The 72,089-nt window shown below is 35.0% G+C and overlaps 3 protein-coding genes across 4 annotated transcripts; all 3 read left to right on the plus strand.

Annotated features, from left to right (window-relative positions):
• Nucleotides 1–29,149: 29,149 nt before the first annotated feature.
• On the plus strand, nt 29,150–32,982 carry LOC121260104 (probable methyltransferase PMT27). The gene is made up of 8 exons (XM_041161954.1): nt 29,150–30,594; nt 30,737–30,886; nt 31,027–31,297; nt 31,395–31,505; nt 31,601–31,775; nt 31,907–32,179; nt 32,264–32,458; nt 32,578–32,982. The coding sequence occupies exons 1-8, from the start codon at nt 29,272–29,274 to the stop codon at nt 32,792–32,794; spliced, it is 2,715 nt and encodes a 904-aa protein (XP_041017888.1). The 5' UTR covers nt 29,150–29,271; the 3' UTR covers nt 32,795–32,982.
• Nucleotides 32,983–44,916: 11,934 nt separating this feature from the next.
• Nucleotides 44,917–50,198, plus strand: LOC121259902. 2 transcript variants are annotated; one of them, XM_041161706.1, is made up of 8 exons: nt 44,917–45,220; nt 45,402–46,913; nt 47,156–47,296; nt 47,398–47,452; nt 47,830–47,978; nt 48,750–48,836; nt 49,288–49,416; nt 49,687–50,198. In XM_041161706.1, the coding sequence occupies exons 1-8, from the start codon at nt 45,152–45,154 to the stop codon at nt 49,807–49,809; spliced, it is 2,265 nt and encodes a 754-aa protein (XP_041017640.1). In that variant the 5' UTR covers nt 44,917–45,151; the 3' UTR covers nt 49,810–50,198. The 2 variants fall into 2 exon arrangements, with proteins under 2 accessions (XP_041017640.1, XP_041017641.1); XM_041161707.1 differs by lacking the exon at nt 49,687–50,198 and having other exon boundaries at nt 44,923–45,220; nt 48,750–48,881; nt 49,288–49,318.
• A 6,017-nt stretch (nt 50,199–56,215) lies between these two features.
• On the plus strand, nt 56,216–57,736 carry LOC121260722 (probable inactive leucine-rich repeat receptor kinase XIAO). The gene has a single exon (XM_041162712.1). The coding sequence runs from the start codon at nt 56,416–56,418 to the stop codon at nt 57,688–57,690; it is 1,275 nt and encodes a 424-aa protein (XP_041018646.1). The 5' UTR covers nt 56,216–56,415; the 3' UTR covers nt 57,691–57,736.
• The last annotated feature ends 14,353 nt before the right edge of the window (nt 57,737–72,089 follow it).

Raw genomic sequence — 72,089 nt, forward strand, 5'->3', positions numbered from 1 at the left:
AAACACAGCCTAAGACTCAAACTTATATATTAAGCTTTGAAGTTGAATCTTAATTCCACAATGTAGATAAAGCTGACGCTTAAAGACTTTATGAACATTTATAACTCTAGAAAATGGCATTAGGGTGTTATATGTATATATAATGTATATTGATAAGTTAAATGATGGTGATTTCTAATTTTTCTTTCATAATTGAAAGTGGGGACGTAATGCATTGCACCAATAACTCCAACAAGTCCACAAAAATGACCTAATTAAACTAATTACTCACTATTGTAATAACGTACTCCATACGCTAGTAAAGTAGACTCTTGAATATTAATACCATGCTTCATGACATAATCAAATACCCAAAAGCATTAAAATTTGTGCGTCAATATGTTTGAATATTTAAATGATAAAATCATAATTTGTGTGCAATGAGGGCATTTTTTTAAATCACTATTTAAAATTGTAGATAGAATTTTTTTTTTATCCTTTACATAAATTATAATTATGTTTTAGATTATAAATAATTTATAAAAATAAAATCATTTCATGTATATACCTTCATATTTAGGGTTCGTTTGTATACAAAAACAATTTCATCTCATCATTATAAATTTTCTAAATTCTAACACAAAATATAATAAAAAAAAATCAACTTTTTTAAATATCAAAATAATAATATTATTAAAAAATAATATTTTATATCGTCATTTAAAATAATCTCATTTTACTATCAAACCAACCCTTAAAAGTATGATTACCTAAAAGATTATGCGTATCTGATTATTATTTCAATGCTATATCACAATATTTAAATTATTTTCCTAAATTATTAATAGGTCAAATGAAATAATATAATTTCTAGGCTTAATGAATTAAAATTAGGTTGGTTTTTTAAAAGAAAAATAAATAAATAAATAAACGGGAATAGTTTAATGAGGTAGAGAGATTTGGGCAGTGAAAAAGAGGCAGGTAGTATTTTTATCGAATTTCTACAAGATAATCATATCTTTGCATTGCATGTTGTGCAGCAGAGGGGGAACACAGCGCCACCTCCTCGTACTTTTTTCCATAATTTTTGTTGTTTTTTTTTTTTTGGTTTGGTTTGGCTGGGCTTTGCCAAACCTAGCTCTTCAAATATTAATTTGATTTAATTTAATCGGGATATGGATGTTGGAGTTGACTATTTGGAGGGAAGGAGGGAGGGAGGGAGGGTGTTTTCGTCCTCTCCGAGTGTAAAATTTACTTTTGTCTTTCTTTATTAATAATAATAATAATAATAATAATAATAATGCATATAACGTCGACAAATATTGCTGATAAATGTGGCTACGGACTCCGCCGGCCTGCAATACCGGTGGATGAGGCCCTATGACAGTGATTGTTGGCCGTACGGAGCCGGTTAAAAACCAAACCAAACTCTGCACACTGCATACAAAGATGGTCTCAGGATTTTTTGAAATAATAATAATAATATTTATTGATTACTTAATATTATTAGAAATTATTAAAAGTAATAATAAAAAATTAATATTTGTGTAACATCACTTGATTATACATATGTATCTCTGTCTCTCTTGATTAAACAAAAATATTTTTGAAAAAATTATATTCTCAGTCGTATTTTAATTTTTTTTTTATTGAAGTCATTTATTCATAAAATGACTTCAAATATTTTAAATAACTTGCGTAATTATAAATGATAAAACTTAAAATAAAAATAGCATTGCTATCACATAAACTATACTTATCACTCGTATGAATTGACATAAAATATTTAAAAGACTAAGTAAAATTATTGGGAGTAATATATGTGAGAATTGTACAAATAATTTCTCAATCTGAATAATGCTAAGTACAGTTTTGTACAAATACTTTATAAAAAAGTGGGTTTAAGTAATAAAAAATAATTTTTTTTCATTATTTTTCGAGATGTGGTCTATTTTTTTATAAAGACTTGCGTAAAATTTATCTATTTAAAATTTGTATAAATTATTTTTCAATCTATCTATCTATTAAAAATATACCATAAAAAATTTCAACATGAAAAAGAACCGTTCTTCTAAGTTCTACCATCAAAAAGTAACAAAAAGAAAAATAAAAGTAGCATAAAAACATTTATAATGTGCTGGCTGGATGCTTGTTGGGTCCCTACTCACTTCATTTGGTACATTTATTTCAATTTAATGTTATGCTGCTCATAAAAAATAATAATTATTGAATTTAAAAAATAATCTCAACCATTTAATTAAAATAATATGAAGATCCAAAGAGGAGTTAATACGCAAAACGTGGGGTACTTGTACAAATTATTTAAAAGTTGCAATTCCTTGATATATGTACTCCATCGATTTGAAAGGACTAGAAGAGTTGTCATTTCAAGCTCACATGTTTATAATTTATGACCATTTTTAGCCTTTGAAACCCTTGCATTTAACATTGACATTTAAGGAACGAAACATATGGGGGACAACAGTAAAGGAAAGCTGGATCTAAAAGACCCAAGATTTTTGTGGCCATCCATCCATCCATCATAGACTCCTCCCCCCCAAAGTTTCAACCTCAAAACCTAAGATCTGGACTAGGAATTTGCCAAAAGCGAATGCATTATATATGTGGCCGTCCATCCATTCGGTACACCTGCAAGCGGCTCTTCTTCAGCTCTTTTGCTCTTTTGATTTTCCCTTTTTGTCAGTTTATTTATTCATATTGGCTAACTGGCACTCCAATCTTGTCCCAAGATAAGAGGGAGGTGAGGCTTTGGAAATGGAGGGAGTCTCAACTCTCTTGTGCGTATAAAAATTATTTGTAAAAGAAAAATTATTCTCATCAGTTATTATTTATTATCTCACATCTTATAAAAAATATTTATATATCCTATTAAAAAAAAATTATATTTATGAGTGTGAGAGTGAATAGTAGCTAATGAGTAAAATTTTTCTTTGTAAAATGCGCACCTCAAATTGTCCGCATTTTGATTTTTTTTAAAATGTTAAAAAAAATTACCATTGATAAATTTGTGTGTATTTTTTTAATATTTTGAAAATAAAAGCTAACGACGATTAAAATAAGAATTTTTTTTTTATTTGTGTTTTGGGCTATAAAATTTTTGACAAAATAAATGCATTTATTAACTCATTTGAAGATGACAAAAAAAAAAAAAAACTTATTTCATCTGTTATGTGAATTTTTGTTGCTGTTTTGAATTATATTCTTAACCTTTTTTATTTTTATTTTTTGACAAAATTTTTGGTTCGATTTGGTATTTTGGTTTACAATAATCATAGATTATTTAGTGACAAACACTGAAGTCTTTGCAACACTAGTATCACATAGTTATACCTATCTATTTTGTTGGTCACCTGATCTAAAAACTATATTCCTTTATTCTATGCTGTAATTATTTTTGCTATATAAATATATATATATATATATATATATATATATATATATATATTACATGATTGTAGTTGGGGACCAGAATACAAACACTAATGTCTTTCCTTTTCATCAATTTCTTGTCCTTTTGACGCTTGGAGTTGGGACACAAGAATTACTTACATCTGCAGAGAAATTGATATGGAGAATGGAGCATGTAAATGCATATATATTGATTTATTTCTCTTGCTAAGGTTAGATGAAGTCCATGCATGGTGTCGTACAAGATATCCAGATTATAACGCTCCATTAAAACCTAGGCCTCATTTGAGAATATAAATAATTCTTATCATCAGTCATTATTCACTACTTCACACCCTACGTCTTATAAAAAAACACCCTCATCTACTATATATATATAAAAAAAAAAAAAAAAAAAAAACTATAGGTGTGGTATAAATATTGACTGATATATAGCATTTTCCTGAGAATATATCTATATATATATATCTATAATTGCCTGTAGTATTTTGGTCAAAGTTTTGTCTAACTCCAAACAGTGTCTTAACTTTGCACAACCTCTACAATAACATTTGCTTCCTCTAATATTTATGTGTGGGATCCCTCTGTCAACTTATACTAATAACATATAATTATATAGCCATTATAGGCACTACCAGAAAAAACAAAGACCTTTTACCGTTTGCGACCGCCTTTTTTTTTTTTTTTTTTTTTTTGGGCGACTCAGTTTTGACCCAATAAAATGCTCAACATTTAATAGAGTAAATAAGATTAATTTGGATTGAACACAATAAAATGAATAAGATTTTCAATCAATGGGCCCTTGATATTAAAAAAAAAAAAAAAAAAAAAAAAAAAAAAAAAAAAAAAACTTAGCCAAACTCTTTAATTAAAATTGAAGTTGTTAATGCAAAAGCATTCTGTCATTAGAATTGTAATGAAGTGTACTTAAGATTGGAGTGAATTCACCGCAAAATAGATTCGAAATTTGTAAAATAAAAAGTTCGCTGGATGCTTGCTTGGTGTTGGCTTAAAGTAGCCTCAAACTAAAATCTTGCAGGTATCTCTTTCAACGTTTGAGACCTTTGTCGAACATCATCTTAATCGTTTTGTATAAATCTCGAGTTTTGACATACTTGGATCTAAAAATAAAAACCATCATTTTCTTGGCTATGCTCTAATTAAGACTCGAATGTCGTATATATATATATAAATATCAAGTTTCTACATGGATATTGAGTTATTTAGAGAAAAATATGTTTTCTTTTATAAAGTGCCATTCAAAGAGCTTAGACTTGGTTTGCTTTTAAGACTAAAATTTTAAATTTTAAAAATTTTGAAAATCTTTCATCTCATCATTATAATTTTTTTAAATTTTTACATAAAATAGAATAAATAATTTAATTTTTTCAAATTTTAAAATAAAAATAATATTAAAAAAATATTTTATAATAATATTTTATTTAATTTTTAAATTTTAATCTCATCTCATCTCATCTCATCTCCTTTCATATCTAAAAATAAACTAGCCTTAACGATCTTGCATAAGACAGGCCATAATTTGTAGGAAAATGTCCTATTCAAGCGTCATAACTCCTCTCTAGACTCTAAGGTATATGCTTAATTAAGCTGACTTTGACAGAAGGCTAGGATATTCTAGAGAGGAAAGGCTAGGGGAAATCAGCATATTTGGCTTTGAATGCCAAGTTTTATTTATTTATACACAAATTGTTCGGGGCAAAAATCGACATCTAGATAGTAAGGCCGCTCCTCGTAGCCTTTCATGTCTCCTTAACTGCCTTTCGATTGGGATCTTGTTGGAGCTAGAGGTGACAATATATAATATGATGTATTAATTAATGAGAAATTTTATTTGTAATCTTCATTTAGGTATTGTATGTATAGGTCTTTTATTAAATAAAAAAAAATCATTTTAAGAGGGATATTTTTGTAATTTTAAAAAATTTTAAAGATACAATTGTTTAGGCTTACATTACAGTCTCCAAATAGAGACTGTATGTAATATTGCTCTTAATTAATTGGATATGAACAAGATATAAAATAAGCAGATTTAGACGTGATATAAATGGGTTTGGATCAAAATAAATTACCTCGATAAGTTACGATTAATAAATAAGTCAATTTCAGGTAAGTTCGCAACCAATCCGTATAATACGAATAAATTCTATTTTCAAATTTTATAAATATTCAGTCTTATATGTATTTTTGTTGTTTGGAATACGTAATAATATTAATATTAGTATTTGATTACTTAATATCTTAAGCTATTAAACTTTTATTGTTAATATGTAATTTTATTTTATGAAAATATTAAATTTCTTATATATTATTAACTTGGATATTGATAATAAAATATTTTATCATAAATCCATTTGTAATTATGAATAATTTATATACTAATCCTCATGAAATTATATATGAAATTATATTAATGGGTTACAAAATGAATATACAGGTTATCTCAAATTATTTATATGAAATGAGTTAAATGAGTTAAAAACAAGTTAAATAGGTTGTGCCTAGGTTAACTTAATAAAAATTATTACTAAACGGGTTAAATAGGTCTTATTGTGTCATCCGTTATTTATATAAATTATGTTAGGATTCTAGGATTTGACCCGTTTAACTAAACGGGCTATGTTTAAGTTTATCCATATAGTCTATTAATACTCATAATTTAACAGGAGACGAATACGAATTAGTTCTCTACACACAAGATCTCTCTATAGAAGCTCCTTACGTCAAAATCTACTATAACTTTAAAGGATATTCTCTAAATTTTCTTATTGTATTGTAAAATATATGAGGTCATGAGAGATTATAAAAGTATCCATTATTGTGGATTATGCCCCTAAACAATCTGTGGACGTAGGCATTATGCCGAACTACGTAAATTTATATCTCTCTTTATTTATGTTTATTTGTTATTTATCATATGAATGTACGTGAAAAATATCGTATCAAAATCTGAATCATCTCGTAGGTTAGAGATAATTATTTTATTTCTTCCTGTCTGTTATATAAATGAAGGCATTAACAAAAATTTTAGGGCAGGTTTGGAGGATGGGATGAGACACAAAATTCTCATCTCATCTCATCTCATCATTACATCTTTTTCAAATTCCCATACAAAATATAATAAACAATTTAATTTTTTCAAATTCCAATTCACATTTTTTAAATCCCAATACAATAATAATATTAAAACACAATATTTTAAACTCTCAAACAAAACATAAAATTCTCATCTCACCCCCCAAACCTGCCATTAGTCAATAAAGTCATCATTTGGGATGACCAAAGCCATCCAATAAGGGTGCTTCACAGCCACTCTTATAGCCGGTACGGTGTCTTGAGCGACATTATAATGGGGTGGTATTATTAATGGGAGAGAAATGATATCGTGGATTATAAAAGCATCGCGTAATTTTTTTAAAAAAATGAATAAATATTTATATAAAAAAATAATAATTTTTTAATAATAAATCTTTTTTTTTTAAATAATTATGCGATACTTATATATTTCATGATTGTATATAACATTACTCTTAATTTGATGTTTTGAGAATAACTATTTGACAAGTTTCATCATAGGGCATACACCTCACCAATCATTTAGGTGAGCCACCCCTACCAACGTATGAAGGGGTGGGTTTTATTTTTTCAAAGATCTAATAAAAAATATCAAATTATTATCATTTTTTTATGGGCAGTGATGTGAAAATAAAATACTACATGCAAGAGTTTTGATTTGTTCGCGCGAGACATATAATCATTTTATGATAAGAAGTAGGACTCATTTTGATGGAAAATAATAAATTTATAATTAGTCTATAACTAGTTTACTATTCTATTTAAAATGAATAGTAGTTAAATAAAATTAAAATTATTTTTTAATGAAGTGTCACAATTATATTGGTTGATTTAAAATGAATTGTAAACTAATTGTAGGTATATCATTATCCCATTTTGACACTTAGAACTAGGGGTGTAAAATTTCTCCTTCGGACTGAGAAAATCAATCGGACTGATAAGTTTTGATCCGATCTTGGAGAATGATTATTTCACCCCAAACAGGACAAAATTGAATATATAAGTTTTTAAATAGTTTTTTGTATGATATTTATAATTTTCTTAGGTAGTTATATAAATTAAAAGCTAGTAATTATGTGATTTTTTTTCTAACTAATTATAAGTAACTACTTACTTCTCTTCTAACCTAATTATTTATATTTAGATATATTGTATAAAAATCAAAGATTTGTGAATAGTAGTGAAATAGTTTGAATTATGATATTTTATTAAGTTTTGAAAAATGAGAGAGAAAAGTTGAATAAAAATATTATAAAATTAAAAAATTATTTGAATATAACTTTTTAATTTTAATTTTATTTTAAAATTTGAAAAAATTGTATTATTTTTTAAATTTTGTTCAGAAGTCGGAAAAAAATGTATTGAGTTTTGTGTTTAGATATTGATTAGGTAAGGATTAAATGAAAAAATTAAATATTTAAAATTAAAAAATATTTTCTATTTGAATGATGTTTAGAAAGAAAATTATAATAAATTTTGAAAACATCTGATAAATACCTTGTTACCCAAACAAAACATAAGAAGGAATCAAGACACCTATTTGTTAGTTTGCTAAAATTTATGTACCAAAAACAAAACCCCAAAGAATACTCACAAGAGATTTTGCAATTAATCCCAAAATCCTCCATCCTTTCATTCTCCCATTCTTTTCTTCTTAACCCTGCTTGCTTTTCCTGACTGCATTGGATTGACGAAATTCTGCATTTCAAAAGCGCGTGAGAAACCTACACATCTATGCCTGGAAACACTGGTGCACAGCCAAGTTCATGTCTGGGCTTCTGTTTAGTAATTGCACCCAGTCACGTCATGACACGACAACATGCTGTAGGTGGCATTTTCTTCTTTTATATTAAAAGAAAAACCCAAATCACTGCAGATCAAATGAAAAAAAAAGGCCATACTGTGACACTGTCTGTAAGAATTCGACGAAACCTTTTGTTACTTCGGATGATAGGAAGATGATGAGCAGATTTATTTAATTAAAATAGTTGATGTCAATAAATAAAAAGGTAAAATTTAAAATAAAGATTATGATTTTTTTTAGGCTTGACTTGGATACTAAAGTAATTTCAAATAATATGAATTGATAAGTAAATATTAATATTTTATACTATCATCTTTTTTATTTATTATTTTATTATTATCTTTAATGATATTAAAAAATTATTTATTATATTTAACTTGTTTGACACTCATTCGATGCTATATTAAGTAATGTTGAAGAAAAACGTTATGGAATGGTCCGTTAGCCTCCAATAAAATCCTACCACGTCAGCAATTTTACACAAAAATTATAAAAGTCATCACATTGGATAGAATCAAAAGTCATGCAGTTTGTCTTTGTTCCTCTTTGTATCCTTGAAATTTGGAGCCCCTCACAAATTCCAAATTGCCGCACTACACAAGTTTCGTCGTCGCCACAACCGCACAACGGTGTCACCACACCAAGTTTTGTTGCCCACTAAGGTTCGTCACCACAGGAGAACACAACAATCATTTAGCCACCAAGTTCCATCGATTTTGAGTTGGTTTTTGCAGTGTTGGCAGAGAGGGGGGAGAGAGATAGCGAGAGAGACGAGAGAAAGTGTTCATTTTAGGGTTTCGAACCTTTCTTTTTTTTCTCTATCATCTCAGCGATCTTTAGTTTTTTCAACCTATTCGACGATATTTTTTTCTTCTTTTTTCGTGGTAATTTACCATCTGGTACCAATCGAAGGAATGAGATTTTGGGATGAGGGATTTTGTAACTTCAGCGTCATATTTTTTCGTTCATTAAAGTACTTCATTTATTTCTTTTAGAGGGGTAGGGGAGGTAGTTTTGGTTTGGTCCATTTTGATATTTTTGGAGATTGACTAACTCATAGCTTCATTTTCATGGGGCTTTCCATTAATGGAATGCTTTTGCTGAGTTAATTGGAGAAAGATTCATGATCTAGGCTAAATTCAGTAGATTGGGTTTCATATAAATCTTCAATTTTGGTAAAAAAGATGGAAACTTTTGCATCCATTTAAACATGCTTTTAGATTTTGTGAAGCTTTAGCCTTTCTGAAATTGAAAATCGAGATTGATTGGTATTTGGAATTGAATTAAACTTATGCCTTCTTTCATTTGTATCTATCAGGAATTCAACCATTACTTAATATTGTGATCACTATGACTCACAGGCACCACTTCCAATTCTTTTGCTCCCTCTGTGGCTCTGTCTTCATTTTCCCACAAAGCTTTGCCATCAAAGAGGACTTGGTTGTTTCATCAATTTTTTTTCTCTCTCTAGCGAGACTTAAGTCCAGTGAGCTTATTCATTTTCCATTCGTGCTTTTCAATATGACTGTTCGAAGTTCTGGTCCTGGGCGTATGGGTCTTTTGTTTTCGTGTAAGGGGTTTCTCGAGATTTCTGGAGAGAGGGGGAGAGGGGAAAGGATTTTTTTGTTTCTTTATCGTCTGTTGTGCGGACGCATGAGAGCTAATATGAGAGGTCCAACTTGGCACTCACCCATTGGAGAGCTGTTATTGGAGCATAGTATATCGACCGGCCATAAGTTATTCTCACATTGAGAGTGGCACGTACTGAATCCTACATAATTTATTATTTATTCAACAATATCCAAAATATTTATACAAGCTTAACTAAATGTTGTAAGCTGACACACTTCATGTGCCACTCTCTCTCACTTGAGAGGCCAATAACATGATAAAAAATCTTAATTCATTATCAAAACAACCATAAATAACTTTTTTTTTTCATGTTTGTTGGGGTGGAAACTGGTTTTCGAGCTGAAAACTTGAGAAACAGTGAGTTTGCTTGATTGTAACTCAACTTAGCGCTCGAGTGAGACACAAATCCTAGTATTTGCTTAAGCCACGGTTGACACCCCACTTGAGCTAATGTTCATTGGTTGTTCGCTCGAGGCGCACTCGACATGCCGTTCGAGCGAATGACGTATTTTTACCAGATTAGAGTTTCTAGCACTGTTTACTATAAATGTGTCATATTTAACTTATTGTGTACGATTTTCTGTATATTTTTAGAGAGAAAAATAATCAAGTGAGTACGTATTGTGTGAGAGAGCAAAATCCCTAGAAAAAGTGAGTTGAGAGAGGGTGATTGTAATCTCCTCTGGTTAATAAGATTTCTGCAGCTTTGTGGACATATGCAAGTTGCTGAACCACGTATATTGTGCGTCGTGTGTGCTTGGTCATGCTTGCTTATATTTGTTAGCTATCATTGGTGTGTGTTTTTCCCAACAACTAGGATCAAGTGCCAAGGTCGGATCTGAAGGAGGTTGGAGACAAAGTGAAAGCACCCGGGATCTAGAATTTTGACGACATTGATATTGGGTATTGGAAGATGCAAATCGAAGACTATATCTATGGGAAGAACCTCCATCTTCCACTATTAGGATCGAAGTTAGAAAGCATGGATGATTCTGAGTGGACCCTGTTAGATCAATAGGTTCTGGGGATTGTTCGGTCGACCTTGTCTAGAACAATGTCACATTGTTAGTAAGGAGAGAACCACGACGGATCTCATGGCGGTTTTGTCAAGTATGTATGAAAATTCATCGCGAATAACGAAGTGCACTTGATGAAAAAATTGTTCATTTTGAGGATGTCGGAAGGTATGCTTGTGGCCTAACAGTTGAATGATTTCACTACGACTACAAATCAACTGTTTTCCATAAAAATTGTGTTTGATAATGAGATCAGAGTGTTGATTCTGTTAGCATTGTTGTAGAATAGTTGGGAGGCTATGAGGATGATTGTGAGTAGTTCAGCCAATAAGATGAAACTGAGCTACGGCGACGTACGTGACATGATCCTTGTTGAAGAGGTACGTAGAAGAGACTCAGGTGAGTTCTCGGGTTCGAGATCAACCTTGAATGCTAACAATCAAGACATAGGACATGATAGGTCAAGCTCCATGAGCAAGGGGAATAGTAAGATGAGATCTGAGCAGCATATCACATGCTGGAGTTGTGGTAAGTTGGGCCACATCAAGGGAAACTGTAGGAATTAAGAAAGTGCTGAGGATGATGATGTGAATGTAGTGGCTGAAAAAATACATGATGCCCTAACTTTTGCAGTGCACAGTCCGATTGATGATTGAGTGTTGGATTCAGGGGTTTCGTTCCATAGCACCTCATATCGAGAGATCATGGAAAACTATGTTCCTGGTAATCTTGGGAAGATGTATGCGGCTGGTGGAGAGGCATTGGATGTAGTGGGAGTGAGTGATGTACGCATCACACTTCCAAACAAGGGCGTGTGGACTTTATAGCAAGTCAGATATGTCTCATATCTGAAAAAAAAAACCTGATCTCTATGGGACATATTAATGACAACAATTATGCAATAGTATTTTCTGGAGGGGCTTGGAAGATCACTAAGGGTGCGGTGGTCTTAACGCATAGTAAGAGATCTAATTCTTGGTATTTAGCATTAGGGTCCAGTGATGTGTAAGGAAATACAGGAGTACAAAAAGAGTAATGCTACATACAGTCATGGAGTACGCAAGCGTCATGCAGTCGCTTTAAAAAATAGTGGCATTCACTATTAAAAAATAATTTTTTATTATGTGGGTCCCGTATTTATTGATTTTTTTAAGGTGATTGCGTAACGCTTGAGCACTCACGACTGCAAGTACTATTTCTCGTGCAAAAGGGTAGGCTTAATCGCGCGAAACATATGAGGAAACCAAAGTGAGTCAGTTTTGCGGTTCTTCATGTAAGCCTAGGGGAGTTGGCTGAGGTTGCCAAGATCGATTCAAGATTGGATATTCCTACGGCAGTGGGAGTTGTGAATCAGCTAGTGAATGTGCTAACTAAGGGTGATGCACATGGGAGACTGAAGTCGAGCTCGACTTCAATGCATCTTAAGGCTTGAAGACGAGAGCTGTGAGCTGTATAGATGATAGGCCTTGGTTGGAAACAGTGGCTGGCATGTAGAGAATAGTCTCCAAGTGGGAGATCCTTGGAGGTGGAAATTGGTTTTGGAGCTGAAAAATCGAGAAACAGTAAGTTCGCTCGACTGTCGCTTGACTTAGCACTCGAGCAAAGCTTAACTCGTGAGTTCGCTTAAGTCTCATGCAACAGTGGGCTCGAGTGAGACATAAATCCTAATGTTCGCTCAAGCCACGCTTGACACCCCACTCGAGCCAATGTTCATTAGATGTTCGCTTGAGGCGCGCTTGACATGTCACTCGAGCAAATTGCGTATTTTTTGCCAAATTAGGGTTTCCAATATCGTTTACTATAAATATGTAATATTTGACTTATTGTGTATAATTTTCAACATATTTTTTTAGAAAACAATAGTTAAGTGAGTGTATATTGTGTAAGACAGTATAATCTCTGGAGAAAGTGAGTTGAGAGTAAGTGATTATAATTTCTTCTAATTAATAAACTTTTTGCAACTCGATAGATATATATAAGTTGTCGAATCACATATATTATGTGTCGTGCGTGCTTGAACGAACTTACTTTTTTTGTTAATTTGCCACAGTTGATGTTGGTGTGAGTTTTGCCAAACATTGTTTGACCTCAAGCTACTGTTACAGCAATCAAACTACAGTTGATCAATCAAATTACTGTTGATCATCTAAAGTACAGTAGTGTTAGGTTGTAACTTTTATTTCAGGACCACCAAACGCCTCAACTAGTGAGTCACGAGAAACAGAAGCAAAAACAAAAAAGGGTACAACACTATTGTTGCTTTAAGTCAAGTATATAAGGTTTTAATCTCAACAATATTAATAAATTAAGCAAGAAAAAACTTACACTAGCTAATTAGGATGGTCCTACGTACAGATCATCATGCAAGATCCATGCGTCGAGCGAGCTACCAGAGCTCGATCGATCGCTCTAATGAACTCATGAATCCATCGCTCTCATTATGCGTCACATGAACTTTGAGTTGATTCAGCAGATGAATGATGAATGAGTGAGCAAAATCGCTAATTTCTTTTCACAAACGGTGACAAGCCATAAGAACTACAACAAAATGCGTCACTAATATATTGTCGCGAGCGGCCTCTCATCTTCCACGTAAACCCTAAATAAGTCGGTTCACTGCTTCATCAGAACGAAACAAAAAAAAGCATCACAGCACAGTAAATTTATAAGCAAAGTACTTCTTTCAATAATTCGCATCGCATTGCATCGCATCAGTTGGTTATTTTCAAAGACATACTAATTAATTAATGTCAGATTTGTTTATTTAAAAAAAATGGAGAATATAAAATGACTAGCAGGAGTGAGTTCTTGTCAATATTGCCAGCATCAGTTGGTTATTTTCAAAGACATACTAAATAATTAATGTCAGATTTGTTTATTTAAAAAAAATGGAGAATATAAAAGGACTAGCAGGAGTGAGTTCTTGTCAATATTGCCAGCAATAACCTATCTTTTGAAAATGTATAATTGTAAAGTGCATAAACATCACGTAATTGTTTTGAAAAATAGTAAGGTCTATTATTAAAAAATTAATTTTTTTTATGTGGATCTCATGTTTTTTTCACTTTTTTCAAAACGATTACGCGACAGTTACACAATTCACAATTATAAATATATTTTCTCTTTAAAAATTTAGAGACATGAAATAAGTTATATATGCAAGAGTTTTTTTTTTTTTTTTTTTTTACTGAGTCAAACCAAGGATTTCATTATTTGAGCCCTCTTTGGGATATTTGAAGTTTGATCCACAAAAACTCGAAAGATGTACTGCTTGTTAGCTACAAAAGAAAGAAAACAGGGAAAATGAAAAGAAAAATTTTATTTATTGTTTTAATTTTCATTATTCTCTCAATATTCTTTGATTCAGTATTAAATAATTTGCCTACAAGTAAAGAAAACAAGAAATCAACCATACGGTACAAAAACTTACGTAGTTCAGCAACGTACCTATATTCACGACGCTGTAAAAGATTTTATTATTCTAAAAATGACAAAATACTCTCCGAAGATAAATATATTATTCTAGACAGGTTATACTATTCATAATTACGTATTTATAGGATTATACGACAGAAATTCTAATTTCACGACTACTGGGTTATTTGCTCAAATGAACTCTATTCTGATGTTCGCTGCAAATTTTCTACCTGAGTTTTGCTAGAGTGACATGTTGAGTGACTGCCAATCGAACTTTCTGTCTATCATTTCTTGACTCACAAACTGGGTTAAAATTTTATTAAACCAAGCCGAAGCGAACATGGCCCAAGTCTCATTCAAAATCCACCAAAATATCATGATGAGTTTTTGTCGAGTTGGATCATCAAATTGGACCTCCATAAAAATGAAAACAAGCTCCACAAACCAAACAGTGAAATATTAAAAATGGATAGATTTTGTTTGATTTTGACGATGCAATTTCTTGCACCTTTGTTTGAAGAGAGCTGCTAGAGAGACACAAATAGATCTCACAAACTAATGTGGCACACTGTTAGTATACCATGTGTCCCTTTTTTTCCCCCTCTTTTTCTCCCCTCTCCCCTTCTCCCCTTCTCCCCGTGCCTCTCCCCTCCTCCCCTTTCCTTCTCCCTTTCCCAACCCTTTACTAATGTTGTCGTCGCAGCCCCACACTGTTGCCGGCCGATTTACTCTTCACTACAGCCTAGTCAACTTCCTTGCCCTTCACCGCAACCCTCACCTTCCTCGCCCCTTACCAACTTCGCCCTTCACCCCGTCACAAGTACGAGATCTCTCTCTCTCTCTCTCTTCTCTCAATCGGGCTGAAGGGGTGGGGAAAGGGGTCAGTGGAAGTAAAATGAAAAAAAAAAAAAAACTAGCGTATCACTCTAGTTTGTGGGATTCTTTTGTGTCTATAGTATTTTTCTTGTTTGAATATCAAATTGTACAGTTGATTGGTGATAGAAGACTAAATTAGGAGTTTACTTGTAATTTGAGGAAAATGAAATTAAAATTAAAAATGTATATGAATCGGTTGACAAAGGACAATATGGAGAATAACTTTCTGATTTTTGGTGAAATGAACGTAAATTCTTTAGGTGACTTGTCCTTTGTATTTTCTTTTTTTATGGAGAGGGGATTCAATCCTTTGTATTTAGAATAAGGTTAAGATGTCATTGTCAACTTTCAATGTCACAGCTGGTTTTTGAATCCTTTTTTCCCTATCCAATTAAAGAGTCAAATTAGGAATATTATCACATTTTAAGGTATTATTATATCGAATATTTAGTGTTAATGGACCATCGATTCTGCTAATCTTTTGTCGTGAAGGGATCTTTTTTTATTGAGAACCACTTTGGAGCGGTCATAACTGGTTTTGCCTTTAGATCAGCAGCTAATAAGGTATTGACATATCAGCAAATGTACATTGTAACACAATGAGGATGACTACATTAGAACACCCAAAATACCCTACGTCTTTTTCCTTCCCTCTTGCTACCCACTGCTCGCTCTCATCCATCGCCGCCCAACCATTCCCATGCCAGCAGCCCGACGCCACAACCCTACCGACGCCAATGGCAGCCACCCAATCCGACGCAACAGCCACATTCACCACGCATCAATGCTTTCGACGCCACCCACCCACCCACCCACCCACAACCACCACGCAGTCCGACGTAGGTGCCACCGTCGTCCTCCATGGTTTGTTAAATTTCCTGTCATTCTTCCATGGTTATGTTTGCCTGATTGAAATTGCCCAACCCTTATTTTACATTGCAAATTTGTTGCAAATTAGCAGCTGCAGTTCACGGGGTTTTATTGGGTTGAGATGCTCTAACCATGTTCTACAAGGTTAAAAACTCTCTCGGATATTGAGGTCTTCAGTGCATCCTCATTGTCTCTACTATTTATTTCGACAGATTTTTTGCATATCCATCTTTTATTCACCACCATATGATTTGTTGTCAATGTTCCAGTTTTGTCTGTGCAAATGCAACTAGCAGAACCCATTGTCCCACACGCAGAGAGATGCCTCACAAGTGCCTTATCACTCGTGAGTTTTTTTTATTGCAAAGGCAATACTTGTGTCACTGCAAGAGGGAGTCCCTTAGGAATTGCAACAACTAGAATAGTCACTGAAATAGCAAAGTAATTTAGAAGTTTGAGTGCATCACTGGCAGACCAGTCAGTGATCTTATTGTGTAGTGATTTTTCAACTAAAAATCTTTAGGTCAAAACTAAAAAGGTTAGCACTGCAACAACAAGACCTATCTTTCCAATAATAGGTGTGGGGAGGGGAGGGAGCTGGCTTCGTGGGTTCAGTGAGAGAGAGATGAAGGTGAGTGAGGGTAGGGGAATCAAAATTGGCTTCGAGAGATGATGGTGGGAGAGAGAATAGACATCGGTGCGGTGCGGTGCGGTGCGGTGCGGTGCAGACGCATCTTGGGTATAATGGGTGGGCTACGTGGCAGGTGTACAATGGTGACTGTTCTCAGCCCTACATCAGATGTACCGATAAGAAGATATTCTCTTTTTTATTTTATTTTTTTATGATCAATTAAAGATCTTTCCATGCAGATGGATGGTTATGTATATACTCTAGAAGAGGCCGAAGGCCTAAAATTGTTTTATTTTTCATTTTATCAATAAAGATTTCTTATGTTATTCATTTATTAATTGTTATATATGTGTGCGCGCGCTCTAATTGTGATTGTTAGAAAATCCACGCTGATCTTTTTCCCCTCCAAATATCAATATTACCGGTGCATGCATGCATGATCTACACAGAGAGTCCGATGTGCTACTAAGACTAGTAAAATGATAAACATCTGAGAGGACCGGAGTCTCTTTATAATTTATACGTAACCTTAGACGTTATAGGGTGGTTAATTAAAGCTTAAACGCGAAGATAAGTCAAATTGATACCAAGTTTCTGCATGTCTAATGTCATTCGGTTCAGATAAGAAGACTTGGGTCAAGTCGAAACTCGATCGAGAGGCTCAAGATTTTGAGCAAGCCCCAAGTTTTTAATTAAGTACTCATCTCATATGTGCGCGCAGGATCCTGACGATGAAATCTTTAGTACTCCCATATTCTTTTTTAGAAGAGTTAATAACAATCTAAAAAATAATATTGTAAAATACAGAAGTAAATTAAAAATTAAGGGCATGCATGTAACTTATATGGATACATGGAATTAATTAATATGTTTTTTACTTCGCTGCACGAGTTTTTACATTCGGTTGCTGATGATCTATTAAACTTGTCTTGATACAATATATATACACAAGAAAGACAACAAATATAAAGTAAAAGACGTACTTTGTTGTCGGATATTGCTTTGAGATTACTTTTTTCTACTTGCTGATTTAAACCGATCTCGCACAAAATGAAAAAAATTTCTATATATTCATGTTTTCACGACAGATCATACTGGCCGGAGGATAGGTACCAAAGTGGAATTGATTTTTTGACCGAATTTCTAGGGATTAAGATGGGAGAGAGATATACATGCACTACAAGAAAACTACTTATTTGCGACCAATTAATTCTAGGAAAATGACTATTTGAACTAAAATTAGTTACGAATAGTCTTTTAGTTGCAATAAATTAGTTACAAAAATTTGTTTTTCTTGTAGTAACGTAAAATAAAATTCTTAGTATTTTAATATGTTGTCCAAGAAACCCAATCAGACAATTATAAATACTATAGAGTTTACTTTATTTGATTATCTCTCTCCTACTTTAGACTATAAAATTCGGTCCAAAAATCTCTAGCTAATTAAGTGACCCCTATGTTATCGTACCTAAGTAGAGGAGGATGGTAGACATAGTTTAACCTAGCTTAATGAGGAGAGATTCAACTTAAAGGAAAGGAGGATGTGAGACATAGTTTAACCAATTGTCTAATGAGGCCAGAGAGATTCAACTATATATTGAATCTAAAAATAACATTAGTTAATGTTTTGTATTCGGTCTTCGTACTATGAACCAATTGAGCATCCATTATTGTGATTCCAATTGTATAATTAATTAATCATTTTAAAATATATACCCAGGAGCGGTGCAACTCTGCCGCCTGAGTAGCACCGCTTGATGTTACCATTAGTTGCAAAAGTAATTTTTTTTTTATTTTTCTATTCACATTTTGAATGTATTTAAATATTTTTAAAAAATAAAAATTACATTAATATATTTAAAATCACTCTCTTCATCATTCCGTTAAAAAAAAAAAAAAAAAAAATTCACCAAACGGTCAAACCAAGCAATACGTTTGGATCGGCATAGTAGCTTTTTTCATATACCCAAATATGGCTAGACTAGGCTTCCTGTCTATGTCAAACATAGGAAGGTAATGGGAGTGAGTTAACGTTGGTTTAGCAAGATAATTCATTTTACTCTATTTAAGCATAACAATAATATACTTGCATAACCAACTCATGAACAGCCATATATTGCATTGGATCTTGTAACAAAGATAAGATATCTATATATAGTTGACGGCCTTTCCGTTATTACGTGGTATGATCTTTATCTTACTAAAAAGCTTTGAACAAGGAGACTATAGCAGGTAGAATTTCCACTTTGATCAATGGGTAGATCATTTTTGCTATTAAAGAAGAAGAGTAAAACAAAAAATATGTGTGTATATATATAATATAGAATCTTCGCAGGGAGCTTAAAAACTTGCACATGGTACGTATTCATGCATTCAGCAAAGCAAAATATGCCACACAGTAAACGCCTCGATCGACAAGACAGCTCGAAATGAATTAATATTCTCGCTACTTCTAATTCATCTTCTTTGTTTTTATAATTTTTTATAATTTATCTTATCTATTTTTTATAATTTTTTATAATTTTTATATAAAATAAAAAAAAAAATTTAATTTTTTTAAATTTTAAAATAAAAATAATATTTTAAAATAAAATTTTATTTTAGTTTTAATTTTAATTTTAAATTATCTCACTTCATTTACGAGCTCGTTACTCTTGTTTCTTTGAACAAGTCTAAATCCGACAAAATACAATTCTAAAAAGTTACATGTCTGGTATAATCGAGGTCTGGTAGGGCATAAACAACATGTGAGATCATTGTTAATGCATTTTTGTTTAGTGAGAATTACAACAAGTACGGAATAATTGTCATAAAAACAAACACGATTGCTTTTTATTAGAAGGAAAAAGATGTTTAGTGTATAATTTTAGTAGGAGAGTAGAGAAAACTTTTTGAAGTTCCAATCAGTCCCACCAAATTACTTTACTATTATTTTCCTCTGCTATAACCCATCACTGGTTGTATTTTTGGATGAATGAAAACGAACAAAACTGATTGGATGTCTGCAATGGTGAAAGTTCTCTGCCACGCGCTTTAAGGAAGAATTGGAAGACAAAACCCAAGGGCTCCAAACAGTGAAAAAGTGCTACAGTTTCCTTGTTTGTTTTTTTTTTTTCTTTTTCATGGCTGGCTTAGAGAAAGAGGAGTGAGTGAATGATGTGTGCGAGTCCCAATAATTGTTGTACCTGTGTCTGTCATTCTCGAGCCCTGTGTTTGTTCCCATGGTTGACTACCACCTTATATCAGCTTTTATGGTTCACAGAGTGATGATAACTTTTTCACAAGGAGAAAAAGAGAGAGAACTGAAGAACCAACACTACTTTTTCTTTTATTTTTTCTTATTGTCTTTAATATATATATATATATATATATATATCTGTGACTCTGAAGAATGGGCCGCTTTAGGTTGCTTTAGAGCTGTGGACTTGAACAGGGAGGGAGATTAGAATTTAGGGCAACCCCAAGAAACCACAAATCCCAACGTTAACTAACTCCCCAATCTTGGGTCACAGCCTCACTCACACAAGGGCAGAGGCAGTATGGAGAGCATATTATATATATATATATATATATATATTATTTTTTGCCAATTACTTCACAGTTTCATGTTGTTATCAACTTCTATATCTGGCAAACCCTAATACAGAGCTAGGGCAAAGGTGCCCGTTCACACACAGGATGATAAAATTCATGGAGTGCTCAACTAGGTCATTAACACGAGATGTTCTTTTCCACTTGAGAGAGAGAGAGATAGAGAGAGAGAATAATATTGGGGGGGGTGTGAAGTTGTCGTAAAAGACGAAGGGAAGTCAGTGTCATGGTAATAAATGTGGGGGGAGAAGCAGGCAAGCATGTGATGTTGGATTAGTCAAACGTAAGTTGCAAAAGATTTGGTTGCCTCCTACCTAAGCCAAAAACTCAGATTACATTCCCCTCCTCATCAGTTAGTTCCAGAGAGCAGAGCAGTGAGAGAGAGAGAGAAAGAGGAGAGAGAGAAAGGGAATTGTTTTGGTGTCTGGATTCTGGATCCATGATGATATAAAGAGATCCCAATTCTCTGGTCTCTGCAGGGAAATTAGTTGGAACTTAGTAAGATCACGTATGCACTGTAGTTATTTTTGGACCCATCTTTCCTTGTCTTTTTCTTTAAAATTTTTTAGGTAGGACCATGTCAAACCAGTCTTCTGTGTTTTCTTTTTTGTCCTAATTTTCTTCCTTTTTTTTTTCACTGGTTTAGTGACAATTTGTTAAAAACTAAATAAGAAAAATCCCCCCACTCTTGAAATAATATATAGTTTCCTTAATGTTTTATTGATTACACTGTAAGAAAAGCGAGCAATAGATTATTTACGACGAAAATAAATTAATTTTAATAAAAAATAATCATTTTTATAAAAAATAATTGACTATAAATAAACAGTTTAATTTTTTTGTAGTGTTAAATTGTTTTCTATACTATGGAATGGAGTAATTTGAACTCCAAATATATAAGCTTTGCCAGGAAAATTAATGTAACAAGTCAAGTCTTCCGATATTTTTAGGTTAATAGCAAAGCAAGTTGAGTTTTAAGTTGGGAACTCTAAAAAAACTCAATCAGCTTTAAGGTAATTTTGAACACTAGTTTGTTTTTTAGCAAAATGAATTTGAATAATCAAACTTTGTCTGCTCACCTATATTCTCGTCTTATTTGACTAACTATTCCACATAATATCACATTCATTTTTCTGATCTTTTTATCATTTTGCTTATATCATCTTCAAACACATTCCCCCTTACCAACAATCCATACTTCAATTAATGTTTATATAACATATAGCGGCCAGTATTGACCAAACTGTGAGACTCGTGAATTCTTACATATATCGTCAAACATAAAAATAGAGTTCAAGTTAGTTAGTAAAGTAAGATAAAGATGATTTTAGATAAAATTTAAAAGTTGAATAAAATATTATTAGAATATTATTTTTTAATATTATCATTATTTTAGTATTTATGAATTATTTATTATATTTTGTGTAAAAATTTAAAAAAATTATAATGATAAGATGAGATGAGATGAAACTATTTTTATATCTAAACGGGACCTATATAGATCTCGGGTGTGCAGTTTGATTCAAACTCTTTTAAAAAATATGGGATCTGCAATACAAAAAATGAATTTCTTTTATTATTATTTTATTGAGGTTTATTTATTTATTTATTTTTTTCAAAAGACTTTACGCACTCTGGAGATATCCTGCAGAAATTATTTTCCTAAAAAATGGGGGGTAAAGCAAGTGAATAAGCATTACTACTACTGCTACATCCCTATGACATGAAGAATCATCGTCAAATTGTCCTTACAAACCTACTGTATTTAATATCGGGATCCACACAGTTTATAGAAACTATTTAGTACCGTAGAGTCTGTAAATAATGTCTATGAAGAAGAAGGGGTAGGATTAAACAGTTGGAGAGATTGGAAGCTGTTACGGCTGTGTTTATTACTATTTATAAACAGTAATTTATTACTATTTATAATTTCTTTTATTACTATTTACAGATCATCTAAAATCATCTTCAACGTCGAGTATAATTAACTATCTTGCTGCATAGGATCCAGGCTGAGTGCGTGCCAATTATATGATGAAGTTCAAGGTCGTCCAACACGCAAGTACTTTGCAACAGCTTTTGATGAATCCCTATTCCCTCTGCCTGAAATGGAGCCCAAAAAGTGTATGCGGACCCAGTTTTCTGTTTTTTTAAGCGTCGACAATGGCCCATATCCTACATTCTTGCAGATGTGGGGTAAGAATATACCTACACAAAGTAATTATTATTGTTATTTATTTTTTGCATTATTTATTGTATAACAACTATATATATCATTAGTCAACGGGATCCTTATTGTGTCTCATTCTTGTGAGCCCTCCACTTTTAGAATGCGTAGAAAACAGGAAAAATTTTGAGTTTATTTCCTCCTACAACAAGGAAAGAAAGAAAGAAAGGAAAAAAAAAAAAAATTAAAAGAGGTAAACAAAATATATAAAAAAGGGAAAATATCTAACACGCCAAACACATTTAATGTAGGTAAATTGATAAAATAAAAAAAGATATAATATAATTATCACCTACTCAAAAAAAGAAAAAAAAAAAGAAATTGGTCTTGGGAGATATGATCATGTCTCTCATGATCATCAAGTGAAGGGAGCCTCACATGGTAGCTCTCTTAGAGGACCATGGCTTTCATGGTACCATTTTTCAAAAAAATTTGTTATATATAGTCATTTTTACATATTTATTGTACACTTTACTAATGTGACAGAACTCAACATTTATTTTATATTAAAAAAAATGATGCAGTCAATCACATTAGCGGAATGCACAAAGAATATGTAAACGTGATTGTATATAGAATTTTTATTTTCAAAATGTCATCTATTTTGAAATATGGTGTTTAGAAATTAATATCACTTTTGACACATTATATTCTTAAACTATTAAGAAATTATATTGTGCACATTTTTTTTAAATTCTATACTTTCAAATTGTGTCACACACTATACTAATTGAATAATGTGAATATTAAACAAAAGAAAAGTGATAGTTTAGCGACCATATAATGGGCGCATAATAGTTTACTTACCATATTGTAAAAGCAATCACACGTTAATTAGGATTTACTTTTGAATAATGCTAGATAGATAGAGTCCTAGCTAGTGTGTAAGTTTGGTCCACACACTTCTTTTAAAAAAAATGAGATTTATCATTAAAAAAAAAAAATACTCTAACCACAAAGTAATTATACAACAGTAATCTCACAAACTGACGTGTCTTAATGTGATCTATCAATTGTAAAGTCATTTTTATTGTATTGCAGATCTGACGACTCACATAGAGCCACGTCAGTTTGTAACATTACTTTTATGTAATCCCTTTATGAATATAGCACTCCTCTTAAAAAAATAATTTTTTCTACATAAATTTTATATTTATTTACTTTTTTTAAATACAATATTTAAGACTTACATATTCTAAAACTGTAAATATCATTTTTGCTTAATTTTATGCGATAACTCACTAACATCTAACACAATTGCATCAAGAATAACCCGCCGCCCTCCCCCAACCCACCAACAAAGAAAAGAAAAAAGAACTTGCAGCCATTAATTGTATCTTTGGTATTTGAGAGAGAGAGAGAGAGAGAGAGAGCTACCAAACGGTGAATGATAATGACCCGATATTAAGATCAAGATTGTATGAAAATACTGGAACCATTGACTTGTCCATGTCACGAACAAAAGAGCTTCAGCGGATGTGGCTACGAATATATATATAATGTTATGGGAAGGCAAGTACACTATAGATTAAAGGTTCATCATGTAGTACTACTACTCTTTAATGTCACGATCTGTGTAAGGACCAAAATGACTGGTCATCAGTTAACTAGCTAGGTGTACGTACGTGAGCTTATCATCAGTTCCCTGGCTATAGAAATTATACCGTTACAATTAATTCACAACTATTTTTTTTTTTTAAAAAAAAAAAATTCAAACACATCATGATCAAAATCAAAGTTCAAGTAAAATAATAAGAAAATTATTAACTTATTGCATAATTGTATAAAAGTCGTGTAAGAATAGTATAGCTTTATCATTTATATACCTAAGTGATCTTTTTCTCACATTGATTATATATACATACAAGTCACCTACGTGTAAATAAATTTTATAAAGAAAAAGTTTATACGCATTCCGTTCACGCTAAATGTTCTACTGATGTGGAGACCTAACTAACACATTAAAGTGGTATGAAAAAATATTTGTGTTATAATGAATACATCATACAGTATATAATATGTTTATATTCAGACTGAAGTCCCGTTCATTTTTATAAAACTTCTCAATTCATCTTATTTCATCTTATCTAATCTAATCTAATCGTATTAAATAACTGCATATTCATGAGTTATGGGTGTAGATCATTCGACCCTTCTCATGAATCCCCACACTAGCTAGTGTTCATATATACCAAAAAGGTTAATTTAGTGGCATTGACTTACTCGTCTTTGCACCTAATTCACTAATAATAGCTCTACCATAATGCCTGAATAATAGTGATTTGCACATGGGTATAATAACTTGGAACCAACTTCATTTTTCTCTCGTCTAATTATTTTTGTGAGGACCAGATGACTGCTAGCTAGCTAGCTAGCTCAAGGTGGGGGGTTCGGGGCAGGTTTATCCATCAATTTTGATGATGTTAGTCATGCATTATTGTAGATCTTTATCTTCATCATCATGTCCTCCCAGCTCGCTTTTAGCATGACTTGACTCAAAATTTCTGCCACAACCATAAACTCAACACAAATATGACGTAAGATTAACAAGTAACACTATAAAAAAATTATTTATTTATAGTCAGTTATTTCTTATAAAAACAATTATTTTTTATCAAAAATAGTTTGTTTTCGTTACAAATAGTCATTATCGTCGTAAATAATCTGTCACAAATACTTATTTTTCTTATAGTATAAGAACACACGACTACCTAGCACATAATTATTTTTATTGTTGGTCGCAGCTAAAATGACTTCTTTTTTTTTTTGGCGACAAATTAAAAATCTTGTCGAGTAAAAACACTTCTATTGTAGTGATTCATGACATGTTTGGTTCACATATATAGGATCAAAGATGACTAAAGTTGACATAGTATGTGTGTGAGATCATGAGAGAAAACTAGCTCAATATTTCCTAAAGCGTTTTATCTCACAAAAACATCAAGTCATGAATCGAAGGTACATAAATCATTGTCTGTCTCCAAGTTGGATCAAGACAATTTGCAGTCTAGAACAATTAAGGAAATGAGAAAAAAAAACTGAAAGGAAAATATCAGAAAACAAGAATTGATGGTTTGGAAATGAGGAATGATATCATGTATCAGTTACTGTTTACTCACATACCCCATAGCTAGTTATGACTTTTTCATAAAGTGTGTGGATATTTTTCATTAGGTGTGGGGTGGTAAACAGCAGCTGATGAGAAGAGTTTCACATAATAAAAATTACCATAGATTTTATTGGCTTCTAGCTTCTATATATATATATATATGCATATAGATTTTTACAACATATATAGTTTAGAGGTAATTCTAATTAATTAATATTTGTACATCAAACCAAGCAAATCATGATCTTGTTATTGCTCTAGGGAACTTAACATTAGCTTGCATATTTTCTGACTTTCTCAAAAGATATTTGAGAAGCAAAGAATCACTCGTCGAAGCACGTGCCAAAAAATAATTCATTCAGGAAATTAAAAACATTAAAAATTTCATTGTGGGGATGTGAATTAAATTAATTGGAGAATATTGATAAATAGATGTATTGAATTGAGCCTAAGCTACATTATTATCACACAAAAATGGTTCCAAATTATTGAGAAGTCCCATATGACTTAAGAATAAACTCATCCTGAACTTTATAAGGAGTTACTCCACTTTTTTTATTAAGCTTTTTATGGGGAGAAATGTGTATCTCTATATGTTATCAAAGGAAGTTAATCTATGACTGATGATGGGCTCCTGCAACTTACCCACGATGATGGTATTGAAAATACCGGTCTACAAGTGAGGGGATACAAATATATATATATATATATATATATATACCAAATTAATGTTGATTCCTTCGTCGTCGGACATTGAAGTCCGGTCACTATATAGTGTCAATTAATCTATAATTATAATTAGAGTTTTTCTTAATAATATGAATTGTAGGCTATATATAATGTTGTGTATCTCTCTCACACACAAAAAACACTTGGCTTCTTATTTGTTAGGATGTGTCCACAATACAACTCTTTATATCCATTCTTAAAAAAATCATTTTACTTGCTAGTCGGCGTAGAAAGTGTACATTCTTTTAGAAATGAAATATTGTCATGTCATAGTGTTGTGAATATGATTTTTCTTTTGAAAATAGATTTCCAGAGTGCGATATCGAATCCATAGAAGATTTGAGTATATCTTTCCAAAACTCAACTAATTTTAAGTGAATTGGTAGCTTATCATTGAACAAGTAGTATAAGAGTTGTGGAAGAGGGAGGGATTTTTGGAGTGTGGCTATACTACCTATAATTGCTCTAAAAAAACATATTTACAAGGCCCAGTGTCGAATGCTATGAAAGACTCGATCGAGTGCATGTCTTCTGTAACACTAAATGGGTTTTAGTTTATACTATTTAGAATATCTCCAAGAGGATCTTAGACCTATAAATACAAGCATACTTTATTCTTTCTAGACCAAAAAAAAAAAGAACATTACATGATGCTGTAACATTGGAGTAGCAATTATTAATTTGGCAACTCAATTCCTATTGGTTTTATTTTAAAGAACAGGGAGTACGAGGGGGGGAAAAAAGGAAAGTAACAAAGAAAGGAAGAACTTTTGCCTATATTCTTCTTGTCTACATGCATGCTACTTTTCCTCACGCTTCTAACATGAAAGGGGAGACAGATGCCAAGTAGCTAGAAAGGAGAGAGCTAGCCTCGACATGACCAAATGCTTAAACAAGACTGAAACCTAACACAAACTTTAGTATCTACGTACATGATCTTCATTGCCATAAATTTAGTTCATGATTCGGTCACAAAGCATATATATAAAGAATGGTCACTCAAACATAGATATAGCCATATAGACACAACAAGACTGACATTTATCCCCTCCCCCAAAATTCTTCCCAAGAGAATAACTTTGTGGAAATTATTGATTATTATAGTTCTAAAAGTTTAATGCTCCTATCATTTTCATGACTAAAGGTCTAAAATGATGATCTTTTTCTCTTTATTTTTATTTTTTTCTTTTCATGTTTGCTATTATCTACATGTCAACTCTTCTCTAGAAAACTTGAGATGTCTAGTCCTATATTATGAGTATTATATGTTCCTTGTCACGAAAAAGAAATTATTATTTTAAGCATAAAAGGAAAAGGAAAAGGATAATGTAAAAATGTAGTGTGGGTAACATGGTGGATGTGTTCCTTTGGAATTTTCATCATTTTGAAGCTGCCTCGATTGGACAAGCAAAGTAGAAATAACCACCCAAAATGTACCAAAGTCTCTTCTCATGGTGAAAGCGATGCACCGCCCAAAATAGTAATATGGCAACATCATCACACTTTTCTTTTGTAAATGTAACCCCTTTGATTATTTTATTAGATGCTCGCAATAATGCTAGCTACCATGAAGAATAGAAATGTCTTTTCCCCCTCCATATATCTATAATTTTTCGTCATAATTTAAAGAATAATGCTACATTTCGTCTTTAAGGTTTTTCACTTGTTGGCGGGACATATTTTAAATGACTTCATATGTTAATCTCATAAGTAATAGTTACTTAAAAAATTATTACACGATAAGTGTGATCGGAGATGATAAAATCTAAAATGAAGAATAATATATCTCTCGATGTTCTAAATCTTATAACCCACATACTCTATATGATTAGTAATTGAATCTGTTGTTGAAAACTTGACTAACCTTTAAAGTTGAGTGGGATTTATGGAGGTAGATTCAAAATCTAATATAACCTCTTGACCAATTGAAAATGAAAGAAAAAGGAACCAAAAGGAATTGTTAATATGAAGGAAAAGAAAATAAAAAAAAAAGATAAGGATTAATAACAGAATTAGGCACAGTTGATGGGATAATTTGTGAGACTTTTATATTCCTTTTTATTTTATTTTTATTTTTATACAAGAGTGGGGAGTTCGAACCTGATTCTCCCATTTGGATACCAAACCTTATGCCATCTGATCCAAAGAACCTTTGCTTTACATTCCTAAGACTATGTGATAGATAGGATTTAGATTCAATCTTTAGGAATAGAAAAGATTCAGAATTCTTCAGAGCTTCCAGAGATGTTTAGGAAGATTTTCAGTAATTCTTTATATTAAGTGGGAATTGTTAGCTTTTTTTTGCTAATGGTCTCACCACCTTGCTAACCGAGTTTATACAGGTATTTAAATTGGGCTAGGCTAGTCTATAACAAAATCAATATTGGAGGCCCAATATTCATGATGTTCTTTTTGCAGTTAAGTCCTAACTAGAGCAGGGGACCAAAGCGAAAAAAAGAAATTGCTCTAGCTCAGATTAAAATTTTGAGCCCATGCCTAAGGTTGAGTAGGCTGAAGAATGTGGGCTATTGGGCTCGCCCAGCAAAAGAAAGTGGGCTGTCAAGCTTAGAAAAATGATCACATCGGCTTTTCTAATTCTACACCATCGTAGCTGGTTTTCCTTTTAACAAATTCCCTTCTCCGACTCCTCTGGATCTTGAGACATTCCAACTTGGAATGTTTCTCCCGTCTCCCGTCTCTACAAAGGAATTTCCCATTAATTATCCTCAAACGACATAACCCAAACCTCTCTCTCTCTCTCTCTCTCTCTCTCTCACTCAACATAGCATTTTTAGTTCCATCTTCCTCCACGAGTGGAGCCCAAAACACCCTCTTGCATTCTGTCTCAGCCTCTCACTAACTGAGATTATGGCACCAGGAAAGTCTCGAAGTAGCAAACGTTCATCCTCATCATCAACTTCATACGCATCGACAATAACAACAGTGGTGTTTTTAGCACTGTGTGTTTTGGCTATATGGATGTTAACCTCCAACTCTGTAGCTCCTCCTCAAACCAGCAGTCGCACTGCAACCACCAAATCCAACGTTAAAAAAGATCCTCCTGCTTTTGAAGACAATCCCGGTGATCTCCCCGATGATGCCATCAAGTTTGATGAGGAATCTAACAATGATAGAAAGTCTCAGCAAGATCAGAAGTCGGAGTCCTCCTCGATTGGGAATGCCAAGGACCCGAACATGGAGGATGGTGATGATGGTATAAATGATAAACAAGAGACTTCACGTGTAAAAGAATCTGCTGAAGAGCATGAGGAAAGGCAAAAAGAAAACGAGAAGCAGATATCTGATCAGGAAAGCCAGCAAACAAGTGATGAAGAAAACGAAGAAAATCAAAAGGTTGATGGGGACGCTAAGACTTATTCTCAAGAATCAGAGAACCAAAAGCTAGGTGAAGATCAACAGCATGGTACGGAACAACAACATCAATATGTTGTAAGCCAAGATGAAAATCCTCGGGAGTTTCAGAGTCGGATATCAAATCGAGATCAAGAACCACGTCTACAACAACAACTACGTGAAGATGAAAACCGTGGAAACACCCAAGATTCTAAGAATGATGAAGATCAACAACTACAAAAACAACAAGAAGAAGAAATTGTAAAAAATGAAGAAAACTCTGAGACTCGACAGAAACAACAAAAACAGCAAGAATTTCAAGATGTGACTAATGATGAACACCCACAATCCCAGGAAGCAGAAGAGGATCAAGAATCTCAACAAAACAAAGCAGGAACTCAAGAAGTTCAGCAACAACAAGAGAATGACGCCAACCAAGAAGCCAGAGAGGAGAATAACACTGAAGGTAAGCCCGCAGATTCAAACTCGGGCGAGTCATTCCCCGGTGGGGGGAATACAGTGATTCCACAAGAGTCGAAGGAGTCAAAGAAGTCGTGGTCGACTCAGGCAGCCCAGTCGGAGAACGAGAAAGAGAGACGCAAGGAAGAATCGGGCGTCATGGGGAGCATTTACGGGTACACGTGGCAGCTATGTAACGTCACGGCCGGTCCTGATTACATACCCTGTTTGGACAATGAGAAAGCTCTGAGAAAATTGCGCACAACTGGACACTTCGAGCATCGAGAGAGGCACTGTCCCGAGGAGGGACCCACGTGCTTAGTTACACTTCCGGAGGGGTACAAAAGGCCAATCTTGTGGCCTAAAAGCAGAGACAAGGTATGGTGAATGAATTTGAACCGCTTGGTTGGGTTTATCAAAATTTGTTGTTCTCTCAATAACATGAAGAATGAGATTGTTCTCTAAAAGTTCTTTGTTTTGGTTGGAATGTTACTCTATTTTATATACTGTGGTCTAGCAGATTTGGTACCACAACGTACCACATGTGAAGCTTGCGGAGGTAAAAGGGCACCAAAACTGGGTTAAGGTAATGGGTGAGTTCTTGACTTTTCCAGGTGGTGGGACCCAATTCATACATGGCGCGGTCCACTACATTGATTTTATTCAACAGGTAACTCAACTACTGATATTATAACAGACCATATATATATGTATGTATTAATTCATAATATGTGTTCTTATTAACTATGATGATACTACATGCAAACTGTTGAATTGTACGCTTTGGTTTTGGCATGGTGGCCGCTGCAGTCGGTACCTAGCATTGCTTGGGGGAAGCACACTCGAGTAATTTTGGATGTTGGTTGCGGGGTTGCCAGCTTTGGGGGTTATCTTTTCGAAAGAGACGTTCTTACCATGTCTTTTGCTCCCAAAGATGAACACGAGGCCCAAGTTCAGTTTGCACTCGAGAGGGGCATACCTGCAATATCAGCTGTCATGGGTTCTCAACGCCTTCCATTTCCGAGTAGGGTCTTTGATATTGTGCACTGTGCACGTTGTAGAGTGCCTTGGCATGCAGAAGGTTTTGACATCTAATTCATATGTCTAATTATTTATTTATTTTCATGGTTTGCATGCCGAGAATTATATCAAATTAAACTTGGGTATAACTCATGCAGGTGGTTTGCTTCTTTTGGAGTTGAACCGCGTTCTGAGGCCAGGAGGTTATTTTGTTTGGTCAGCAACTCCTGTGTACCAAACCCTCCAAGAAGATGTGGAAATCTGGAAGGGTAGGAATTAATACCTATATTTTCTTCATCATCATCTATGGGCATATTGCAGTTATATACTTTGGATTATGCTGACATATTAGCTGATTTTCTAGATATGTCTTCACTTACGGCTTCCATGTGTTGGGACCTTGTCACCATCAAGAAGGATAAATTAAATTCAATTGGTGCTGCCATTTACCGCAAACCCAGCTCAAATGATTGCTATGACCAGAGAAAGCATAAACGTCCACCAATGTGCAAAAATGACGATGATCCGAATGCCGCCTGGTTTGTTTGTTTGTTTTTTTTTCTTTCTTTTTAATGTTCTTAACATCTAAAAATATTGGCTCATTCCCTCTTTTTGACATACTATTTTTGTGTTATAAACATTATTAATTCTTTTGATGGGCCATTTCTAGGTATGTGCCTTTGCAGTCATGCATGCATCGTATACCTGTTGACGAGACTCAGAGAGGAACGCGATGGCCTGAGGCTTGGCCTCGTCGACTGCAGGCACCTCCTTACTGGTTAAACAGCTCTCAGATGGGCATTTACGGGAAACCAGCTCCTCAAGATTTTGTAGCAGATCATGAACACTGGAAGCAAGTGGTGAAAACTTCATACATGAACAGTTTGGGGATCAGTTGGTCTGATGTGAGAAATGTCATGGACATGAGAGCTGTCTATGGGGGGTAATTAATAACGTTTAAATTTATTTTTATATGCCAATCATAATTTGAGGGTGGTTTATCCGATATATGAGTACTGCTGTTCAGGTTTGCTGCAGCTCTGAGGGACCTTCGAGTTTGGGTCTTGAACGTGGTGAATGTAGACTCTCCAGATACACTCCCCATTATCTATGAGCGAGGCCTTTTTGGGATATACCATGATTGGTGTGAATCCTTCAGCACTTACCCACGTAGTTATGATCTACTTCATGCCGATCATCTTTTCTCAAAGCTCAAAAAGAGGTAGAAATTACAAGGGTTTGCTTCGTGATTCTTTCACTTCAAGCAGTACTATTACTATTGTATGGTTAAACCAAATGATGGCTATATATAAATGGGGTTTGTTTTGGCGTCCTTTTCAGGTGTAGACTTGATCCGATAATGGCAGAGGTTGATAGAATCGTAAGACCAGGAGGTAAATTGATTGTTCGTGATGAGTCGAGCGCAATAGGGGAAGTTGAGAACTTGCTCAAGTCTCTGCACTGGGAGGTTCATTTGACCTTCTCCAAGAACCAAGAAGGGATGCTTAGTGCACAGAAAGGCAATTGGCGACCGGACACATATGTAGAGTCTTCCTAGCTAATCACGTCCGATTAATTTACACATAAAAATCATCTTCCAGATCCTAAAGACTGGCATTATATATCTTTAGCGTAGAAACTAGTACTGTTTTATCTTTACGCTGAGTACTGCATGCATGCGTACGTTCGATCTCATGATGTTTGTTGTATTGTGATGATCAGCGATCGAGTAGTGATTTTACTGAAGTACTGGTCAATTCTTTGGAAAATCTTGAGATATAATGTGATTGAGAAATTAGCATTCAGCCTTTTTAAGGAAAAAAAAAATTGTAAGTGAGAAATTATCCAAAACATGCAGTAATAAATCTCAGCCGTAAAAAATTACAAGAAATGAGTTAATTGACACCTGGCCGTCTCATTTGATTATACAGTTAAGATGAAATGAGGTGAGATGTTTTGTTAAAAGTTAAATAAAATATTATTAAAATATAATTTTTTATTTTGAAATTTAAAAAAGTTAAATTATTTATTATATTTTATATGAGAATTTAAAAAAATTATAATAATGGGATAAAATAGTTTTGTATATTGAAACCGGGCTTATATACCCTAAAAGATCTCTTGTTGCGAGTGTGGCTTGGCTTCCACGCGAAGTACTATTTTTATGACTTAGGAATCTATATAAAAAGGTGATTTTAGACTTTCAATTTGGTTGTCATTAAATCTTGTGTATAGCTCAGAATCAGTAGCGATAAAAGAAAATCTACAGGATTGATGTTGGATTCTAAGGCCTCCTTTATTTTTAGAGCACTGTTACGTCTATAAACAAATTATATAAGAGTAATTTTATAAATTAATGTGATTTTATCTAATCCGTTAGATCTATTTTATAATAAAAGTAACTTTATAGTCTAACGAACTATATCAAGTCACGTCAGTTTATGAGATTGTTTTTATATAATCCATTTATGGTTAGAGTATTTCCCTTATTTTTATAACTATTCTCAATTCATTTTATCTTATTTTATTTAATTATTACAATTTTTTTAAATTTTTATATAAAATAAAATAAAAAATTTAATTTTTTCAAATCTCAAAATAAAATTGATGTTAAAAAAATATAGTTTAACAATATTTTATTCAATTTTTAATTTTTTTTTTCAACTTTCATTTTATTTCATCTATCTAGGTAATAGTAGTAACGTGAATCATTGGCCTAACGTTTTTTTTATTGATTGTGTACAATAAAATACGATTTATAATTTTTCAAATTATAATTTAAGATCATTTGAATCCCTGACAGATATTTAAATGTTGCATTTTTCTCTTCTTAAATTAGAGATTATACAATTCACACAAAAAAAAAATTAAAAATATCACATTTGACTCTGTCTTACCAACTCAATTAGGCCGTAAAGAATTAAAGTTATTTGACAAGACGCTAAAAGTCGGCTTGCTTAAACTCGAGTTTGACTTGATTGGTTTATGAAAAATTATACTCATCATCTCAACAATACATAATTGTTTTTATTTTTTATTTTATTTTTATCTTTCTTCTTAATAGGTATATGGTATATAGATGATAAGTAAAATAACTCTTCGTTTATTATATGAGTGCTAAATACTCATTTTATATATTTCTATGTCAATATTATAATGAGGTCGAGTGTCCTTTTTATACAGAAATGAAAGAATATTCTAGACTTAACAGAATTTGTATAGCTAGTGCTATGCACAGAGGCATGCACACTACATGAGCTATAATAGATGATTTGTGGAGGTGGCCTTGGCAGGTGCCAATAATATTTGAGAAGATTCCTTTGTGTGCACATGCAAGGAATTTGCTGTGGCAGGTGAGTGTTGCTAGTATGGGATCTGTTGTGGTACCGTGTGTTGCATCACGTGAAATTGCATGGTTTGCATGGGTAGTGAGTGTAGCTTGAACAGGCCCCTCAAGTTAAGTTGCCTTAAGCGTAGACTTGAACATAGAATTTGGAATTTCGCAGCCGACAATGGCTTAGTTAGGACGTCAGCCAGTTGATCTTTCCCAAAGATGAATGTCACTGTTAACGACTTGTTTAGAACTCGAATTCTTACAAAATGAAAGTCAGTCTCCACGTGTTTTGTTCTAGCGTGAAAGACTGGGTTGGAAGAGAGGTACATAACTCCTAAATTGTCACAGTGCAGTGTTGGTGCAGTTGTAAGAGGAATGCCAAGATCTTTGCAAAGGTGTTGGACCCAAATTATTTTAACTGTGGCATTGGCTACCGCTTTAAACTCAGCTTCAGTGGAAGACTTGATGATCGTTGACTGCTTCTTGGAGGACTATGAGATCAAATTGGAACCAGAGTAAATGAGGTATGCATCAGTGGATCTCCTATCGTCGGGACACCCAGCCCAATCCGCATCTGAGAAGGCATTGATGTTCATGGATGATGACTTACAGAACAATAAGCCGAGATGTGATGTGTGCTTGAGGTATCAGAGAATCCGTTTTACTGCTTGCCAATGGGGAATGCGAGGAGCATGCATGTATTGGATCAGCTTTTGGAGAAAACCTTACTCATTGCAAATGCGAGAACGAGTCGTGTGAAGCTGAGGTACTATAATGAACCAACTGTGCTTCGGTATAAAGAGGGATCTTCAAAAGGATGGTCAGTGTGCAGGCAGAGTGGCTCTAAAGTGGCCATGGTGGTTTTAATAGGCTTTGCATGGACCATGTTTGTATGTTGAAGAAGATCGGAAATATATTTCTTCCGAGTGAGTAAGAGGTCATCTTTGGTGTATATTGTTTCGATCCCCAGAAAAAAATTGAGAGAACCAAGATCAGTAATTGGAAACTTAGCTTGCAGTGCATGAAGAAGTTCTGTAATTAAGGTCATTGTAGAACCTGTCACAAGCAAGTCATCCACATAAACAAGTACATAAAGTGCAGTGGACCAACTTTTTGAACAAATAGTGAGCAATCAGCAGAGGATATACTGAAGCCAAGGTCAATGAGTTTCTGGATGAGACGAGAGTACCAAGCTCTTGAGGATTGCTTTAAACCATAGATAGCCTTTCGAAGCTTGCATACATGTGTAGGAAATTGAAGATGAGTGAATCAGGGTGGTTGTTCCATATACACAGTCTCAGACAGTGGGCTATGGAGAAATGCATTTGCTACATCATATTAATGAATGTGCCAATTGTTGGTGACAACAAGAGATAGTACTTGGCGAATCGTGGTTGCCTTTATAATTGGACTAAAAGTCTGATCATAGTCTAAATCAGACTTTTGGAGAAAACCTTTGGCCGCCAATCGAGCTTTTCGACGCTCGATGGTGCCGTCTACATGGTGCTTTGTTCTAAACACCCATTTGTAGGAGATGACATTAGGGGCCTCAGAGGGGGAAATAAGAGTCCACGTATTATTTTTTAAAAGAGCATTAAATTCGGAAGGCATGGAATTGCACCATTCTTGGTATTTCTGAGCAGTGGAGAAGCATATTGGGGTTTCGGGAATATTTGGAGTAGTGGTAAGATGAACTCGTGGTGGAGGCCAATTGATGGTGATGTCGGTGAACTGACATGGGCGAGCTGATCCGGTATGTGAACGTGTCATGATTGAACGAACAGAGTGCTGAGCAGGATGGGTAGATGAAGGAGGAGTAGACGAGATGTGAGGGGAAGAAGACGAAGGTGGTGGGCCTAAAATGGATTGGATGGGTGAGGAGGGGCCCATATTAATTAAAGAGAGGGGAAGGAAGACATGAGTGGGTTCAATAAGTGGAGTGGGTTGAGAGGAATTGAGTTGAACAAAAGGAAAACATGTTTCATTAAACCGAATGGAAAAAATCTATTTATCATTCTAACTTCCATCATCCTCCCATCGTCCCATGATGTGGTATAAGATGATAAGTTTATAAGTGAAATATAATAAATAATCTCCAATCATTTAATGACACATCATAGGATGATGTGAGGATGATGGAAATTGAGATGATGAGTAACATTACTCAAACCGAATGTCTTTGGAAATATAGGTTCGTTTGATGGGAATATGGTAACATATGGATCCTCTGTGGGCCGAGTTTGCTCCTAAGTAAACACATTGGACAGACCGAAAATCAAACTTATGAGAATTAAATGGCCAAGTTAAGGGCCAAAAGGCTGACCCAAACACAAGGAGGCCTTGAAAATCTGGTATAGTTTTGTGTAAAAGAAGAAAATGAGAGGAATTTTGAAGAGATGGTGAGGGAGGCATGTTGATTAATTTTACTGCATGTTGAAATGAGTAGGGCCAAAATTGCAGAGGAATGGAAGCGTGGGCTAACAAGGCTAACCCATAATCTACAATGTGTCTGTGTTTTCTCTCAATTATGCCATTTTGGGTGTGAGCATGTGGACATAAAATTCGATGTTTAATACCTGAGGTTGATAAAGATTTTGGTAAAGGATCTGAATTTGCCTCCCCAATTAGTTTGTAATTGTTTTATTTTTGTACCAAATTGTAGTTCAATGTAGGCTTTGAATTTAGTGAAAGTAGTTAATGCTTGAGATTTAGCTTGCAAGAGAAATAACCATGTATAGCGTGAATAGTCATCTACAATGGTAATGTAAAACCGAAAACCTCCAGGTGATATATGGGGTGAAGGACTCCAGAAATCACTAAATACAAGTTGAAAGGGTTCTGTGGACTTAGTTAGTCTAGGTGGAGCAGGTAATCTCTGATGTTTGCCCATAACACATGCATTACAAAACTGGGAAACGGATGAGTGATCAAAAGGTGGGTCGTGCTGATGAAGAATGGAGCGGACAATCTTGATGGAGGGATGTCCTAATCTTGAGTGCCATACCCAGACAGTGGAAAGAGAGCAGGTGTGAGCTTGAGGTGGTGATGAAAATGTGTACAGGCCATTAGTGGTTGTCCCTTGAAGTAGAATTCTCCCTGTAGTGCATTATGTGACATAGAAATGATCAGAAAAGAACTGGAAGTAAGCATAATTGTTTAAACAAAACTGTCTAACATATATGAGATTTTTAGTAAAGGATGGAATACATAGAAGTTTTGTTAAAATAAATTGAGGAGAAGATGAAGGAAAAGTGGCAGAACCAGTGTGTGAAATCGGGACAGGAGAGCCATCACCGACACGAAGATGTTCGTCACCATGATGCTCAACAGACTGTAGGTTAAAGTGAGCAAGTTCACTTGTAATGTGATTAGTAGCTGCCGTGTCAGGATACCAGGCACCATCTGATGGTTGAGGGGAAGAACTGTAATGGGCGGAGGGGAAGGTCGCAGTGGTGTTGGCTTGGTTGAAATGATTAAGGCACGTTAATGCCGTGTGACCAAGTCTGTTACACACTTGGCAAACAGGTCGTGAGCCAGGCAAGGATTGAGAAAAAGTGGTGAATGAGTTACCTGGGTTCCCAAATGAACTGCAACCACGATTGTTAAGTGAACCTGCGTCCTCGGCCATGATTGTTGGAAGAACGTCCACGAGAACTATGATTGTGTCCAAAGTTCTTGTTGTTGGAGGCTCAGGTAGAAAAGTTAGTAGTAGCCTCTGGGGGACAAAAAAAAGAAGTGGTTGTGACATGATGTTGCAGCCGAGTCTCATGTGCAAGCAGTTGTTCAAGCAATGCTTCAGTGGAAATGGGATCAATCCGAGTAGTCACCGAGGATACAAGAGGGTCATAGTCTGGGCCAAGACCTGCGAGGAGATAAAGGACAAACTCCATGGAGGGCAGGGGGTGCCCAGTGGCAGCCATCGTGTTGGCAAGTATTTTGGCTGGTCTGTAATATGCTTGAATGGAATCATTGCCCTTTTTCAGATATGCGAGTTGAAGCTGAGTTTGTAAAGTCGTGCCTGGGAGGCTGAGGCATATGTAGACTCAAGAGATAACCAAACAACTCGAGCAGAGGTGGATCCAACAACTTAGGCAATGATGCACTCTGAGAGAGAAGATATTAGGGTAGACATGACCAATTGATCATGCTAAACCCAAACTTCATAGTCGGGATTTGGAGAGTCATCAGAAAGTTTAGTAAAGGGAGGAGGACATGTGCCATCAACGTATTTAAACAAGCATTGCCATTGTAAATAAGGAACAACCTAGACCTTCCATAGAAGGTAATTTTCAAGTGAGAGAAGTTGGGAAGGGAAGAAGGGAGGGAAATGAAGAAGAAGAATGGTCAGACATGGTGGACGATGAGTCTTAGTTGCAGCTACAGCTCTGATACCATGCTAAATACTCGTTTTATATATTTCTATGTCAATATTACAATGAGGTCGAGTGTCTTTTTTATACAGAGATGAAAGAATATTCTAGACTTAACAGAATTTGTACAGATTCATGGAGGTGGCCTTGGCAGGTGCTAGTAATATTTGAGAAGATTCTTTTGAGTGCGCATGCAGGAAATTTGTTGTGGCAGGTGAGTGCGTTGCTGGTATGGGATCTACTGTGGTACTGTGTGTTGCATCACGTGAAGTTGCATGGTTTGCATGGGCAGTGAGTGTTAGCTTGAACAATGAGCAATTCACAAACACAAAATTACCACCTTTTTCCGACCATCCTCATGTGAACCTCATGTTATCACACATTTATTTATTTATTTATTTTTAATCCCACGTACATATTTATCTATATTCTTGCAATATTTCCCGGATGTAGATTGAGAAGTATTAGGAGTGGAAATCTCTTTCGAAAGTATTAAGACATTATTAATCAACCATATATAGTATATTTTCACATGTTGCGATTACCAATCGCAACTTAAAACTGATAGTTTTGCGGTAATTATATATGTAGGGGCACAACCATATATATAGGTATATATATGCTAAAAAAGAGGTAACTTGATTTATTATTGATCATTAAATAACCAACCATGCACGTATAACACTCGGCCTCTAACTATCAAGTAACTTAAAACAAAAAGAAAAATCTTTAGAATATAAACCATATATATTTAGCAAACTGGAGAAGATAAATCATATATACAACGTAAAGAATTAAATTCATATTAAACTTCATCATAATTTTCTTTGGGTCTTTGCCATCAGGTCTTTTCAATTCATTGTAATTACATTCTTCGTACATTATCTTTTCGACAAATCATGTTTTAATTAGAAACTGACATAGTTTGATGTGATATCTTAGATTGTAAAATTATTTATATTGTAAGATAGATCTAACGTATCGTATGAAATCATATCATTTTGTGAGTTTACTTCTTCTATAAGATCTTTTTGTAATAGTAACACTAATCATCTTTTTAAAACATGACTGATGTTATATGCCCTATTTTTTGTTTTTAATTTTTACAAAGAGAAGATATTCTCGACGTGGGAGTTGAAACCCATGACTTTACTCTCCTTTTGACAGTATAAAAAAAGGATGCATCAATTGAATTACAAGTCCAAAGATCATAACGTAGCAAGATGAATTAATGTGCAAGAGAATGTCGATCTAAAGCATTATTGTTAGAATGAAAATCGATCAAGTAAGACTATTCTTCGTACTAAATTTTGTAAACTTCAATTAAAGCGATTGGTGTAAAATATTTCAAATACTTTTATAAATGACTCATTTAAAATATGACATATCAATTGATACTGAATAATCTTTTAAAGCGCTAAACTAAATGTAAAAGATGTAGTTTAAACCTTAAGCTCTAGATACAACATATGTTAATTAAGTATTCATTTTACTAAAACTATGATCAATTGGCATCTTTTATCATGAATTGTAACTTGCAAGGTAGTTAAAATTAGGAAAATGGGAACTAGTCTCCACTCTCATCTCTCTAGTCTGAATGATCATCATCTTATAGAACAATAACAAAAAAAGTACATAACAAGAAACCAACAAAGAACACCAAGTATTTTTATATGTGTGCAACCCAAAGAAAACAAGCTAATGTCATACGTACACAAGGTATCAAATGGAGAGGGGATTTATGTAACGGGATAAGAGGAGATCAGTAGCTTGTTCCAATCCTTTTATCAGGATCTGTTTACTACATCACAACCATAAGGGATTACAGAAGCACTTGCACAAATTGGTCCAACTGTAATTGAAGAGATAAATATGGCATTTCTGAAAGACTTTTCTAGAGAGGAGACAGAAAATGCATATCACTATTGCAATTAAGGAAATCCTTAGTACACAGATGAGATTTGATGATGTGAATAAGACTTTCATAGCCCTAATTCTAAAGAAACAATCCACCAATAAGATAGTGTCTGATTATCATTCTATTAGTCTTTGCAATGTTTTCTACAAAATAATTGCAAAGATATTGGCAAATAGATTGAGACTTATTCTTCAGGGATAATATCACCAACACAAAGTGCTTTTATGCTAGGTAGATTGATATATGATAATATTATTATGGCATATGAAGTTATGCATATTATGCAAAATCAAATGAGAGGAAGAAAGGAAGGCTACATGGTCCTCAAGCTAGATATACGTAAGACCTATGATAAAGTTGAATATATGGGGTTTCTTGGAAGCTGTTATGCAGAAAAAAGAGTTTGACAATAGATGGGTTGAGTTAATATGAAGTGTGTAAACACTATCAATTATTCTATACTCATAAATGGAATTCCACAAGAAGGTTTTAAAGCCATCAAAAGGAATCAGACAGGGGGATCCTTTATCTCCCTATCTGTTCATCCTATACTTTGAAGTATTAAGCTCTAGTCTGAATTATGTTGAGTAACAATGACATATCTCAGGAATCCTACTTGCTCGAGGCTTATTACACATTTATTTTTTTTGCAGATTACAACATTCTCTTTTGTAAGGTCAACTCACTGGAATGTAATAGACTTTTCAGACTTCTTGAAGCATATGACCAAGCATCACACCAAAGATAAAATTTGGAAAAAACTTTAATATTCTTTTGCAGCAATACCAACAAAGAAGTTCAGGAACTCATCTTGGCAACAATAGGAATTAGACCATCAATATCTTAAGAAAAATATTTGGGGCTACCTTCCTACATGGGTAGACACAAATCCAAATCTTTAGCCTCAATCTTGGACAAGATCAAAAGTTGAATGAGTAATTGGAAGGTGAAATTCTTATCACAAGCAGGTAAGGAAATCCTTCTCAAATCAGTTATTCAGGCCATTCCTGCTTACACCATGGGCATTTTCAAGATTCCAAAGAGTATTTTGAAAGAGATAAATAGAGTAAAGCAGACTTTCTAGTGGGGGCAAAAGGAAAACAAATCAAAACTTCACTAGTTAAACTAACAACAATTAGGCAAGGCAAAGAGTGTAGGTGGACTTGGCTTCATGGATTTTGAAAATTTTAATCTTGCTTTGCTAGCAAAGCAGGGTTCGAGGATTACACAGAATTCAAATTCCTAGGCAGCATAGGCTTTGAAGGCTAAATATTTCCCTCGAACATATTTCTTTATAGAAAAAATTGGAAGCAATGCCTCATTTATATGGATAAGTATATTGGCAGCGAGACTATTCTTGGAAGAAGGCATGATTTGGAAAATAAGAAATGGAGAATCAGTGAAAATATGACAAGACAAATGGATCCCAAAACCTTCAACTTTCAAAATTCAAATACTAGTGAGCATATTAGATAAAAATGCAAAGGTGAAAAAGCTAATTGATAGTGACACTAAGCATTGGAATATATCTTTGATGAAAGACATGTTCTCTGGCTCTGAGGTTGAGATTATCACCAGGTCTCTCATAAGTCCTTGCAATAGTTCAGACAAGTTAACTTGGAGGTGTACAACAGATGGTAAGTTCTTAGTTAAAAGTGCATATCATCTTTGAGGAGAAATAATGGATAGAAGGAAGGGGCAATCATCGAGTAATAGTTTCAACTCAGAGATTTGGTCCAAGATTTGGAAGCTCAAGGTGACTAGCATTGTTAAAGTGTTTTTCTAGAGAGCTAGTCATGAGGCTCTTCCAACTAAACTCAATTTGTTCAAAAGAGAAAGGTGGTGGATTCTCCAAATTGTCCAATATATATGGAATGTCCTGAAATGTGGCACATGCTATTTGAATTGCAGATCATCACAAGATGTTTGGGGGCTATGTTTTAGAAGATTACAAAAGTGCATCATTGAGGAGAAATCTTTCAGGGAAGTTCTTGCTCCTTTGCTCGTACATGAATGAAGAGGAACTTGAAGAGATAGCACAAACAGCTCAATAGATATGGAAAAGAAGAAATACCTAGGTCTTTGAAAGAAAATTTACACTTCCTTGTAAACTGGTGAACTAATCAATTTAAGAAATATGTGACTACAGAAGATACTATTAGAAAATTCCTAAGAGTGCAAGAAAAAACACTATGACAGATCTCTAATGGAAAGCACCTCCCTCAAACTACTACAAAATCAATTGGGATGCAACTATTAACAAAGTTAAGTGCAAAGTGGGAATATGAGTTATAGTAAGGAAGTGAAAAGGAAGGGTCATAGAAACATTGAGATCCACTCAAGAGATATATCCTGATACTCTTTTGGGCAAAGTCATTGCAGTTCTTAAAGCCACTATTTTCTGTACTGAGATGGGCTCGCAACAAGTTATTTTTGAAGAAGATGCATTGATAGTGGTTAATATCATTAATAGTAGAAATGGAATTCAATGGGGATGATTATAAGATATGTCAAGAAACTGCTAGGAAAGGTAAACCATTGGTTTGCAAGCCATTTTTCTAGGAGTGTCAATAATATTGCATATTTGTTAGCAAAGAGTGCTTTAGGACTCTCTAAGGAGAGTATTCAGTTAGAGGATTATCCTCCTTGTATTCATTCTTTGCTCTGAAGAGAATCAATAAAGACAATCATTTGCTCAAAAAAAATAAAAACAAATAATAATAATAATAAAACAAAATAAAAAAGAAACCCACATGCTTGTCTGTACATTTTATATAGAATTAGGGGACGTTTGGATATAGATGAGATATGAAAATTTTAAAACTTATCATAATTGTCAAATATCACTCCAACATAAAATATTTTTCAATTAAAAGTCTTTTATTTTTTTATTTAATCATTATCCAAACACAAAACCAATACAACTTTTACAAATTTCAAAATAAAATACAAAATTTAATACAACTTTTAAAAATTTCAAAATAAAAATTATATTCAAACAACTTTTTTACTTTATAATATTTTTTATTAAATTTTTTTCTCTCATTTTTTAAAAATTAATAAAATATCCTAAAATAAAACTATTTTATTATCATTCACGTAATTATGAGATATCTAAATGTCAAAACAGTAATTATTCATAAATTTTTTTAATAATAATAAAAAAAAAGCAAGTCGCTGTCACTGACCTGTTACACAAGCCGTATATCACAGGAATATGCCGCAACTTTGTTCCATCGAACGGTAACAGACAAGGGGGGAAAAAACCAGAATAGATGCCCTAAAAGTTTTGTTTAGAATTTTAATTAATATCTAGAAGTCAGAAATAAGTATATTATAATATCTATAAAATATTCAATGTTAAGCAAAAACTTCACCTAAAATTTATTTCATATTTTTACCTGTCTTTTTTGAAATCATTTTATTTTATTTTTTAAAGACATTTTTTATAAATATAAAAAGAGATAAATATAACGTATTGAGCTATTCTCAAAATATCTCATTATTATTTATTTACTTTTTATTATTATTTAATATTTTATTATTAATTTTTTATTACTTTTTTATTATTATTTACAAAAGAAAAATTCTATACACCATACCATCATCTCACTTTCATCCCGCTATATATGATGTAACATATTTATTACTATTAAATAATCATTTATTAAATAATTTTTATCATCCAATAATAATAAATATAACACATCTTACATAATGGAATGAAAATAGAATAGTAATGTGATGTAAGCATTACTCTTTATAAAAAATTTGAGAATGAGTAATGTTATACACCACACTCTCATTCTATTTTAATCATACTAAATAGTATGTAACACATTTATCACTATTAGATGATAAAAAAATATATAATAAATGATTATTTAATGATAATAAATATGTCACATTATATTTAATGAGATGAAAATAAAATAATAATATGATGTATAAAATTTTCATTTAAAAATATTTTACTATCTAAACGTAACTATTATTATTATTCGTTTTGTTTTTTTAAATAAAAAAGGTTATAAATTATATTACCCGTTGATATTTAGAAAGATGTCAGCAAAGTGAAAGTGAAACGATAGCAGGACGAAGGTGAAGAATAGAGGATGTCTAAAGTCTTCTGTGTATTAGATAAAGCCTCTGAGGGAGAGAGAAAGCTTGGCTCCAATTTCCCCGAGCAGAGCTCGCATATCGGAAATTTGGGAAATCCAAAACGACAATAGAAGAAGCATGCTCTGTTAAATCTTTTTCTTTTTCTTTTTATGTTTTGTTTTAAATTCATTAATGGCTGCTACAGCTTCAGTCCCTAAATGGATCCCGGAGGACGATGTTTTGTTGAAGAACGCCCTCGAGGTACCCCTTCTCTTTCCAATTTTATCCCCTTCTTTTCCTCCCTCAAATCGAGTTCAATTCGATTCCGTTGTTAGGCTAGAATTTCTCTGTTAGCTTTCGTATGATTTGTGCGAGAGCTTGTATGTTAAACCTTACCTTCCAAATTTGTTGCTCTGATTCCGTTGTGTTCTCCGATTTATAGGGAGGTGCCTCTCTGGAGGCGCTTGCCAAAGGTGCTGTTCGCTTCTCCCGCCGATTTACGGTTCGTGAATTGCGAGATCGCTGGCGTTCTCTTCTCTATGACAACAATATTTCTGCGGAAGCTTCTGCTCGCATGGTCGAGTACGAACTCTCTGCTTCCGGTAACTCATCGTCGGCGAGCCTGCGGAATAAAAGCGTGGTGTCTCCGGCTAAAAGGAAAGCTGACAGCGTCCGTGAACATTACTACGCGATGCGGAAGAAACTCTGCAACCATCATGCTTTTCAATCCTTTGATTTAAGTTTTCTAGGTTCGCTGAATGAGGATGATCGCCTCCTCGGCAATGGAAGTGGTTGTCAGGCTCCGGCTGGTAGTTCTATGATTGTCGATGGTGTTGAGAGCCATTTAGGTTTTCAGAATCCGCGTGGTGAGATTTTGAATCATGTTCCTCCACTCATAAGGAGGCATGTGGATTCGGCAAATGCCATAGCAAATAGTGGCACTGAATTAATTTTTGAGCAGAAAGATAGTTTAGTTGAGGATTTTGGGAATAGCCCAGGCGCTGAGGATATAAGGCCGCCTTATGACATTCCAGATATGCCTATCTGGAAAACGATCGAGGACGTCTCAGCGCCTGCAATGCCTATCAGTATGAGCCCTGGAGGTGAGGAACAGTGTGCGGGTGAGACAATGATACTTCCTGGTGATGTGGATGGCGAGCAAATACGTTCATCCGTGTATCATGTTGTCCATTCGGAGCCAATTTTGAAAGACGGAAATGCCGGTGGTTTTGTGGATCTTTCGGATTGTCTGTTGAACCTCGCGAATGAGGACGAGCTTCCGTTCGCGGACGAAGATGCAAAAGACGCCTCCAATAAGCCTTGTTGCTTTAGTGATAATTCAATTCCGTTGAGTTGCCTGAATTATGCTCATGAAGATGATGTTGTACCTGATGTTTGTGAACCTCAAACATTGGTTTTAAATGCGGGATTGGATGCTGCTGCTGATTCGGCTCAATCTGGTCGTATTGATCGGCATAGTCTTTGTTCCTCCGAAGTTGGTATGACTTCGTCTACATCGGTGCCTGATCATCTTCCTCCAGAACTTCACGACGGAGAGATGGAATGCACATTGAATACTGAGGACCCGGAAATCCCATGCAATGACCACATATGCTTATCTACCGCATTTGCTTTTACTCCTATATGGCCAAATTATAAGGAGACCACTAATCCATCCTCCTCTACCCATCAAACGAAGGGTGAACGTGAAATAAACTTGAAGAAAAAAGATGAAAATTCTTCTCCATCTTTAACTCGCATGGTGGCTCTAGAACCAGTGTCAGAGACTCGTTCAAAGCACCCAATTGTTGGTTCTGGAGCCAAACCTGGATGGCCTGATGGTAACCATCTTGCTGTGGACTCCCAAGAGAGCATCATTATTGACCCAAGTCAACTAGGCAGATCGACCCATGCAACTCCAAAGTCAGCCATGGATGGAGCTCTAAAAATAAAGGTGCATGTCAAAATTAAGTTCGTTATGATATAAATAGCACCTGCATTTCTTCTTTGGTAACTTATATATGTAGCTAATGGATCCAATTCGTAGGTCTTGAACCCACCACCTGGTTTTTGGAACCAGGGGAGGGAGTACCATTTGAGCTCAGTTTAATTAGGTTTGATTGCTTTTTATAGAGCAGCAAATTCATGGTTGTGCCTTTTCCAAATGCTATGCCTTAGAATGCTTGTTGTACACAGGAAACCAATGCTTCAGAACTACATGCACGGCCAGGTTCCACTCAACCGGGTTTTGAACCAGAAGCAAATCCCCCAACACTGGACCAGGAAGAATCTGACGACGACGATGACGTACCTTCCTTTTTTGATATTGAGGCAATGGTAAAAACATTAATGGTTGTGTCTAAGGAAATATATTATGATACTCTATTTAATTAATTTTGAGGTTCTGCCTCTGATAATTTATTGATGTTATCTTTCAGATACTTGAAATGGACTTGTGTCCAGATGATCAGGATCCATATGTTAGTAGAGAAGGTAATAGGTCCGACTAGGTTATTTGTTCTGTGCATGCATTTCTTACTTATGAAGAAAGTTAATCTGGAGAAATTTGCTTTTCAGGTGATGTATTGGAATTTACTTGAGTTTTTAGGCATCAATGATTCGTGGTTGTAGGTGCTGATGGCTTTATAGTTAATCAGATTTCATACAGATATGCGGATGAGCAAATCTTTAATACAGATTTTTTAGTTGACTTACTTCTATTATGTTATCAACAACTTTTTGTTTAATTGTAAAGTTAACCCACCAACCAATCAATATCAAGGAGTTCATTGTTCTAGATGAGAACTAAGGGAAATATATTGCACTTCTCATCATAATTTGCTTTTGATTTTAATTTCTTTCATTTCCAGTCTTACAATACCAACATCAGGATACGAAGAGGAAAATCATAAGGCTGGAACAGTGTGCTCGATCTTCTATGCAGAGAGCCATTGCATCTCGAGGTGCACTTGCAATTATGTATGGCCGCCATCTGAAACACTATATTAGGAAGACTGAGGTATAGTTTCTGACTTTTGACCTACTGAATTATTAATTTAGCGTCACTTATGGTCAATGAAGGGCTTGCATCATGGATTTAACTCTGGTTAAATTTTCTTCTTTTTTACAGTGGAGATCTGGTAGTTTTCTTATTTTTTTGCCGAGTAGTCAATATATACTAGTATATGCAGTTTTAGTACATCACATGAAAGTTTGATCTGCTGTTGGTTTAGTGCATCTTCCTGTGAACTTATACAAGCTTCAGAGAGATTTGGGTACTGTTTAGGGTTTTTCCTTTTTTTACTGTGCCATCATAATACTATTTTTTTTTTATTGGCACTGGGTGTCGGGAGAACAAAGTCCTGACTAATCCTGGGGGTGTACAGGCTCTCAACAAGGGAGTTTTCCACAAGTGCACCTTGTGTTATTAAAGGGGAAGTTCTCCCAGTTTGATAGCCCCATTAATTTGTTTGCATCAAGGATTCGAACCGTAGACCTAGAGGGAGCATACTGCCAAGACCAAGGCTCTTACCACTTGAGTCAGTCCCCAGGGATTTCAGAATACTACTCTTAAATTGCACTTAGAGTCCAAGTGAATTTAACTTTGTAGTGACCACAGAGGTCTAAATTAGATCTAAAATTCAATACGGATGCTTGATGCAAAATTAGCACTATTCAAACAGGATTTTCGAGCATACTGTCAATACAATAGGCTGAATGTGATTTTATTCGTAAATCTTCTTGTGTGATTGTTCTCTTGTTCTTAGTGCAATATGTTTCTGTATTACAGGTTATACTTGGCAGAGCAACAAATGACTTTGAAGTTGATATTGACTTGGGAAGAGAAGGACTTGCTAACAAAGTATCTAGACGGCAGGTGGGATTTATTTGAGTGTTCTCGATGCAATGTTTTGCATATTTTGTGAGTATTGATCCTTTGTAAGAGCTTTCTTGAGTCTATATCATAAGCCAATCCTACATAAAAGCAGCGACTTGTTCTTTTCTACCGAAGTGAGTTTCGTGAGTCACATTTTGAATGTCAGTTCCCTAGCAAGGCAACTCCTGAATTTATTAAAAAAAAAAAAAAAAAAATCTTTTGCTAAATTGCATGCAGGAAAGCAAATAATGATATGACGGAAATGGGGGCCAAACTATTTATAATTTCTAACTAGAAAAGGTCAAAGGTGCCAATGTTGGTTGGGCTTCCCTAAGCTCTCTTGCAATGGGTTAATATTCTCAGAATATATTTATTGCCTTTGAATTCAGGGATTCTAGAAAGAATCTCTCTTCTGGTATTCAATTATAACTGGTGTTCATTATTGTGCTAGGCTCTTATAAAGATGGAAGAAGATGGTTCTTTCTTTCTGAAGAATCTTGGCAAGAGTTCAATCTTTTTGAATGGCAAAGAAGTTTCTCGGGGACAGCTTCTGAGACTTAATACTGGTAGTTTGATTGAGGTAAATGGCTTCCCATCTTTTGGTGCTGTAATGCCCAATATTTCATGGATTTTTTTTTTTTTATGCCATTCAAATTCACCAGTTTTCTATGTGTTATTAATTCATGTAAATTGGATTCTCTCCTTTATGTGATTCTCCAACAAAACAGAATTTGCCATTGTATTTGTATTCTTTCTTAGTTTGGGCAAGTTATTATGGCATTGAAATGTTTGAACTCGTGCTCAAAATTTGACAACAAAATGAAATTTATTATAAATGATGAATGTGCAGATTAGAGAAATGGCATTTGTGTTTGAGATGAATCACAAATCCGTGAGGCGTTATCTAGTTGACCTTGCCAAAAGAAGCCAAGAAAACACCAAATTTGAATGGTCATCGGAGGGGGGCCCATAGAAGAGACAGCAATAGAAGGTACAAACTTTTTCCCTCATTTTGTAATTCGTCTCATGAATAGCCAGTTTCAATTGTATTTGTTAACCCTTTTACTGGGAGCATCCTCATGCTACAAAACCAATATAATGTATGTATATCTGTCTATATAGAAGTAGAAATAGTTTAGAATTTAAGCACTGACAGCAGCAAGTAGCAGAAATAGTTTAGAATTTAAGCACTGATAGCAGCAAGTAGCTATTCATTTTCGCCTCTATCTTTTTTTATTGTTTTCCCATCTATTATTTACCGTTTGATTCTGTTTTCTATTTTTGCTCTCTGCAATTAGGGGTAGTTGTTGATGCATATTTTCAAGACATCTGATCTCCATATTGCAAGTGCTTTTGTTGTTAGCTCATGTCTTTGGCTTGGTGTACTCGATTCGCCAATTAATGGCCTAAGCAATATTTCTTTGTCCACTATCTTCTTCATCAGTAATAATTCACACTCAGATAATAATTATCATCACTAGAATCTGGTAGCCCGAGTTCCTATTTGGAAATGTTTTCTTTTGGGGTGCACAATTGGGTAGGATCATGCTTTATTGTAATCTCACCCAGTCTATACTGCCCGCATTTCATATTTCTCTTTCCAGATACAAAAATCAATAATGAAATCAAGAAAAGAAAAATACAAATGAATAAAAACTAAAAGCTGAGTAATGTTATACATCACACCACTATTAAGACTGTTCATTCAGGTCGGGTGTTTTTCTGGCCCGGTCCGGAACCTTGGTTGCAAAATCCGGTATCTGGATTTTTTTTTTTAATTGCCATTAAATGATATCCACTAATTACGAATTGCCTACTGGGCCTCAAACGCTTCTTCGTAACTCAAAGACTGAATTCCATACTTAATTTTGTTAGGTAAATTATAGGTAATAACCGACATCAAAATCTTCTAGGATAAAGATTTTGAACTTCTAAAACCGACATCAATTCGAGCAAAATAGTAACACAAAAAAGTATGTTTTCTAACTTGTGCATTACAAAATTTGCAGAGCTTATTTTCTCAGAACTTCCATTTCAGAAAATAACTCAGCAACCAAAGAAAGCTTGAAGTTTGACACTCATACAGAAGTACCGTCAACTAAAAGATGAAGAGCGGGTTTGTACCGCTCTTTATCGGAAAAGCCATTCCTTGTCTTTGGCTCAGAAATAAGCTCCTCAAATGATAATTTAATGGAAATTTAATAAATAAATAAAAAATCAAAACATTCAAACTGAAAAAAAAAAAAAAAAAATCCAGGTATCAGGTTCTGACCCGGTTTGGGTTACGGCCTGGATTTGAATTTTATCTACATTGGATAAATGTGCCATATCTTGTATGGTAGGATGAAAGTGGAATAGTGGTGTGGTGTATAAAGTTTTCTTAAAAGAAAAATGCTTTTGGGGACATGGGTTTTGATGCTTGTCTACATTATTCATATATACATCCCTAACTGCAACAAACCCTTCAGTATATACAACTAAGTTGAAAGGACATCAAAGGCAACGCGAAAGACTTGAAACGTAGAGAAGCCCTCTTGAATTTCACAGAATTCCCTAACTGCTGCAACAATGAGCAAACACTTGCTGTCTATGTGACTAAGGTCCCGTTTAGATTCAGAGTTGATCTCAACTCATTTTATTTTATCTAATTATTATAATTTTTTTAAAAATTTTATACAAAATATAATAAACAATTCAACTTTTCCAAATTTTAGAATAATAATAATATTAAAAAAATAATATTTTATTCAACTTTTAATTTCATTTTAACTTATTTCATCTCAACTCTAATTTCAAACCTCAAGAAAAGAAAAAAGAGAGCAAAACCAGCTAGAGTTTACCTTACATTGTCATCATGAGTCATGGCACTTCGAGTGGTGGTCGTTCGTTAAGTGCTTCTCATCTGGTGAAAGTGAAGGTGGAGATTTTGCTGTTGCATGTGTCGCCAAAAGGGGGAATGGATACCGTGTTGGTAAGGACGGGAACATGGATTGCGTTTAGCCATCAATCTGGTAAAGGCATCTAATTTAGGTCCATGAAAAAGCCGAGATTGGAGTTACTCGTCATCCCCACAGGAGTCCAAAGGGGAAAAAAAGTACTAAAAAAATCTTTTCCCGAACATCCTTGTATTGAACTCAATAATGCATGCATCTTCGAGCTATTCCAATTTTCATTCTCAGATAATCAACTTCCAACTAAGAAAAGAAAAAAACAATAATATAAAGGCCAAGAAACACCATTCCATTCGAAAATGTAATCGTCTTCTTTTCCTTTCTTTAGCTTTCTAGGAGCTAAGCACTAAGAATTCAAAGAACCCAATAAAAGATAAATTTACTTAAGTTGACTAGAATAGATAAATTTAAGGAGTAATGCTATACATCACACTCGCATCCTATTTTGATTATATTAAGTAGTATGTAACACATTCATTACCATTAGATGATAAAGAAACATGCAATAAATGATCATTTAATAGTGATAAATGTGTTACACTTTACTTAGTAGGATGAAAGTGAAATAATAGTATGATATATAGAAATTTTCAAATTTAATTATATTATTAATAATATTTGTACCTTGATTACTAAGTAGGGCTCCCAGAGAGAGCAAATGAGAGATGCTTTAAATTGTTATTAATTGACGAGCAATTTGATCAAGGGCTTCCACATATATATTCTTTTTCATCGCTCTTGATATTTATGATCACAAAAGTGATAATTTGTGTGATGGGGGAAAAATCATTATATTGGGCCTAGGATAGCAGGGAAAGTTCGTTGCGGGGAGTTGGGCCGACAATGAGGCCCAACCCAGTCACCTAAGCCCAGGCAAGGAAAGTAAAAGCCCAGACCAGAATATGGACAGGGAGTTCGGGTCGAGGTAGGAGATCTGGAGGAAGACTAGGGAAAGATGGAAGAAGACTGTGACATGCATCATCAGATAGAAGGGATGCGGAATACAGGCCACGTCGCATTTAATGCAGCCCAGGGCGCTGGGTGTGCGGCATTGAATGCGGCCCAAGACCACAACAAAACACAGAGAAGGCCTGGGGTCATCGCTGCTCGGTGAGGTGACAATGTGAAAGTTGCTCGGTAATGAAGCATGCAGGGCGAATCGCTCTGCGCTACGCAACGTCCAGCCATGGAGAAATCCTATACGGTAACTATAAATAAGGGTCAACCTAGCGGCAAATGGGGTAAGAGAAAAAAATGCTATCATCATTTTCCATCGTTCTTGCGTCCATTCTTTGATCTTTTCCTTCAAGATACTGATTTAAACATCGGAGGATTAACGGACCCCAAGGTCCTCTCTCCGTTTTGACTGTGCAGGATCGCGCTTGGATACCGGGGCTGAGAAGTTGCCCAGGCCCGTGAAACATGACATCAACAATTTGGTTTGGAGAATTTTAAATTGGACTTTGCAATTCTCAAGCCACGTCTGGTCCATATTCCAAAAGTACTAATTACTATCACAGTTGGAACCCACTGGAATCATAACAAAGGGCACAAACTTCTACCTATATTCACTACATGATATCACAGATTTAGAGAATTGGAGTTTGAGGAGATCTTAATAAATAATGTTTTGAAGAATTTGGTGACTTATAGATAAACGAGTTGGTGATGCTCTAACTCAATTATATATATATATATATATATATATATATTCTAAGCAAGCATGCATTTCATAGATAAACTATAAAGAGGAAGCTGCTTGAAGTGGTTTTAACATAATTTAATAAACAGACTATAACACTACGATTACAAGTCGTAGTAGTTTGGTATGTGCTGCATGTTGCTGGTCTGGATTGGCTAAATGAGACTTTTATGACCACTTCATCTTTATCCTTGGTTAGGGAAAGCAAGAACATAAGAAAGTAACAACCAGAAGATGGGTTGATTTTCTAGCAAACAACCGCCATTGGCTGTGGAGGCATGTGTAGCTCATACGCCACTCTTGGAAAGAAGGTAAAGGTCGAATCCGAGAGATCCGAAATCACTGGTCCCAATGGTGCCGTGTATGGCAGTGTCAGACTCCCCATGGCGCGGCGACGGGTGAGACGTACGCAAATATGATAGTGGGGCATGTGGCGGTCGGTAGGAGGTCAGTGGGCAACAGATCGGCATATCTTGGTGCTATGGACGAAAAACTAAAGAAAATTGGAAAAAAAAAATAGATGGATAGTTTCGGATAGGCCAGACAAGGGGGGAGGGCTCTCTGGGCAGAGAGGCTAGGATGGTTGGGTCCTTTGGTAGAGAGAAAATAACGCCTTGGAGAGAGAGAAAATTAAAAGGAACCTCTTTGATTCAATTATATATTTGCGATTGATAAATTCTAATCAAGTGTGTAAAAATAAAATAACTACATTCCTTTTTTTTTTTATATATATAGGAAAATAACTACATTCTTGAAACTTGGTTGGAGTGGAGTTTGCTATATTAACCATTAAAACGTGATAATGTTGTAGATATAATTCGCTTTTCTATGAGAAAGCATAGATATGCTTTTGAATGGATTTCATTTTTAATTCAACACTAATGCGAGTTACAGTGGTACTTATATTTTACTCTTAAAAAAGAAGAGCTTTTAAGGAGGAAGATGTCACCCATGTGAAAGAGGAAAAATGGGCAACCTTGATTTACTCTTGAACTGTAGCTTTGCCATTGAGCCATGCGAGTTCTGCAGTGCCATCGGACGATACAACAAAAGAAACAAACAGTAACAAAGAAGACAGGCGATGAAATTACCTTAACGATTGAAGGGTCATGGCCCATTGCAATTTGATTCATGGCCTATTCTCTGCTTTAGGTATACAATAATTGCAGCATGCTTGTTCTGTTACCCTATCTTGATAATGATTGGAGGGTCATGGTCCACTTTACTCTCCGCCGGAAAATTCTTTACTCTTTTTAATAATTTTATTGAAATTTTAATTAGAGAAATAATATTTATAGTTGCTTACAAATTCTTAATCCATTTATGTACCCAACAATCCGGACTATCACACTTCTTGCTAAACTTGTGGGTGATGAGAGATTGGCCTGGTTTGGTTACCGAGATGAGATTCTCATCTTATCTCATATAATTATTATAATTATAATAAATAATTTAATTTTTTTAAATTTTTAATAAAAATAATATTAAAAAATTATATTCTAACAATATTTTATTTAAATTCTAACTTTTATCTCATTTTATCTCATCTGTATAGTCAAACGAGATCTTATTTTTTATGCTGTGAAGACGTAATTTGTTTTAGAAATGCCTTTTTTAATCAAATCATTGTTAGTTATGGTAGTTGGTAAGTACCAAATCCGGATCTATCACCAATAATTTACATCAGTTGGTTGGTTTCAAAGGCCTTCAAAATTCAAAGTTCGTTAAGCACTAACAGATGTGCATATAGCAACCAACAAACTCTTTTACTTTTAGAGAATGAATCCCCATAGTAACCAATGCATCATAGTGCTAATTAAAAAGAAGAATAGTGCTATTAGTCTTCTTTATATGACACGTTTTTAAATAATTTTATATATTAATCATTTAAATAATATCTATTATTCATCTTGGAGGTATAAACAAGTCGGAGTCAAATTCTTAAAAGCGTGTTACATTGCGTAGAAATTTAAATATCTAAACAATACTCAGAGAAAATCAAAATTATAGGATACTCTAAAGCATTGAATTAACCTAAAAACTCATCATGTATCAGTTCAAGTGATATAAAAGTAGAAACAGCTCAAATCGAAGCAGATATGTTATGTTTTTATCATTCTCAACCTACTCGATCAATGAGATGCATTTTAAATGAGAAAATATTAACCATCTTCTTTTATCAATTATGGTATCTCGTTAAATGATTGATAGATTATTATTTTTTAATTATTAAATATTATATTAATGACCAACATAAAATCTCATTAATTATTATTTTTTATTCAATGGGATCTTTGACTAATAAAATCTTAAAATGTATTGTATTGGATTATAAAAATGTAAAAATGATAGTTTTTTACTACAATAAATTAGTGTTATGGGTTGAATTTGATAATTACTGTAACATGGCTAAAATGAATAAAAAAATATTTTTTTTTTACATCCTACCATAATTTGGTTGCAGTAGTTTTTATTACTAATTAATATATAATCAGTAGAATGATAAAATATAATAATTTTAAAATTTTAAAAAATAAATTAATATTATTTATTATTATATAAAGAATATATAGATAATCTAATATAAAAATTAAATGCGAATAAAATAGAATTCATGTCATATTAACTTAAAAGTAAAGTTTGAGTTTTAACTATTGAACGAGAGTGCTCTTACCACTCTCTACGCTAACATCCAAACCTAACTGCCATATAAAAATGCTTTAGACAAAGGGCTCTGACATGTGAGTGCCCCTGAAACCACTCACAAACCCAAAACAAATAGCAAACATCTTTCATTCCGATCTCCATAACTGGGTGTCTTCCCTCTCTCTTACTCTCTCTCTGTAATCTCCAGCCCACATTAGATAATCTAAATTCCCACAAATTCCTAGCTCCTAGAAGGGTAAAAAACAGTGAAGATTTGCAAATGGGTTTTCCCAAATTCTCTGTATCTTCCGTGTTTCTGATAATTGTGGTTATGGGTCTGTCTTCTGGTGCAGAATCAAAGACGTATTGGGAGGACATTGAGGTTTTGAAGGAGCTGAAGAACGGGCTCGAGCCTGGCTCAGTGGGTCCAGGCTCATGCGTGAGCTCTTGGGACTTCACCGTTGATCCCTGCGATAACCTCTTCAGCGACCGCTTCACCTGCGGCTTCAGGTGCGACCTCGTCGTCTCTGGAACGAGCCGAGTCACGGAGATCGGTCTTGACCAGGCGGGTTACACCGGTTCTCTCTCGTCTACTTCTTGGAATCTCCATTACTTGGAATCCCTTGACCTCTCCAACAACTTCTTCTCCGGTCCGATTTCTAGCTCGCTCGCTAACCTGACTAGGCTGCGCCGCTTGGGTCTGTCGAGGAACTCTCTCTCCGGCGAGATACCCACCTCGATTGGCTCACTCTCTGAGCTCGAGGAGCTTTATCTCGATAACAACAATCTCCAGGGAACAATCCCGGCGAGTATGAACAACTTGGTGAACTTGAAACGGCTCGAGCTTCAATCGAACAAGCTCGCCGGAGTGTTTCCCGAGTTGGGTTCTTTGAAAAACCTTTCCTTCTTGGACGCCAGCGACAATGCCATCTCCGGCAAAATCCCGGGGACGTTTCCGGCTTCTTTGATTCAAATATCGATGAGAGACAACGTCTTAGAAGGAACAATGGCCCCTGACAGTTTCAGAAACTTGGACTATCTGCAAGTACTCGATCTGAGTCACAACCGTCTCAGTGGCTCCGTCCCAGCGCTTCTTTTCGACGCCCTTCCATCTCTGCAGCAACTTGCGCTCTCATTCAACCACTTCTCCTCTATACAAGTCCCAGCGTCCATGGCCACCCAGAGCGAGCTCATAGCCATTGATCTCAGCAACAACGAGCTCCACGGCTTTCTACCCTCGTTCATGTCGTTGATGCCAAGGCTCTCTGCTTTGTCCCTCGAGAACAACAAGCTCACAGGCATGATACCAACCATGTACGCCTTCAAAGCCGTCGTGCCCGGACCCGGAATCTCACCTTTCGAGAGGCTCTTGCTCGGCGGGAATTACTTGTTCGGAGCCATACCGGACCCTCTAATGGGTCTCAAACCGGGTTCTGTAAACATGAGGCTGGTGGACAACTGTCTGATAAGGTGTCCGGCCATTTTCTTTTTCTGTCAGGGTGGTGACCAGAAATCTTTGGCCGAGTGTAAGAGCTTCAGCCCTTTAATTCCTTGAACAGTGTGACTACATGTCTATATAATTGATGGTGTTATTAATTTGATCTGTTTCTCTTATCTGGTTATAATTGCTCTCCACATTCTTCAAAGCTCCCACATCCGTTTGACTTTGCTCTCCACTCTCCTGCCGGGCTTTCTGAAACAAATGGCTACCTACCTAAAAGAATTTACTCTTCGCCTTATTAGCATGCATTGCAGCAAAACCTTCTGCTTTAAGAAAAATACATACATATATGTATGTATGTATATATTAAAATTATAGCTATAGATGCTAATTGAGTACGTAAAGTGTGTAGTAATCGTGAAGAGGATGGCGACGGATGACGAAGGTGGATGGAAGAACGCTAGATTTGGTTGTGTATTTCCTCGATCGATCTGACAGAGGAACGTTGTAGCCACGTGATTGTTTTTGTTTTTGTATTACAATTTAGACAGTACCACGCCCCACGAGGCCAGTTTTATAATTTTAATTTTATTTATCCTTTGTGCTTTTCAATTTGCAGAGTCTCCCGTGAAATATTATTGTACCAATATTATATGATGTTCAGTACTGAGAATATCTTCAAAAGGAGCTCATAAATAGAAGACAGGAGAGAGAGATTATGTTGGTAAAAAAGTTATTGCCATGTAACATGTCACGTCATGCCACGTACGCTCATAAATTGAGAAGAAGATTATATTATTGATGTTATATTGTTGCGGTGGGAGTTGATGATTTAGGTCTAGTTTGTTTAGTGAGAACATTATTTTTATAATCTTTTATTATTATTTATTATTTTATTATTATTATTTTATACTTATTTTTTATTATTATTCACTATTATTTAATATTTTATCATTATTTTTTATTACTTTTTCACTACTATTAACAGAATATATGAGAATAGCTTACTACCCTAACGCAATATTAATTATGACCTTTTAAGATGAGATAGATGGTAGGATGAGATGAAATGAAGTAGGGATGATACCTGCCCCTAGAGGGCGGGGCACCCCGCCCCCACCCCCTCATATGAGGGGTTGGGGAATTTTTCCCCGTACCATGCGGGGGCAGGGTTCCCTGTCCACTGGCCGGGGTGCAGGGGTGGACCCCCACCCGTCCGCACCCGTCCGCATTCCAGTACTGGGCCTTTGGTCCAATACATTTTTTTGGACCCTAAATGATCCAGAATCGATTTTTGGGCCACTTTGGGCCCATAATTCGTTTTTGGGCCTTTGGGCTCATAATTCGTTTTTGGGCCACTTTGAGCCTATTATTTAGATTAAAAAATATATAGATTTAAAAATAGAAAAAAAATAATATATATATATATATATATATATATATATATATATATAGAATCATAAATTGAACTATTAAGTATATATTAAATTTCAACTATTAACTAATTAAGTAATAATCATCACTAAGGTATTATGCTAAAATAAATAGTTTACAATTATACAAATTAAGAGAACTAATAAACTATTACACTATTACAAACTCTTCTAAAAAAAAATAAATATTACAAATTGTAGAATTAACTATTGTAGCAACATTACAATTAATTGTAAATTAACAAAATCATAATTTTTCAATTTGATCAATTTCATTTTGGGGTGGAGCTGTAGCGATGAGTTCACTGAGTGGTGAGTTGTGTCGATTGCTATGAGACTGAAAATCAAGATCATAAAAGTTAATAAGTTATAAAACTTGAAATATTAATAAGTTAAAAATAAAATAAATTAGAATTAAAAAGTTATAAAGATGAAACAAAATTTTAAATGCAAAAAACAATTAAGGGAGAAATTGTGCAAACCATGGCAATGGTGGGTCCAATACAAAGTCATACTGCATCGGAGGTAGCAGTAGACGCAGTCTCATGTATCACTATAAGTATTAAATTTGAAATCAAATTAATGAATACCAATTAAATGAAAATAAATAAATTAAAATAAGAAATTAGAAAATGAAATTAAAATAAATACCAGATCCAGACTGATCATCGCCCTCCTCTTCGACGTTGGCCTCCTCATACTCAAGAACATTCGGAACATGAATTAGAGTTCCCTCGATCCAATTCTGCGTGCAAATCAAAGCCTCCACAGTAGTAGGAGCTAATGAACTCCGAAATGAATCTAATACACGCCCTCCGATGCTAAAGGCCGACTCTGAGGCTACTGTGCTAACATGGATAGCCAAAAGTGTGCGGGCTATCTCTCCAAGGATGGGATACTTCACAGCATTCACCTTCCACCAACTTAATATATCGAAATCTCATGAAAATGGTAGAATCTCTGCTGCTAAGTATCTGTCTATCTCTGACTGAGCCTCTACAGAACTTCGGAGGAAGGGGGTCTGCTCATACCTCTCACCCCACTCCAATCTACGTCTTTTCTCAACCTCGACTTCAGGAAACTGTGAGCTTGAGGCTGAGGGGGTAGGTGTAGGTGCCACAATATTACCATCCCGCATGGTGGAAAACTCATCAAATAATCTAGTAAGGGTTTCCCGAACTCTTGCTGCAATAAGCTCCGCCCATACTTGCCCGTACGCAAGGCCAATCCAAATATCATGCCATCCAACTTATACCTTGGGTCAAAGACGACAACTACATATAGCAAAATATTAGCCCTAGTTATATCTCCCCAATACTTGTCGTACTTTGTCCTCATAATCAATTGCATCTCCTGCAGCTTAATGTGACCACCCGCGACCATATTATCTAATTCTTCTTTTACCTTATATATTTGTTGACATACAACATTGGATGTAGGGTACAAAGTTCCAGATAGCCTCGTGGTGACATCGTAAAAAAGCCTCAAAAATTCTACAAAAATAGTTACAATTTTCCAATCATCATCTACGGATTTTTTCAATCCCCCGTGATCATCAAAATATTTAACATATTGGATGTCTTCATCACCCAATAATGCAAATGCCAGCTTATATTCTTAGGCAGCCTCCAACATCAGAAATGTTGAGTTCCATCATGTAGGCATATCAGTACAAAGGCCCTTCTTAGATGTTAGACCCACAGATCTTGCAGCAACCTTGAATTTTTCCAACCTCGAAGGAAAAGATCTCACCCATCTCACAGCAGTCCTAACCCGAGCAATCGAGTCATGAAGATCCCTCAAACCATCAGTGACAATCAGATTCAGAATATGTGCCGCACATCTCACATGCAGACACTCACTACCCATGAGTGTCTTATTTGTCTCTCTAAGATAGGTCTTCAGATGTCTCAATGCAACATCGTTAGACGAGGCATTATCGACTGTGACTGTAACAACTCGGGTCAACCCCCACTGTTTTATTGCGGCCTCTAAGGCCTTCCCAATTGTCTCATCCTTATGATCGGTGATTTTACAAAATTTTATAATTTTCTTTTGCAATGTCTAATGACAATCAATAAAATGCACAATTAAAGATATATAATTAGAATTTTGGATCGATGTCTAAGTGTCAGTGGTGAGACAAACAAATTGATCTGCCAATTGACCCCTCAACTTCTCATTTTCAATGTAAAAATATTTTTTTACATCATTTGCCACCTTGTGGCGAGAATGAATATTAAACTTTGGTTCCAAGTAGCGAGAATATGCTTGGAACCCTTTCCCATCAACAATTTGAAAAGTTAGCTCGTCCATTATGACCATACGAGCTAGGTGTCTTCTACACTCATCGGGATCATACTTAGTATACCCCTCAAAATTGCACCCTCACTAGTCTCATCCGTCATTTTTTAAAGTCCAATTTCTAGCCTAAATTGGCTTTTCTCTTGAAATGACCTTAATATTGGACTTTTTTTGCATTGTTCTTCTAAGTGTACTTTTAATTGTGAGGTGCCATGTTTCCTATAGTGACATCCATAAATTTTTCCACAATGGTTACACTTAGCTTGGGGGTTACTTGAGTCACCACCCTCTAGTTTGGTGAAATGACTCCAAACTATTGAAACAAGTTTCTTACTGGGCTTGGGGGCGAGGCAAGGTGCCATAGGGCTAGAGTTAGGGTAGGGGTATGAGTAGGAATGGTAGGTGTAGGTGTAGGGGTAGGGGTGCCCTCGGCCTGGAAAGGAGAGCTCACACTAGAATCTGCTGGCATATCCATGAACTCAAGCAAACAAGAAATCTGAAATTATAGAAAATATAGCAACTATATAATGAACATAAAAAAAGTAGAATAAAAAAAGTATCACTTGACATTCATATATATATATATTCAGAACTACTACGAAAACACGATAAAAAAAATAAAAATATTGAGTAATTTGGTTATAAATGTAGTAAAGTATTTAGACTTGAAAGACTATAAGCATAGTAACTATATAATGAACATAAAAAAAGTATCACTTAACATTCATATATATATATATATATAAATATATATATTCAGAACTACTACGAAAACACGATAAAAATAATAAAAAATATTGAGTACTTTGATTATATGTGTAGTAAAGTATATTAACAATATAGTTTTTTAAACTTGAAAGACTATAAGCATAACAACTATATAATGAACATAAAAAAAAGTATCACTTGACATTCATATATATATATATATATAAATATATATTTCATCTTAATTCATTATATTGAATTTCGAAATACCCTAGTGCATTCTATTTTTTTTTTTTTTGTTCAATTTAGTAGGAAACATGAAATTCTATTTTTAAACTCTTAAATTAATTTTTTAAATCCCTAGTGTATAGCAATTTTAAAGATTAAACTCTTAAATTAATTTAAGATTTTTTATCTTTAAAATCCTTAAATTAATTTAGGGTATTTCGAAGATTGAAACCGAGGTGTGGGCCGAAAGCTGGAACCACTATAGAGTGGAGACATATTTGAATGACACTAATATCCTTTGTTTTCTTGTACGAAATGGAACAATACTAATATACACATTAATTCTTTAACAAAAAATAAAAAAGGCAACCTGGTACTATTTTTCTCCATACATAATTATTTGTAATGTGCTGCTCCTTTTTTTTTTTTTTTGATAGGGTAATGTGTTGCTCTTTTACTTCTAGGCTTGAGTAGCGTTAAATAGGATATTAAAAAAAATTAATGTCAGAACTTTATAGTTTGATACGATGAATTTTACATTTGGTGATTTTTCTTACTAAGTAGAGCTATATATACTTATAATTTTATACACAATATTATACATATTGAGTAAAAATCTATTTTATTAGTTTTTTCTTTTTTAATTCGAATTCGAATTTTAAATTTCATAATTTTCTCTTATCAATAACCGACACGTCATGACGTATTGTTATGTGAGTAAAATTTGTAAGTATAAATAACATTTTCTTCGCTTATAATTAGAGTCCCTTAGTCTTGTCCCCGCATGGGCGAGGGGGCAACTTGGGCCCTAGCCCCGCCCCTTGTGGACGAGTGCCCCTATCCGAATTTTGGGAGTGGATTAGCCCTCCATTCAGTCCGACGGCCAAAGTTACAAATCAGAAAAGAAAAACCAATAAAAAAAAATGTGCCCAAAGTTAAAGATAAGATTAGAAAACCAAATCCAAAAAAAAAAAAAAAAAAAAACCAATAAAAAATCACAAATCATATTATATAAAAAAATTTAGAATTTAAGTTACAAAACTATCAGTATATAGACCCATGACCACGGTCATGGATTATTTTCTCTCTCTCTTCTCATTTCTCTCATGCTAGTGTCCTCCTTTACCCTCTCATCTTCTCTGCTCTTCTCATCTCTTCTCCCCCGTTTGTCAGGCTTTCATGCCTCAGTGCTAGTGGCCAGGGCCCACCATCCTCAACTTCTCTTTCCTTTCTCTTATTTTCCCTCTTCCATTCTCCTCCTCCACTTCTAAGCCGGCAGAGAACTTCTTATCGTTGTCGTGGGTAACGGCTAGCGACTGCAACCGTGGATGACATTGTGATGCCAGGACAGGTCTTCGAATTTAATGACCCACGGTTGCAACCATGGACCATACAAATCTGCCCACATATCTCTGAAGATAGTTATAAGTAGGAACTTGGGATTTTGTAACCATGCAATGAAATGACGTAGCTTTGGGAATAACTAAAACGACATCGTTTCATTATAAACCTATTTATGCGTGTGTGTGTGTGTAGGCTGAACGGGGGATGCGAACGGATGGGCAGTGGGGCCTCGCCGCCCACCCCAACTTATAATGGGAATAACGATGAGACTTTCCTCCTATTTGAAGAGAATAAAGGTTGATATTGAAAATTCATTCTCAAGGGTTGTTTCGACGACGCAGTTCGTTATCATAGGTACCAATAGTTGCCTTTAACGGATTCTTTTGCAAAAGCCATGTAACAAGACGTCTGGATGAATTTATCAAGTCAATTGGACTCTAGCTGTTTTACAGATGATACGAATCACTGCAGTAAGTCTCAACTTGCTTAGTTGAGTTGCATGTGCAACTTGAAGACTTGAAGTTATTGAACTTCGCTTCAATTTAAGTAATAGCGGTTTTTTTGCCACAATAGTTCTCTCAATAAAACGATAAAAAAGAAAAAAAAAATCAACTTTCCCTTTTACCCAGTTAAAATTTCACTGGATACATCCTCTTTGAAAAATTGATGTACAAGATGGCTTTAAGTAAAAGAATAAGTCGACTTTTCTATCAGTCTTCTAATCTTGTCAATACACTTTTCAAATAGGATGTATCCAGTAAATTTTTAACAGGATGTAAGCCACACTCAAAAAGTTCATCTGGTTTTGGAGGTTCAAACTAATTGTCCCAGCTCAAATTTATTATTTCATAGTGTTTTCACCTTGTAAGGTGGTTCTTATTGATTCACATGGAATTACTTGTGAGACATTGGACTATCATGATCTAAGTTGCACAGACTTCGCCACTTTGCCTTGCAAATGCTGTTATTACACTCCAACAAAATCGTCTTCATGGTTTAGACTGCAGCCACTTCACTTGTTACTACTCTTGTATGCTTCTATTGTCAACCCTTCAAATAAGCTGGATCTCTCAGCTATTCCAATTCCTCATAAACAAATCCAATCAAAGGATAATAAGCCAGCAGTTCTCTTCACTCCATTGGAGCTTCATCGCTCAGAGTCCCCTATGCAATTCTCATTGATTGCGAAATTCTCTAGGGGAAGGCCATCTATGGAGGCCATTTGGTCACAAATTATTGCTACAAAGTGGACTCTTGAAAGGCTACCTATTATTGGTTTGACTGATCAGCGCCATGTGTTTCTATAGTTTCAATCTGTAGAGGATTTTGCGAAAGCTTGGACGAGAGATTCGCAAGAAATGGAGGGAGCGGCATTTTGCCAATTGCACCAATTTGGGTATGTCTTCCATTAGTCCCTCTAATTTTTTGTGTTTCTTCATATCTGAAAGTTATAGCTCAACCTTTGGGCAAATTCTTAGAAGTTGATTTAGCTACACTGACTCATGCTCGATTGAGTTATGCACGCATTTGTGTTGAAATGGATTTATCTATATCGAAGTAAGACTTCATTTGGATAGGTTCTTCTATTAATGATGGTTTTTGGCAACGAGTGTTGTATGAAAGATTTCAAATATTTTGCATACATTATCACCTTCAAGAACGTGTTGAACTAGATTTTAAAAGGAAAATTAGTGTTTCCTTAAAGAAAAAGAGAAGAACCCTGTTATAGTTGTCGAAAATGTTGAGAGTAAATAAACTGTTGGTATGGAGGAATTAGTGTTAGTAAATGATCAAGCAGAGAAGAATGCTGATTCTGCTGCTGAAAATGGTTCAAAATACAATTAAAAAGAGGAAAATCCCTCTATGGTTGAAGTAATTTCCCCTACAAAGGAGCGGATGTTTGTTGAGTCTCCTTTGGATCCAAACTTAGCAGTAGAAGAGCTTTGAAGAGTGCAAGTCATCTTCAAGTTGAGGCTGAATTTTCTTCCTCTCATTATGGAACATAAAACCTGGATAATTTGAGAATGTGCTATTAATTCTCTGTTTGAAAACTCAGGAAAATATGGCTTACTATTTGAAAAAGGATTTACAATTAGCCAACGTGAACTAAAGATTAAAAGCATTTGGACACAATATGGGCCAAATATCAGTCTTATTTCTTAGCTTGGCGGAAATCAACTGAAGGAAATTGTTTTGAAACCCAAAGTTCAGATTAAAAGAAGAGGAATATTTGAGAATTTGGAAGCCATCTTACTCTAATAAATTTTCTAAAAAATCTGTTTGGAATTTAATGAAAGTCCATATGATATTTTTCCTCTTTTTGCTTGTATATGGAACCATATCTTGCATCTGGAAGCTATATCATAATGTAGTCCCAGTTGATGTAGCAATACAAATGTGTGGAATTCCCATGGCATCCAAATGTGTCTGCTGCCCCAATTCGGCCTCTAAGATAAAATCTGTGGATCATTTGTTTGAAAGTGGGAGATTAGCTACTGAAGTATGGGAAAACCTTGCACTTCTTTTTGGCTACTCCTATCTGTTAAGCTTTCCACGGAAGAGACTTATCTTACAATGATGGAAGCTCTTCAAAAGGAAAGATCAAGTTAGTATGCTAGGAACTATGGTACCGATGATCATTATTTCAGAATTGAGGTTGTCAATAAATTTGTGTATCTAATGGCACCCTGCCATCGATTCAAGTAGTAATAAATCATGTTATTCATTGGTTACATGATTTGAATGGCTTGTTAAACCCAAAATAAGATCTTAAGAGTCCAAGATTTCTGCTCTTTGTTGGCTTTGCAAATACATCAGCCAAGTTAAAATTAAAAAAAAAAAAACCTTGTTAGTGCACTGGAGACTTCCCCCAAGTTGGAAAAATGAAGTTTAATATTGATGGCTTATCCCTTTGAAACCCAAACCAGGCTGGTTGTGGAGGCGTCTTGAGAGATGATGGTGGAGGTTTTGTTTTCGGTTTTTCTCTTCATTTAGGAGAGGGATTGAATATGTTTGATAAAATAATGGCATTGAAGCAAGGTTTGCTATATTGTTTATAGCTTAGGTTAGTGATGTTATAATTGAATTTGATCATGTAGAATTGGTACATTGGTTCAATCAAGTCTCTTTTCCACCGTTGGAAGTTTTTAGAGATTTGGGTTGGCATAATTATTTTTGGTCAATCTTTATCTTTCTCAGTGCAGCACATATATAGGGAAGGTAACTCAATTGCAAATCAACTTGCAAAAGCCGGTGTGAAAGGTTTGTCTGAAACTTTGTAACACCTCTCATTTTAATGTATTTTTATTAAAAGATTATTTTTATTTATTTAAAATTTATTCTCTTATTTTAAAATTGGTTGGATTTTTAATGAGTTTATTTCTATGATTTTAATTTGGTGAAAATTAATTTTTACGTGCTTTCTTAATATTTATTTATTGTTATGCATTTAAATTGCTTTTAATAATTATTTAATTACTGTGGGATTTAATTATTTCAATTTGACTTTATCATTACGTTTAAATTATTTTATTTAACTTGAGGTTTTGAAATCGTTTCCGTTGGATCATTTTTGTGACCCAAGTTATGCGGATTGGACCTCATTTCTTTTCCCTCTATTTTTTCTTTTCCTTTTCTTTTTCTTTTCTTCTTTTCTTTTTTTTCTTTTTCTTCTGCTTTCCCCCTCCCCGTGGCGCGCACAACCCAGCCCCCTCTCCTTCCCTCTCTCCGTCCGTTTGCCTCATCTCCACCCAGAGCCGCCGTGAGCCGACGGTGGTCGACACCGCCCGGCCGACCAGCTCCCCCTCCCTCCGACGACCTCAGCCCCCAAATCCCAGCCCCTACCTCGCCGCCTGTAGCCCGCACGCACCCCACGAAGCCGCGGGCCACTTTCACGCCAGCGCCGCCGTGAGCCAGCGATGGCCTTCACCGCCCACCCCATTGTGTTCCCCTGCCGCCGGCGACCTCACCCCACCACCTCACCTCCATCCGCGCCGCCGTTAACCACCAGTTGCCCTTCAAAGCCGCGGCCACCATTCGTTCCAGCGCCGCCGTCGCACCACCATTGGCCACCATCTTCCTACCACATCATCCTCGACCTCTTGGCAACCCATTGGACCCAACCCCAGCTCCGATCCGCCACCGGTGAAGCTCCACCATCTACATTTTCGATTTGGGCATTTTGGTCTTCTACCGCCCATTTCGCCGCCACCCACGGCAAACCACCACCACCACTAGCTTCACCGACCTCCCTAGGCCCTACCCTATCAATCTTGGGTCTTCGTTTGCCTCCATTTGAAAGTTGGTATTGTGACCCATGGCCACAGTGTATTTTACACTGTGGTGTTGCTCAAACGTCGCATTTTTCAACTTCGTGATCCTCGGAAAATTATTATATTGCACTGTAAGTATTTCTCCAAAGAACTTTCGTAATTTAAATGTATTTTTGCACTAACCCATTTCACTGTATTTTTTGGCATGCCGGACTGAGTCCGAGGAGTTCGGGGGTTGGATGGATTTGTGATTGGAGTTGTTTGGTTGGATTTGATTGGATTGGTAATTGTTGGTTTGGATATTGTGTTGGTACATGTGCATTTCATTATTTCATGCATGATCATGTTTGTAAAAGAAAACTGGGTTTTCGTGTATTGCATTCATGTTCATGTGTTTATGAAAACTGGGTTTTCATGTGAGAATGGATTTTTGGTACGTGTGCATCACGACCCCAAGCCGAGATGGGGCATTAACTCGGTGGAGCTCCTCTGGTTACTCGGGAGCGGAATATACTGAGTAACGTCCCCTGGATTGTCGCCGGGCGACAATGGGATCGGACGAGATGGTCTCGTGCCGACTCCGTGGTCCTTCTGCTGGCGGGGACTAGAGGATGTCTGGCCACGTACGCGCTGGGCGCGGAACTGGGCATCGCTCGTTGCGTAGTGTGGGTGCTTGGCCATGTACGCGCTGGGCGCGGAATTGAGCACCGCTACGAAGCCAGGACGTGCGGATGGTCCATAGGGGAGGCCATGGTGCATATGGAAATAATGCATGGTGCATTTGGAATTATTTCACTATTTTCTGGGAAAATAGTGCGAGTTGGATTTTGGGTAAATCATTTTCTGGGAAAATGTTTTACGGATATTTTGGACCAAAATGGGATTTTGGCGTGTGTTGGAAAATTATCATTTTCGGGGAAAATGATGTTTTGTGGAAAAATGCATATTTCATCATGTGCATGCATGTTAGTTGCATTTAATGCATTTTATATTACGTTGTTATTTGAGGTCATACTTACCTGCGATACCATTTTGTGGTAACGCAGATTTCGATGCAGATGAGGAGGAGGAGGGCGAGCCTGAGGAGACGGCTCCGCCTGAGGAGTGATCTGGGATCACTCGTTTGTTTATTTGAAAACTATTGTATTATATTTTTATGGACGACTGTATAACTGTTATTTAAATTTTTACTGATGTTTGATTGTAAATAAATTCTGGTACTTAGTTGACTATCCGCTGCGTTATTTTATTTGTACACTGTTGCATGTACACACACTGGCACTTCGTTGGGATGTGTGACCGTGTTGTCACCATCTTGGCGTCTCGATCCCTGTGTATTTATATAAGGTGGATTGGGGGCGCCACAGGTGGTATCAGAGCAGTTCGGCTCTGGGTAAAACCACATGTCCCTTAGGATAGTACCAGAAAATTATTTTTATTATTTTAAAATAATAAAATTTTTGTTTAAGTGGTGTAAGTTAAGTTATTTATTTTATATTATGAGTTTATTGCTATTTTATTTTATGTTAATTGATGTTATTTGATTTATTTGATTTTATTGCTTTAATTAGTATTTACCTTTGGTTGAGTATGGTTTTATTGGCTTTATTTATTTTATTGTATACTAATTCTGTTGTTTATTTATTTTATTGTATAATAATTTTGTTGTTTATTTATTTTATTGTATAATAATTTTGGTGTTTATTTATTTTATTGTATAATAATTTTGTTGTTTATTTATTTATTTGTATGTCATTTTAATTTAATTGTTTTATTTTATGGCGGATTATTTTATTGTTATATTTATTTTATGGTGAACTACTTAATTGGTTTTATGCATTTTGTCGTATGTTATTTTATTTATGGAATTTTATTTTATTTTGTTTTGTTCGAAATTGAAAGGCGGGTTAAGGGTTATGTTGTGACAGGAAGATGGTACGACTGAGAAGGCCATTGTTAGGCTTAAACATTGGTATAGTAGGCCTGAACTCTTGGTGATTGGTTGTTTTAATATCAAGGCTTGAACATCAGGGTCTGGGTGAACTCTTTGGATTAGGTACTCAAGTTGCTGCTAAGGAGGGGAATAGTTTTTAATTGCTTAGGATAATTGAGAATTTAGGTTCCGTAGAATTTAGGTAATGAGTCTTTGGGGTAGGAGGTTGTAAGTTCAACGAATTTCAAGGTTAGATTTATGAGGAGTTCATCTAAGGTTTGAGGCCCCATAGTTTTTAGAAAATAAGTTAATGGGATTTAAGCTGGTAGGTTCAACAAGCAATTAAGAGATTACTTAGACTAGAAGTTTTTGATCTTGCCGACCTCGATAAGCAATTTGATAACATTTGGGGTTTTAGAATTTACAAGTTTTATAAGGCGAATGTTTTAGATTTGAGTTCATCGATCTTGAGGATTTCAGGAAATGATTTATATCTGGGTTAAGGTTTTAGAATTGCAGAGTTGAATGGCTGAATTAAAATAGGATTGATCTGAGTTAAGTTACTGATATGAGAATTTTTTTTTTTTTTGGGCGAATTTCTTTGGAGATGGAAGATGTTGATCTAGTTGGTTGAATGAAGGACATTGTTATTTAACTTGAAGAGAGATTGATGGGATGTCATGTATGGTGTATGAAAAGATCTTTGAAGTTGAAGCTTAGGAATCAACAGCGGATGATATGATCAAGTATGTGGGTTAATAAAGCATTAGGATCCTTGGGTGCTTTGCAATGGCTTTTGGTAGATTGAAGATTTGATCAGTATGGTTTGCCCTGAGGTTTAATAGTGATGTGCTATTGAAGGAACTAGTTGTGTTAATACTAGCTTATTGGAGTAGAAATAGGTGGGCGAGTTACCAAGGAGGTTTTGTTAATGTTTTGGTGAAGTCAATGGTGGTTCGTTGTGAGTTTAGTCACCGTTAGATTAGATGATGTTTAGAATGTAGATGGTGAGCTTTCGGGTTTAGGTTGTTAGGTAGAAGTCTCTAGGCACTCTTTTTGATTCGCTAGGTTGGAATTGAGTCTTTTAAAGTATGTTTCTTATCTTAGAGGAGATGAGTGTATTTTGGGTTGAGGTTGTTTATTTTCAATTTGGGATGCTGAGGTTGTTTGATATTGGGTTTCTGTCTTTGATCATAGTTGTATTTTATAGAATTTGATTTTGATCAAGGCAGCAGAAGTTAATTGAGGAATTTGAGTTATAACTCGTGGTTTTGGGAGAGAGAGTGTTTTTCTACCAAATTGTGATAAGGGTTTTGGTTAGTAGGAATGGAGCCACCTTGTACTCTTGGTGTTAGTTTCATGAGGACGTAAGTTTTATGCATGTGGCGAATATCAGAGTGCGCAGCAGAAGCGTGGTGTTTTTGTTGTAGTCAGGAGTTCAAATTGTGCTGATTTGAAGAATTAGTGGTGACTTGAATTTTGAGAAGATACTTGTAATTAGAGATTAATCATTTGGTTGTGCAATTTGTTATTGATGGTTAACATTGGAAGTGGCTATTAGGTTTCCAATAGTAGAATTCCATGAAGGTTTAGACGTTGGAGCATAGGAGTTGATTGAGGTTGGCACATATTATTGTATGGATTTATTGATCATTGGAATTTATTGGATGTTGTATTAAGGTTCTCGAGGAAATGAGATTTTTGGATAGCAGTCACTCTAGGAATACTGGTCGTGATGTGTCATTGGGGGACTAAAACGAGTATATTGGATATTGCCATGTTCATTGAGAAATGTACCACGTGCCGTCTAGTTAAGGTTGAGCATCAAGGTAGACTTCAACCTCTCCCTATTCCAGAGTGGAAGTGGGATGATATTTCTATGGATTTTGTGGTAAGGTTGCCGAGGACTCCTAGTGGGAAGAACTCAATTTGGGTGATTGTGGATCGGTTGACCAAGAGTGCCCATTTCTTGCCTGTTAATAATACTGACTCTTTGGGTAAGTTGACTCGGTTATATGTCAAGGAGATAGTTCAAGGAATGAAGGATCAAATTCAGTTTATAAGGACTAAAATGGCGGAAGCGCAAAATCGCCAGAAGAGTTATGTAGATACAAGAAGAAGAGACTTATCCTTTGAAGTAGGTGATTGAGTTTATCTTAAAGTCTCTCCTATGAAAGGCGTTAAGCGCTTTGGTAAGAAAGGAAAGCTTAGTCCAAGATATGTTGGCCATTTTCAGATCGTAGAGAAGGTTGGGCTTGTTGCTTATAGAGTGGCCTTGCCGGACTATTTTGG

Source organism: Juglans microcarpa x Juglans regia, chromosome 4D, assembly GCF_004785595.1.
Source record: "Juglans microcarpa x Juglans regia isolate MS1-56 chromosome 4D, Jm3101_v1.0, whole genome shotgun sequence".
Taxonomy (NCBI): Eukaryota; Viridiplantae; Streptophyta; class Magnoliopsida; order Fagales; family Juglandaceae; genus Juglans; species Juglans microcarpa x Juglans regia.

Excerpts from the sequence above, each read along its gene's own strand:
- LOC121260104 (XM_041161954.1), top strand. The coding sequence starts at position 29,272 with ATGGCACCAGGAAAGTCTCGAAGTAGCAAACGTTCATCCTCATCATCA. Across the intron at positions 31,506-31,600 it reads AGATGTGGAAATCTGGAAGG|ATATGTCTTCACTTACGGCT; the intron begins GTAGGAATTAAT and ends CTGATTTTCTAG. Across the intron at positions 32,459-32,577 it reads TTCTCAAAGCTCAAAAAGAG|GTGTAGACTTGATCCGATAA; the intron begins GTAGAAATTACA and ends CGTCCTTTTCAG.
- LOC121259902 (XM_041161706.1), top strand. The coding sequence starts at position 45,152 with ATGGCTGCTACAGCTTCAGTCCCTAAATGGATCCCGGAGGACGATGTT. Across the intron at positions 48,837-49,287 it reads ACAAAGTATCTAGACGGCAG|GCTCTTATAAAGATGGAAGA; the intron begins GTGGGATTTATT and ends TTATTGTGCTAG. Across the intron at positions 49,417-49,686 it reads ATACTGGTAGTTTGATTGAG|ATTAGAGAAATGGCATTTGT; the intron begins GTAAATGGCTTC and ends ATGAATGTGCAG.
- LOC121260722 (XM_041162712.1), top strand. The coding sequence starts at position 56,416 with ATGGGTTTTCCCAAATTCTCTGTATCTTCCGTGTTTCTGATAATTGTG.